At 45.3% G+C, this 71,754-nt stretch overlaps 4 protein-coding genes and 1 long non-coding RNA gene across 5 annotated transcripts; 3 read left to right on the top strand and 2 right to left on the bottom strand.

The window, feature by feature from the left end:
* Nucleotides 1-15,626: 15,626 nt before the first annotated feature.
* Nucleotides 15,627-49,805, bottom strand: LOC139705629 (uncharacterized). Its single transcript, XR_011707474.1, has 3 exons — nucleotides 49,637-49,805; nucleotides 16,944-17,160; nucleotides 15,627-16,310 (listed from the first exon to the last, which is right to left on the bottom strand). It is a non-coding gene; the product is annotated as an uncharacterized lncRNA (long non-coding RNA).
* Nucleotides 18,375-19,331, bottom strand: LOC139705807 (olfactory receptor 2T3-like). Its single transcript, XM_071612720.1, has one exon. It carries the CDS (start codon nucleotides 19,329-19,331, stop codon nucleotides 18,375-18,377), a length of 957 nt encoding a protein of 318 aa, XP_071468821.1.
* On the top strand, nucleotides 34,601-35,584 carry LOC139705806 (olfactory receptor 2T27-like). Its single transcript, XM_071612719.1, has one exon. The coding sequence runs from the start codon at nucleotides 34,601-34,603 to the stop codon at nucleotides 35,582-35,584; it is 984 nt and encodes a 327-aa protein (XP_071468820.1).
* On the top strand, nucleotides 46,810-47,751 carry LOC139705805 (olfactory receptor 2T2-like). Its single transcript, XM_071612718.1, has one exon. It carries the CDS (start codon nucleotides 46,810-46,812, stop codon nucleotides 47,749-47,751), a length of 942 nt encoding a protein of 313 aa, XP_071468819.1.
* Nucleotides 49,806-61,071: 11,266 nt separating the features above from the next.
* LOC139705832 (olfactory receptor 2T27-like) lies at nucleotides 61,072-66,296 on the top strand. The gene is made up of 2 exons (XM_071612735.1): nucleotides 61,072-61,100; nucleotides 65,330-66,296. Exons 1-2 carry the CDS (start codon nucleotides 61,072-61,074, stop codon nucleotides 66,294-66,296), a joined length of 996 nt encoding a protein of 331 aa, XP_071468836.1.
* The last annotated feature ends 5,458 nt before the right edge of the window (nucleotides 66,297-71,754 follow it).

Here is a 71,754-nt window from a genome sequence, read left to right as displayed (position 1 = left end):
AAAAATTTCTGGTGATATATATTAAAGTTTCATCAATTTCTGTCTCAGAGGAAATATTTACAAATAAAACATGAAGATAATGTACAGTCACATAATCTGCTGCCAAACTGTGATACAAAATTGTGTCAATTTAATTACTTTGAAAATATATATAAATCAAATCCTTAAAACTTTGTAATAAAAAATGTAGAGAGAACCACAATGATACTTTTTTCCATTTAACTTATATAAAAAAAGGAAGATACTCCTTTTCCATTAAGAAAAGACAGAGCAAATGTTACATCCATTATGAACCAATAGTAAAATCCATCCACTGGGGAAAAGCACCTTGGGCTCCCCTGGCTGTTATGGCTGCCAATCTTTTATTATGTCTACGATGGTCTAGTATGGGGGACACAAACTCGGGGCTGAGTTGCAGGTAATTTTTCTAAGGGTTTTCCTCCAACACATCTTACTTCTATAATAACTATGGTAATGAGTAATACCTGATCATTATGAAAAAGTGGCCAGGAATTGTCTAGCCTCACTGTCTGACCCATGTAAACTTGAAAATTTCTCTGTTTTTTGGAATTTGTAAAGTAAACCTCTAGATGCATTTCTGGCCATCATTTTGGTTGTTGTTGCTGTTGTTGTGCTCGGCAGGACTGAACTTAGGCTGCATCCTAGACTTTTTTCTGTTTTTATTGTGGGACAAACTATACATGCCGTGACCAGACAAACTCCATTTTACCCTGAGACTCCATTGCATATGAAAAATGCTTCTCACATGAGAAAACTTGCTTATGTGACCCACCTCCTGCCAAGCACAGCGTGTGTGACAACAAATAAGACTAAAAAAGTTTCAATTATTCTTTCACAGCATATTATTAGGAAATACATATGTAAGTTGTTCTCATTTTAGTTCCTATTTTTCTTGGGCTGTGTACTGTACCCTAAACTGGGTAATTCTGACTCACTCCCCATGTTACTATGGTTTTGACTTACTGGTAGCTTGTACTTTGGGGCTATAAAAATGTACCCTACCTTCTGCAAAAGGTTGAAGGATGCAGAGCTGCCTTTCTATCTGCCATTCCTACCCTCCATTTAATAAACTTAGTGTCCTACTTCAAGACTCACACAGTGATTTCTTTCTAATGTGCCAAAATGTATCACAGAAAATAGGGTGTTGCTAAGTTGCTTAGGGACTCCAGGAGTTTCAGAGGCTTGCTTCAAACCTGTGATCATTGTTCATCAGCCTCCTCATGTGTGGGATTTCAGGTGTGCACCCCTGTGCCCAGTTTGTGGCAGCTCATAATCTCACATGAGTTATTTCACTCCAAACATTTTAGTGTGCTCATTGGCATGTGCTTTGTTAATCGTTAATTATGACTGATATAGGCTCAATATCAAGGTACCTAGGAGTACTGATATAACAAAATGAGAATAAAATATTTATACCAAAAAACAATCAGTATATTCAATTCCAAATTCTAAACAATCAATTTTGTTCACCAAAACACTAATAGGAAAATGTGGATTAAAAATAAAAATGAATTTATTACCTATGACAATATAAAAGCCTATATGTATGTTATTGATTAATAAAGGCATTTCTTAAATTTTCAGACAAGGGAATACTTGCAGCAGGCGCCAACGAGCACCTCAGTGCTGCCTGATGCGGGAAGGCTTGACATCCTCTGATATGATCCACCAGAGTTGAGGCTCCACCAACACACTATGTCCATGTCTTCTGGTTCTCACTGCTCCAATGTCTCCTGCTAGAGGAAAAGACCTTCGGAGAACCCCAGATAAATTCTGCAAACTCCACCTTTACATGCATTTCCTCTTCAACTATGGCTTCCTGAATCTAAATTTATGTGTTTCTCATGAGTTGAGGTGGCCACATAAATGAAGTTTAAATTTAACAGATAAAGTTGAAAAGAAATTGAATTGCAACCACCAGTCCTATTGAGACACGTCCTCTGGGGTACATTTTTGGATATTTATCTTATATTTTATTTGAAAAACCTTGAGTCAAAGGAGATGAAGAAAGAAATTTTGATAAAAGGACTTTATTATAGCTCACATTGTGTGTGAAATAATGCAAAGTCCCATCAATTGGTGTGGTATGGAATATATGCAGAAGTTGGTAAAAAAAAAATTTACTTTGAGTATTAGTCATGAGCCAAGGAGCATATTTTTATAGTAATATCATTATGTCACAGATATATTTTGGATAGCCAACTTTTCTGAAATATTAGGTCTATTTATTTAGCCAGTTTTCATAAAATATTAGGTTTACTCTAATAAGGACACAATATTTAAGAGTACTTGTTAGAGCTTTTTGTGTGACTATGTGCTGCCACCTCCATGGCCATTAATTCAGATACCAGACAGGGATGACCAGAGATTTTTTAAAAACACCCAAAAACCTTTAGAGAGAATGCCAGGATCAGGTGGGACACTCATTTCTGGTTGAGATTAGTGACCCCGAGCTGGCTCAGCACATTTATTTTATAGGTTTTATCATCCAAAGGTTATTTGTGAGAAAGTTTCAACAAAGCAGGCAGGTGTGAGGCTCCCAGCACCGATGAGACATTGTGGTTGTTGTTATCTATGCTCAGAATCCCCTATCCCTGGGAGATATTATCTCAGTTTCAAGGTTCAGACTGATAACTCTGAGCCTTTGCCCTGATTTTTCATAGGCAGAGTGTCACCCTAGCAACAGGGGGATCTTCAACTGTGTATTTGCTCAGGGAGTTCCCAGTGCAAGCAGCACACCACCACCATGAGACAATCACAAACCTGATGCACATCACCATCTCCCATGGTTATGAGTGTCAGTGTCTGTGGGATGAAAGTTGCAGAAGACCGAGACTGAGCCCAGTATAGAGTTAGAAGTATAATGAAAGTTTAGCAATCAACAAGGCAATGTAGTAACTTATTCTATAGAGACTTTTAAGATAATATTCACAACTGAGAGTTATGCCAGAACCATCTGACTTTTTCCACCTTCATAAATCCTTTAGAATACTTATATCAATGACTTTAGAATATTATATCAACTGCAAGGAATCACTGTTTGTATCAGTAGAGTTAAAAGCTAGATTTGATCAGAATTCTAAAGACATCATTTTAAAAGTTGGATCCAAAAACTGAGTGGTTGTAAACTGACTGCAGGCCCTAAAGAGATGTGAAGTATTTCATACCTCTTCAATAGGAAAGGAGCTGAGAGCATCTAATAAATTTGTAGGACCATACCTATTGCACACTCAAGAATGTAGAAAGGAATATTCCCTTGAGAAGTGTCTTGTGGCCACCCTGTTTGCACAGAGGGCACAAAAAGTTGTTTTACCAGGCTAAGCAAGGAAGACATTCAGAAACCACCATTGTAATAATTTTGGGCTCCCAACTATGGTGTGAGGAGGCATTAGACTTTAGCATCATTTACATTGTGCCAGTTCTGCAGGAATGCAGGGTGCTCAAATTAATGCCTTCCACCATCAATTCAAAGAAAGGCTTGGTAACCCAAGTAAACTGTAGCATAGTCTGAGGCCCTGCAACCTCCCCCTGACAGGGTGAATAGGTGAAGCTGTAAATGTGAAGCCAAAGATGGCGTGGAATCCCAAGAAATTAATAGTTACCAATAGCATAAACTCTCTGCCAAGAAAAGGCAAAGAGAGACCCTGTGCTCTGCAACTGGAAAGACCAAAGGGCAGGAATTACCAGACATTTTGGAAATATTGTCTTAAGTCAAGAGTCCTAGCTACTACATGAGGAATTACAGATGGAGTTGTTTTCTCAGCTGGTTTTGTATTTCCTCTACCCCACCCATTCTTTCCACAACCCTACTAAGTCCTTTTGGAAAAAGAAGGTTTATGTTCTACAGTGGATATTGATGCATGTAACTTGCTTTTGATTTTTATGGGGGCTCACAACCAAGATTTCACCTTCAGATTTAGGTGATATTTTTGGCTCAAACTTTAGGATAAAGCTGGAGTTGTTTAGACAAACAGACATTTGGAGATGGGCTAAATTCATTTTGCAATGTGAAATGGACATGACTTTTGAAGGTCTTGGGTTGAAACATTATGGATGGGATGTGAGGTGTCTCAAAAAGTTCCTGGATTGAGGCAGGAATTTTCAAAGGTAGAATGATAAGATTATGAGAGCAGCAACCTAATCAATCCACCTTAATTTGAATGTATTGACTGGGTAGTAGATTTAGGCATTTGGGACATTGCTGGAAAAAGTGGCCCACTGGGATTAATCCCTGATAGCTTTCATCTAACCCTACTCTAACCCTCATTATCCTTTCCTGTCTTTGCTTTCCTGGAGCCATTTTCTGAGCATCTTCCCTCTGCTGTGTTCGTCCTCAATGTGCCCCCACCATGGGCACAAAGTCATGAAATTGGCCAAAAATAGACTAAAACTCTGAACCCCTGAGACAAAATATGCTTTCCCAAATCTGGGTTGGTTTTGTTTATTGTGGGTTTTGGTTTTTTTTTGTTGTTGTTTGTTTGTTTGTTTTTTAACCAGGTATTTTGGTCACAGCCAGGCAAATCTGACACAGTTCTTCATCATAATCACATAGAGTGCAGAGTGTATACCAGAGATGACCAAATGGCCAAACTTATGATACACAATAAATCAATCACATTATATCACCAGACTGAGGAGAAATAAGTTCACAGATGGACATGCTGATTTAAAGATCTGTGGAATGTACACGTTACAGAATGTCCCTCATCCTAAGGAATGTACAAACTATGCCTGTACAGGGTGGACTGATTTTGAAAAAGTTAGGGAAAGTCAAGCCAGAACATAATTGAATGATTTTATTTATATGAAATTTCACAAATATATAATTTCAGAGGTACAGAATATAACTAGAGTTTTCTAGTGTCTGTAAGACCATGTGTAACAGATTAGATGGTTCATCTGAAGCAATAAATGTATCTGGGAACAAGTTGTAGTTGGATGTTCTACAACTTGGTAATGTAGTAAATATCACTACATTTATAACCATGAACTGTCATAAAGGTGAACTTTATGTCATGTGAATTTCATGTCAATGATAAGAATTTTTTCTGCTGAACTACAGTGTGAACTGTTTCCCACTTACAAGTTGGTGAGTGACTGAGAGTTGCTCACCAGCCTTGATGTTACCTGATCCATACCAACACCCTTAATTCATAATGAGGAAAGGGGGACAGAGATAAAAACACACAGGGAGAACCATCAATCTTTTCAGTGTTACTCACTTCTCAGTAATGACTTACAGCCATGTGCAGCAGAGCAGTTCCGCTGTCCATGCTGGCACATGGCCAGGTCCTCTCTCCTGGGCTCTGGAGGAGCTGCTGCCTGGGGGTGTGCGCAGGTCTCCTGCTGTCTCTGCAGGTTGATCTCTGTGCTCCTGGGGGCCCCACTCCAACTGGCCAGCCCCCAGGTTCACATAAAGCAGAAGTGACTGAGCTCCCCACATCCTACATAGCACTGTGCTGACTGGACAGATTCACCCTGGCTGCAGACACCATTGATGGGAGAAGCAAGGGGAGACACGGTTCTGTTCCATGTTGACAACAAGTGACACTCAGGAGTGAGTAAGAAGCAGTTAGAGTTTAATTGCATCTGAGCTTCACTTTTATTCTGTTCAGCAAATTACAGTGTCATCCAAAGAGTCAGCTAGTCCAGGAAAAGGTTTAATTCTGAGAAGAACACAGCAAGCATGGAGAGACCTTAAAAGTGCACTATGGTTTTGGGGGTGATTGCCACTGCTGCAATAGGAACACAGGGACCTTTGGGAGGTCTGCACAATGTATGCAAGTATAGTGTGGGAAAATTCTTAATGCTGATTCTGGATAGTTTAAAATTCTCCTCTTCAGATTACTATTCCTTATAGCATACTTGTAAAATTCCAGAGAAAAATAAACACATTCACATTAAGACAACAAACACAAAATGCAAAATATGGTATAGGATAGGTAGGTAGATAGGAATGTTTTTATACAACTGATAAACATGCACATATGTAAATAACTGTGGGAAATAAGATATTTAATGTAGAACACAATTTTCATTGGCATAGTTTGAACATTAATCTCACCCCTTTCTTTCGATCACAAATACATTTTTCACTTATTCATTTTGTTACTTTTTGTTTTGGGGTTTCAGGGATTGAACCCAGGGGTGCTTAACCACTGAGCAACATCCCAGCCCTTTTGATTATTTATTCTGAGACACAGTCTTGACAAGTTGGGAGGCTAGCTTTGAGTTTACCGTCCTCTTCTCTCAGCCTCCTGAGCTGCTGGATTACAAGCATGTGTCACTGTGCCCAAATTTTCAATTGTATTCTTAACATTTTTTACTGAGTATATATTAATTATGACTATAAGGGTGTGTGTGTCTATTGGTGTCAATATAAATTTCAAGTTGTGCAACATTTGGAAGCATATTTCAATTTTCAGATTATATGTAACTCAGCATTCCTCAATGGCTTATCAAAGATACTAATCAATTTCCTAATAAGGAAAATGTAATTTAGAAATAATTAATTCTTGAATCTTTCAAAGCAAAAATTTTTTAGCAGCTTTGAAATGATCTATTTATCATATATTTAATTATTTGAAACACTATCAAGAGCAATACAAAAAAGAAAAACTCCTGGTTTTTCACTTCCAGAGAAAGCACCTGGGCAGTCCCTCTTCATGTTCCTGGAGTTAAAACATGCTAGATTCTCCTTACACACATTGTCCTGACTCTCACTTTTACCAACCCTTTCTGTTATTTATACCTTCATCTTATTGTCTTTAAGAGGGAATCATCTATGGGTATTTTTTGCCCCTTAAATGAGGATGTCATACTGAACCATATTAAAATTTTAAATTCAACCTATGCAATCTAAGCCATATATTTTTTTTAAATCCAGCTTCAAAAATCACCATATATTTAAAATCTACTGAAATTTTCTCAGGCCCTTTGTAAAAAATAGGTGGTGCTTTGTACATTTATCTTATTGTATTTATACATGACTTTGCATCAGTTCTCCATAATTGAAAAAAGAAAGTTGAATTGAGATGAATTTATCAAACTATACCTAAATCTCACAAGGAAAAGAGGACATGAAGTAAGTTCCTATAATTCAAACTAGTTGTGGAGAATTTTCTAAGTTCTATTGGAGAAAGAAAAGCAGTAAGTGCTTTAGTGTTAAAAACCATAATAAAGAAAGAGCACTGGGGACATATGACAGTTGATGGAGTGCTGGCCTCGCATGCACCAGACTCTGAGTTCAACACTCAGCACCACACACACAGAAAATTAAAACTTTTTTTTTTAAAAGAAAATGTCTCTATAGTTCTATGCAACTTCTAGATTTAAACCCAAGTTTATGTTCCATCTGTATGTGACAAGATGTTCTGCGATGATCAACAAAAACTCCTGAAGATCCCAGAATCTAGGATAGAAGGTGAAAAACCTGGAAGATTTCCATAAAGAAAACTGAATAGTCTCATTGTGGTGAGCCGCTTCTGCCGTTTCTGCAGACTATGGTCGCCATTACGAGATGGCGCTGGCTCCGCTGAGAGAGTTGGCACATGATTTTTCACCACCCTGTACACCACCCTGTGAGAAAGCTCCACGCGGCAGCTTTGCATTGGGGCTTGGGATGCTTTATTAAGGCTGGGAGGGCATCCGGGAAGAAGAAGAAGAGAAGAAGAAGAAAGAATAAGAAATATCAGGGACCTGAATAAACTGCTGAAAGAAGATTCCCGAGTGTTGCGTCTTCCTTGCGGGCAAGGGGTCGCGACAAGTGGTGCCGAGACCCGGGAACCAGAACTTTCAACAGTCAGGGGTGGTGCACCGGTTAGTCCCAGGTAAGTGGGATCCGCGACCAAAGCGGGGTTAGTCCCAGGTAAGTGGGATCCGCGATCAAAGCGGGGTTAGTCCCTAGTAAGTGGGACCCGCGACTAAAGCGGGGCAGTTCCTCTGTAATGAAAGAGGAAGCCTTGCATTTTATTGCAGCTGCACCGTGTACTTTCGCTTCTACTTTCGCTTCCGTCTTCTGTGTTTTTTTCGTTGTGTCAGTGTGCTTTTGTTTTTTGTGCTTCTTTTGTTGTTGTGTCATGGGTGCCGCATCTTCAAGTCCACTTCTTCTGGCCCTAGATGGCCTGTTACGTTCCAAGGGACTGGAAGTGAAACATAGTACTTTACAGAGATTTTTACAGAAGATAGATATCGCTGCACCGTGGTTTGCATTTTCGGGCAGCCTTACTGTACCTAGTTGGGATAAATTAGGCAAAGATCTTGACTTTGCTTCTGAGCAGGGCATATTAGAGGGTGGGGTGATACCCCTTTGGAAAATGGTCCGTAGTTGCCTTACAGATGGTAAATGCCAAGAAGCTGTGAGTGAGGGTCAGGCCGTTCTTGAACAACTACATGAGGAAAAATCTGAAGGATCACATAGTGAAGTGGCAGAGAGTATCAAAAGTAACAGTAGTGAGAAGGCAAAAGAGCCTGAAGATAAAAATAGGAGAAGGCTCTACCCAGACTTGACCAAATTCAGAACGCCTGAGAACACAAGCAACTCAGAGAGTTCTGAGGACCTTGATATATTGTTACAACAACTACATAAGATAAAAATGAAAAAGAAGAAAAAGGAGACACAAGGCGCGCATGCCTACTGTAAGAAGGGGGAGGGATCTAATATTGGTCAACAGAATTCTGAGGAGGAGGAGGTTGAAAATTTAGAAGAAGATATGATGCCTGTTGCCCCACCCCAGTATGTGGGGGGGAGCCAAGGTTCCTGGAGATCTTTTCATGCGCAAGTTTGGAGGACAGTTAATATAGATATGGGACTTGCATACCCTGTATTTCAGGACAATAACAGGGGAAGATATCATGAGCCTTTAGACTTTAAGATAGTTAAAACCTTGGCAGAATCCGTCCGCACTTATGGCATAGATGCCGCTTTCACTCTCACTCAGGTGGAGGGACTTACTAGATTTTGTATGACTCCCTCAGATTGGGCTAGTCTAGTCTGCGCTTGTGTTTCCCCAGGGAAATATTAGGAGTCCAAAGTTGGCTGTTTAATGTTTCTGGCAGTACCCAAGACTCGGAGCGAGGTAGGAGGCTTAAAATTTTTGCAAATAATTCACAATTATCTAATGCTACATTACCCTCCGCAGCAGTCTGTCTCCAATCTCCATTCCTGTTTCTTTTGGCTAATGTTACATTACAGGGGATGCTTAATTGTTCTAATGTTACTTGCTACTTGTCTGAGTGTTGGAATGGCTCCTGGACTATGGCAGTGATTATGAAAATTCCAACCTTTGTCCCGATCCCGGTTACTGCAGATCCAGAATCCTTTCCTATTGTTGAATTGATTAGAACCCGTAGAGATTTTGGAATTAAGGCAGCTATAGTGACAGCTGTGGCGGTATCTGCTGCTGCAGCAGTTACAGCTGGAGTAGCCATGGCCAGCCAAGTACAAACTGCTGCCACTATTAATCAGGTTATTCAACAAACATCCACCATACTTGAATCCCAAAGTAAAATTAATCAACACATTTTATCTGGGATTTTGGCTGCTAATCAAAGGATAGATCTGCTTCAAGCTCAAGTTGAGGAACTGTCTGACCTAGTACATTTGGGTTGTATTGATCAACGTGCACATTTATGTATAACCTCTGTCAGATTTAATGATTCCAGAAATGCCTCCCGCATCATTGGCGAATATTTGGCCGGAAATTGGTCCATGGCAGCGGAAGACATGATCCAGTCTCAACTAACCCAGATAGCTGTCTTGAACAGTACCCGTGTCGATCCCGTGACTTTGGGTCGATTCACCGATTGGATATCTTCTACTTTTTCCTTCTTCAAAGAGTGGGTGGGGGTAGGCATTTTTGGTGCAATGTGTTGCTTCGGTGTTGTACTTTGTTTGTGGCTTCTCTGTCGCCTTAAAACTCGCCATGCACAAGAAAAGGCTATGATCATACAAGCTCTTGCAGCTTTAGAAAATGGCAACTCACCTCAAGTCTGGCTTGCGCATCTTAAACAGTAAACCTTTGTCATGGTCGTTGCACCCCAAGTTATTATAACATTGCACTGGGATCGACATGACTTTCCTTGTTATTCTCTTAGTGTTGGAAAGCCCTTGCACTCTGCCGGTCTTGCTGCCATTGCACGCAGATGGGTTTCCACACTAGTGCTTTACTATCGCTTTAAAGTCCGTGCCTTTCTTTCAGGGTGCCGTCAACTTGTTTGTCGTTATAAACAGCCACAGTTCAGCCTCAGCTATCCCCCTTCGTCCACCATCGTCACGATACAGGATGCGAGGCAAGGCACTGCACTTGAGTGATCCTTGACGTGGACCTCAAGGAGAGCATGTCCTATTGCATGCGGGTTAGACGCATCCACGCCCCGCCCCACGAAAAAAGGCGTCGGCTGATATGGCCTCGGATCTGGGGAAGGGCCCTCCTTAGGACTGAGCCATACTATGCAGCCACTTCTGCACAGTGGGATAGGACCTCTACTCTCGCCTGTATTGTTTTAATAAAACAAAAAGGGGGAACTGTGGTGAGCCGCTTCTGCCGTTTCTGCAGACTATGGTCACCATTACGAGATGGCGCCGGCTTCCACTGTGGCCTGTGATAAACAACTCCTTTTTTGGAGAGTTGGCACGTAATCCCTTATCACCCTATGAGAAAGCTCCACGTGGCAGCTTTGCATTGGGGCTTGAGATGCTTTATTAAGGCTGGGAGGGGCATCCGAGAGGAGAAGAAGAAATATCAAGGGCCTGAATAAACTGCTGAAAGAAGATTCCTGAGTTGCGTCTTCCTTGCGGGCAAGGGGTCGCGACACCACAGACCCCTTGACTGTCCCATGGCTTCTGGTTATCAGTGCTCCAATGTTCCCTGCTAGATCAAAGGACACTCAGAGGACCCCAGAAGAATTCTGCAAACTCCACCTTCACATGCATTTCCTCCCCAGCTATAGCTCACTGAATCCTAATGGATGGTATTGAAGTTTTACGTGATGCAGGTGGCTAGATAACTTAATTTTAAATTTAATGTAAAAGCTGGAAAGTAATTAAATAATAAACACCATTTTTTGTATAGATTATAATTTTATTTGTTCTAATTAGTTATACATGACAACTCAATGCATCTTGACACATTTTACACAAATGGAGCACAACTTCTCATTGCTCTGTCTATACAAGATGCAGAGTCACACCAGTCATGCAATCATACATGTATCTAGAATAATAATGTTCATATCATTCCATCACCCTTCACATCCCACATCCCCTCTCCTCCTCTTAATTCAAAGTTCCTCCATTCTTCCCTAGCCCTACCACCATTATGGATCAGCATCTGCATATCAGAGAAAATATTTGGCCTTTGTTTTTTTGGAATTGAGTTATTTTGATTAGAATGATATTCTGCAGCTCCATCTATTTACGTTCATATACCAAGATTTCATTCTTCTTTAAGGCTGAGTGATATTCCATTGTGTATATATGTTATATTTTCTTTATCCATTCATCTGTTGAAGGGCATTTATGTTGGTTCCTAGTTTAGCTATTGTGAATTGAGCTTCTTATAAACATTGACGTGGCTGTGTCACTGTAGTGTGCTGATTTTAAGTCCTCTGGGTATAAACCAAGGAGTGGAACAGCTGGGTCAAATGGTGATTCTATTCCAAATTTTCTGAAGTATCTCCATACTGCTTTCCAGAGTGGTTACACCAGTTTGCAGTCTCACTAGCAATGTACGAGTATACCATTTTACTCACATCCTTGCCAAAACATCATTTCTTGTATTCTTGATAATTGACATTCTGACTAGAGTGAGATAAAATCTTAGAGTAGTTTTGATTTGCATTTCTCTAATTGCTAGAGATGTTGAAAATTTTTCATATATTTGTTGATTAATTCTATTTCTTCTTCTGTGAAGTATCTGTTCAGTTCTTTAGTCCCTATACTGATTAGATTATTATTATTATGATGATGATGATTGGTGTTAAGTTTTTTTAGTTCTTTATATATTCTAGAGATCAGTGCTCTATCTGAGGTGCATGTGGCAAAGATTTTCTCCAATTCTGAAGGCTGCCACTACATTTTTTGTTTGTTTCTTTTACAAAGAAGTTTTTAGTTTGACTCTTTCCCAAAAGCAGGCCCAAATCTTCATCCTGTTGGCTTGGGACCTGATTTCCTTAAAAAGACTCCTAAAGTGCAAAAAGTAAAATCAAGAATCAACGAGCGGGGTGGATTCAAACCTAAATGCAAACACCAGTTCTACTGAGGGGGTGTCCCTCTTGATGAAAGCTTTGTATATTAAATGTGTGTTTTAAGAGGTTTTATATCAAGAAAACAGGTGGCAAAGGATATGAAACAGGAAACATTGACATAAGGACTTTATGATATCTCAAATCTTGTGTCAAATAATGTAAAACCCTGCAGGTGAGAGGGTAGTATAGTATTTCTGCAGAATTTAGCAAAAAACATTTTCTTTGTGTATTAATCATGAACAAAGATTAATACACAAAGAAAATGTGTATTAGATTTTTATACTAATATGAATTGGAAAGATATCTATTGGAAAAGGAGCTCTTCTGAAATATTAGGTCCACCCTTTTATGGAAACTGCATTTAAGAGTACTTGTTAGAGCCTTTTGGTGATTATGTTTTTTCAGTGTGTTGTAGAACTGAAATTGTAGAAGACAAAATACTTAGGACACCCCATAGTTAGAAATTTGATGAGAGTTTAGCAACCAACAAAAAGTGTAGTAACTTCTTCTTTTTTTATTCATTTTATTTGTATATGTCAAAATACATTTTTATTTCCAATATAGTGAGTTTTGCAACTAGTTTCATGTTGAAACAAGGCCTGCTCAATACTACCAATAAAATCAATATAGCACAGTAGCTGTTCAATTTTAAATACAAAGAATAAATAACCTAAATATAAAACACTAAAATATTAGAAACATGTATTTAATCATTCTTCACAGGCATCCAACTTCACAAATATAAACCACAGCTTGCCTAACTGTTGTGCAACCAGAGCATGTTACAGTCTCTCAAACTCATCAACTACTGTATATTTTACCTCCACATTAGACCATGACCATGAAAATTCTCTGTATTCAGACCCACCATTCATACAGTTCAAATATAACCAAAAATAAAATTCTACAATTATCCTTGTACCTTCAAAATCAAGAATTTATTTCTTATATGAATACTTTAAAGTCAATTGAGATCAGGTCTTTTAAGTCCTATTTTCTGCCTTCATTGGTCACTTTTTGTTTTTGTTTTTTATCGTAGTATGTTAGATTCTGTAACCTCCACATTCATTTTGGCAGGTAATGAGTGATGCTGAAAATATAAATAAGTGTATTGTTTTTATTTTTAGAACACCACATGTGCTGCTTGACTATTTTCTTATTTCAGATGTCTGTTAATGCAAACTAGGCTACTCCATGATAGTGTTAAAAACAAAATGTACTAACAATGTGATATAAAGACTTTAAAAGTTAGGCATTATGTGGAGCCCTATCTTTACAGAAGTTTTGTACTGTTAAATGCTTTTACTTTTATTTTCAGCTTTCATTTTCTAGTATTCCACCATAATTAAAATTGCATAAGATAATTGCTTCACATTTCACATACATATATTTACCTGTAGTAACTTCTTCTATAGCATGTTTTAAGGTACTATTCTTGACAGAGAATATTATGCCAGAACATTCAGACTTTTCCAAGTTTTGTAAAATTTTTAGAAGATTTGTATCAATACCAGAGAAACATAGCATTCTAAGAAAGAAGATGTTTATATTAAAGTCAAAAAACAGATTGGATCAGAGTTTTAAAGGGATTGTTTAAAAAAAAAAAAACTAGGAAGGTGTGGTTGTAAGAGATAGCAGCACCTAAAGAGACTTTAAGCATTTCACACAGAGACATTTGAAAATGAGCTGAGGGCATCGAAAGAATTTGCAAGACCACAGCCATGACATGTTTAAAAATGTAGAAGGGAAAATTCCCTTGAGAAGGCTTATGGGGCACCCTGCTTGCAAACAGGGCCCAGGAAGTTGCTTTACCACACTCAACCAGAAAGACATTCAGAAACCACCAGGGCAGTAATTCCAGGGACCCAGCTACGTGTGAGTTGGCAGCAGACTTTGGCATCATCTCTGTGGTGCTGGCTCTTTAGGAATGTAGGGTGCTTATGTTAGGGGTCACAGAAGTTTCCACTGTCATTGTTAGAAAGGCCTGGGAGGTCAGGCAAACTGTCCCTGCAGGCTGCCCCTGAGAGGGTGATATGTGAAGCTGTGAAAGTGAAGCCAAAGTTGGAATGGAATCCCCAGAATTTAATGGATGCAAGTAGCATAAACTCCACCAAGGAATCCTGCTGGCTGCAGAGAAAGCCAAAGGAAAAGAGAGCCCTGTGCTCTGCCCCCCCCCCCCCCCCGCAAGGGGGAAAAGGCAGGCATTGTCAATCCCTCTGGAAATAACATCTTGCAGTCAAAGGTCCTAGATGTTCTATGTGAAATTCCATGTGGAGTTATGGTTGCTCAGCTGGGTTTGCATTTCCTTTGGCCCATCCATTCTTTCCATAGCCTTGTTATTTCCTTTTTGAATGGGAAGATTTACATTCTACCAGTGGATATTGGATGTATATAATTTGCTTTTGACTTTTACAAGGGCTCACAGCCAAGAGTTTACCTTCAGTTTCAGGTGATATTTTGGACTTGGATTTCAGGGCAAAGACTATGGGACCCTTGGAGATGGACTAAATTCATTTTGAATTGTGAAATGGACGTGAGTTTTGGAGGTCTGGGGTTGAAATGTTATGGATGGGATGTGAAGTGTCTCCCAAAAGTTCCTGAGTTGAGGCCAGAATTTGCAAATGTAAAATAATTGGATTGTGAGACCTCCAACCTAATTAGTCTCTCCTAGTTTGAATGAATTGACTGGGTGGTAGCTTTAGGCTTTGGGTCTATTGCTGGAGGAGGTGAGCCATGGAATTAAGCCCTGGAAACAGTCACCTTCCTTGGATTTCCTTTCCCCTTCCCAGTCTTTGCTTCCTGGCAGCCACATCCTGAGCAGCTTCCCTCTGCAGTATCGTTCCTCAATGTGCCCACACCACGGGCACAAAGCCATGGAATTGGCCAATGATTAAACTGAAACTCTGAACCTAGGAGCCAAAAATGTGCTTTCCCTCATCCGAGTTGTTTTTTGGGTTTTTTTGTTTGTTTGTTTTGGTTTGGTTTGTTTTTTTGGACCAGAGATTGAACTTGGGCACTGAACCACTGAGCCACATCCCCAGCCATATTTTGTATTTCATTTAGAGACAGAGTCTCACTGAGTGCCTCACTGTTGCTGAGGCTGGCTTTGAACTCACAATCCTCCTGCCTCAGCCTCATGAGCTCTAGGATTATTGGCATGCACTACTGTGCCTGGCTGGTTTTTGGTTTTGATCAGGTATTTTTATCACAGCAATGCAAAGCTCACTGACACAATTACTCAGCACAATCATAGAGAGTTTAAAGTGTTTACAAGAGATGTCAAATATGGAAAAACATACGATAATCAATAAATCAGTCACATTATATTAGCAGAATGAAAAATACATGTCTACAAATGGATGTGTCGATTAAATATTTCTGGTATATACATATAATGGTATGTCATTCATCCTTAAAGAATGAACAAGTGATACATGCAACAAGGTAGCTTAATTTCAATGATGTTAGGGTAACTTCAGCCAGAACACAGATCATATACTGAATGATTACATTTATTTCACAAATATGTAAATTCAAAGATACAGAATAAATTTAGTATTTTCCAGTGACTGCAATTAGCATAATATGGAAAATGTGTGTAATGGATTAGATGGTTCATTTGAAGTAAAACAAGTATTTGGGGACAAGATGTAGCGGGAAGTTGTGCAATGGAGCAGTGTGGTAAATAAGACTAAGCCAATAACCATGAACTGTTGCAAAGCTTAACTTTATGTCACATAGATTACATCTCATTGATAAGAAATTTTGGTGCTGAACTGCAGAGAGCCTTAGAGGTTTCCCACTTACAGGTTGGGGAGTGAGTGAGAGTTGTCCACCACCCTCAGTGTTAACTGATCCCCATAAACACCCCTAACACACTGAGGTGAAGGAGGGCACAGATGGAAACACACAGTGAGCACCATCAGTCTCTCCTCAGTGTTACCCGATTCTCAATAACGACTCAGGGCGATGCCCAGCAGAGGAGTTCCTCTGTGCCATCCACTGTCCACATTGGCACATGCCCAGGTCCTCTCTCCTGGGCTCTGGAGAGGGAAAGAAAGAAGTGGGGTAAGGCTGCAGTAGTTATGGAGGAGCTGAAGACAACAATGAATCTTCATGGTACCAACAACTCCATAATGAATCACTATGGCTCTCGTTTATTTTATAATTCATGTTAGATCAAGCAGCTAGCTCCTTGTATGCTTATCAATTAACCCAAATCATATACTCTTGGAAATACAAAGATCAATAGGTACTTCCTAAGTAGAACCCCTTTGCACGTTGTTCTCCAGAGTGGCAAACAGATAAACAAAGAACTTGTTAAAAAACAAGAGAACAAGAAAAAAAAAAAAAAAAAAAAACATAAACTCCCCCATGACACCAGCAATGCGACCACAAGTGCAGTGACCCCAAGGTCCCGGTGATGTTGGGATGATGCACAGTGCTGCCGCTCACTTGAGCAGCTTTGCTCCTTTTATTACTTAGTTTAATCACATCAATCTCTAACCTACATTCTAACCACCTCTAAATATAAGCCCCTCGTTCTTAACAGATGACCCTTTTTTCCTCAATTCAGGCAAATTCCCCTGATACCCTGCAGGAGTGATGGTCAGTCAGAAGCACAGTGTGGCTGCCAGCCCTGGTGATGTGCCCCTGGCCTGGGAGACCCGGCTTACCTTCCTTGATGGTAAATAAAGTGAGGCCAGTGTGCCACCTGGCATGACAGATGACTTCAGGACTCCTGTCACCTTCTTGCCTGTTGGCCACAGATGATGTATGTCTTCCCACCTCCTTGCATTCCAGAAGCACTGGACATGTAGATTGTATCAGTTTTGAAAGTAATCATGATCTTGTGCTGGTAGACACACAGATATGTCCTTGACAGCCTGACACCTGGCAGGGGACACACAGCCTAGTTGTAAGTCCAAAATCATCTTATTGGCTTCCCCAATTTCAAAGAAAAAAGCTTGGTTTGGGAGGCTGAGGCCAAAGAGTCGGATCATAGGTTTGTGGCCAGTCTCAGCACCTTAGCAAGGCTCTACACACTTAGTGAAACCCTCCCTCAAAATTTAAAATAAAAAGGGCTGGGAAGTGGCTCTGTGGTTAAGCATCCCTGTGTTCAGTCCCTGACATGAAAGAAAGAAAGAAAGAAAGAAAGAAAGAAAGAAAGAAAGAAAGAAAGAAAGAAAGAAAGAAAGAAAGAAAGAAAGAGAAAGAAGGAAGGAAGGAAGGAAGGAAGGAAGGAAGGAAGGAAGGAAGGAAGGAAGGAAGGAAGGAAAGAAAATTGTCGAGAAGTGTAAATTTCCCAAATTCCATCCTCCTCTAAGACACTTTTTATATTCAATGTAAATACAGTACACATTTTCTACAGTAGTATAAATTCCAAAGAATTATAGAATTATATGTGGAAGCACTTTTATTTACATCCTGTAAAATTAGAAGAACCTATGATCTCCCTGGACTTCAATATTAATGACATTTTGTCTCAGTAGTTTAAAACCACTGTGTTTACACTATGAAGCTCACTTATTTTTTTTAATTTGTTCTTTTTAGGTATACATGACAGTAGAGTGCATTTTGACATATTATACATACACAGAGTATAACTTTTCCTCTAATTAGGACCCCATTCTTGTAGTCGTACATGATGTGGAGAATCACAGCTCACTTTTAACATTGTGAAATCTGTGCTCCCCTGTCCTTACTGAGGCACCGTATCAGGCTGCTGGGCACCTGTGGCTGTCACAGGTCAATGGTGGCTTACAGGGTAGCGAGAGCGAGGGAGCAGCCAGCGTCCCTTCCAGGGCTCTACAAGGTCTGAAGTCTGCACAGTGAGTCTCTGCTAGGGTTAAGGCTGGCCCCTAGGTCACAGGACATGCCCTGTGAACCCGGGATGGAGACAGGTGAGTAAAAGTCACTAGGTCAGCTACTGAGACACAGTTAAATGATGTCAAGAAGTGAAATGCACTGAGAAAACAGGATGAATAGCAGCATAGAGGAGAAGCTCCAGACAGGAGTGGGACTATGGGAGGGCTCCTTGTTGGCTCTGGATCCTGAGGACAGCTGAGAGGAGAGATGGGGAGGAGGAGGGAGGGGAAGAGGCAGGCTCACTCCCAGGTACTCCCTCTCAGAACCCTCGGGAGGGGCCTCCTTGACTGCAGCAGGCTCCTTAGAGCCGCAGTGACATCTCTGTTGCGCAGGCTGTAGATGAGGGGGTTCAGCACAGGGGTGAGGATGGTATAGAAGGCCGACACCATCACATCCTGCTGCGCTGTGCGGTAGGAGCCGGGGAGCATGTAAGTGTAGATGGCCGCACCAAAGAAGAGTAGCACCACTGTCATGTGGGAAGAGCAGGTGGCCAGTGCCTTCCTGCGGCCCTCGGCTGAGCTGGTGCTGTGGATGAGGAGCAGGATGAGGGTGTAGGAGCTGGAGATGACCAAGGTGGGCACAAGGAGCATGAGGACGCAGCACAGGTACATGAGCATCTTGTAGAGGGAGACATCCGAGCAGGAGAGCCTCAGCAGGGCAGGGGCCTCGCAGAAGAAGCTCAGGATCTTCCTGGACTTGCAGAAGGGGAAGCTCATGGTGATGGGCGTGAGCAACAAGCCGTCCAGTGCTCCCAGGAGCCAGCAGCCGGACACCAGCAGCCGGCAGACCCTCTGGTTCATCAGCAGTGGGTAATGCAGAGGTCTGCAGATGGCAGCATACCGGTCATAGGCCATGGCCGACAGAAGGAAAAACTCAGCCCCTGCCAGGGTCAGGTAGAAGAACATCTGGATCCCACAGCCTGCAGGGGAGATTGTATGGTCTCCCGTGACCTGGCCCACCAGCATCTTGGGCACAGTCACAGAGATGTACAGGAGATCCATGAGAGAGAGCTGGCTGATGAAGGAATACATGGGGGTCCAGAGGCGGGGCTCTGAGTAGATGAGAAGAATGAGGAGGGCATTCCCAGCTAGGGCCATCAAGAAAATGATGAAGGTCAAAGTGTAGAGGAGGGTAGTGTGGGTGGTGTTCCCAAAGAGTCCCACGAGGAGGAAACTGGTGCTTAAGTTTGATTCCATGAAGTTTCCTTCCCCACATGCATATCTAGCAGGTAGTTTCACCTACGAAGAGTGAGGGTTGTCACTCTCCCTCCATCATGCCTACGTGACTGTCCCAGTCTGCTTGGGTAAGATATGCACAAGGAGCTATTTCCCCACACACTGGGTTAAACCGAGGTGTAATCGTAAATTCAAATCTCAGGGAAGTGAAGCTGTAGGCGGCCCCAGGAGCAGATTAAGCTGCTCCAGAATCTCGGGACCTGCGGGCTCATCCGGGTCTCACTGCTGGAAGTCAGAGTGAGGCAGCTGTCGAGGTTGATAATGTCAGTGGAGCTAAAAATCACACCTCACATCCTCTGAAAACCACAGTCTCCTCCAGTATCCTCTCCTCCTATATCTCCATCATGTGGACCCCGTGCAGGGCAAGGAGCAGCAGTGGCTGGCCACCCCTACAAGGGATTTAATCCACTAACCATCCTGCAGGAACATGATATGTACAAGAAATGGCAGAAATAAAAGTTGGAGATGCTCTAAATATCAACTATTTAGTTTAAAAACAAATTAAGCACTTATTTTTCCTTCTGAGGGTGCTGTTTCTCCCCTAAAACAGTGCCTGGGAGCTCAACATTCCGTGTGCCGTGATGGGGGAATGGAGTTGAAGGGCCATGGGAGCAGTTGTATTAAGACTCGGTGCTGCAGCCCCTGCCCGTCTTTGGATCCTTCCAGCCCTGAAGTCCACTTAGAAAACCAGTAGAGTCATCCCTTAGGATCCACAGCTTTGCTCAGGAACAGCTCCACCTGAGATGCACCTGCAGGTTTTCAGCTGACTGGTGTGAGTCACACTGGGCATGAGGAAAATCGTCCTGCACTCAAAGTTAAGGAGATGTCAGGCTGCAGACTACTGAGGAGTGGGAATTCTGTGCTGTCAGGCTGGTTGTCCCGGGGCTGCTGCACTCATGGTAGAACAGCATGCAGAGGAAAAGTCACACAGCACCTGAGTCCCAGGTACACACAAAGCAAAGCGCAGTGAACCATGGGCAGGCAGAAAAGGCAAGCCTTCAGGAAAGCTGAAGTGGGACTCGTGCAGGAGACAGCAGCAAGGATCAGCAGCTAGTGTTCCCTGGCCTCCCCTCCTTCCTGGTACAGAGTCCAGCAGACCTGGCAGAGCAAAGCCTTGTGCTTCGCTTCTCTGTTCCCCAGTGAGTGAATCTGCACCACAGCAGCCCAGCAAAGTTGTCCCCGTCCTAAAGATGGGCGATGGGTACACTGGGGAGGCAAGTAGGGAGTTTCATCAGCAGGTTCTTGGCCTGAGGGAACTGAGACACACACCTGCTGTGTGACCTCCACGCTGCTGACGAAGCCTGGACCAGCTCCCCAGGGGAACCTAGGAACCTAGGAACTGCAGCCACCACTTGTCATCTACCCATCTTCCCCACGCTTGGCCTGCACTCAGGACGGGACGCCTGCTGTCCTAAGCCTCTCCAGAAGTCCACCTTTCTGGTTTCTGTTGCTGTCCTGCTCTTGAATTTTTTCCCATTTGGTTTTCCAAGTATATTGTAACTTTCCACTTACAACAAACATGGCAAAGTTGTACATATTTGCCAATTTGATGGGGTAAAGCTATAAAAATCTCCATCTTTTTCAGTAGGACAGGCATATTGTTTTTTAAATTATTTTCCCAGCTTAAAATCATGTTTTCATATTTGGTATTCATTGTCTCTCTCAATGAAATAAATCTGAATTTCAGAAAGGCAGGATTGTGCAGAACACACATAGTCAGACTATGAACCCAGACAGGATTGAAGGTCCCAGCTCTCTTCTCCTCAGTCTGTAATTGTTCTGTGCACCACCCAATGACCGCTTCAAGTCCTCTTCAACACAACCAAGCATTGCCCTTCAGTACCCTAATCAAGCAAGGATAGGGGCCATGTAGGCACTCTCCTGGCAGACTTGTAAGCCCATAGTAGGTCCACAAGAAACCTACTCACAGTTCAGCTATTTCCTAGTTGTGTCCAAGTTCACTCCATAGCCCCAAAGTTCAAAGGAATTCATGCCTGACATGTTATCACCAGAACAGCTTCCCACTGTCCCTTCTGTTTCTGTGGGAGTGCCCGGTCCCACAGACTCGGAGCCATGTGGAGGCCGCCAGGGGAAGGCAAAGACTACAACTGAAACGGGCATCAGCTAAAGCTGCAGTCCAGCTGCCCTGCTGGCTTCAGACTGCGTGATCTCAGTGGAGACCCTAAAATCCCTGTGGCTTCTCAGAATCCAGTCAAGCAGCACATGTACTCTTGTGTCTGTGAATCGCAAGACACATTCAATTCCAACACCTGGCTTGGTCTAGGCCTTCTTTGGGGCAGGGTAAGCCTCCTTTCTCATTGCCCTCTGCCTCCAGGCCCAGAGACCTCCCTTGAAGGTCTGTCTCTTTGTTACCTAACTTAAATGGAAAAGCATGGGACGCCAATCTTGAGCACCCTTGCGCACTTCCCAGCACAGGGAGGCACAGGCATTGACTGGGCTTGTGTCTGTTCACACCAACTGACTCCGGGACTGAGACCCAGCCCATCTCCACCTTGACTCTGAGGCCTGTCTGCTTCCCCCAGGTTCCAGCTACCTCCAAACTCCACGCCTCTGCCTTTGCGCCTTTGTGCCTTTGCATCTTTGTGCCTTTGCATCTTTGTGCCTTTGCATTTTGAGACTCCCCCAGGCTGTTCCGTGCCTGGTCTTACTCAATCAAGCTGTCTGAATTCCAGCACCCTACCCACTGCACTGCCAGCTCCTGCAAGGGTCTTCTGTACCCTAAAGGAGCTGACACCTCTAAGGGGACCCAGAGCTTTGACAGTGCCATTCCCAGAGGCCTCTGTCACCTACTGCTGATTTCATTGCCTCTTTTCAAATTCCAACAAAAATTCTGCATGAATGACATGTATATCTATAATTAAAATGGAAGGTATTTTAAAAGGGTACCTGTTGTATAAGTATGAAAGTTAAAAAATATGAACTTTTTAAAAATTATAGGTGGAGGATGAATGTATTTGAAAACATAAAACCACAAAATTCTCCCTACATAAATTTTATAGTGTAAAAGCACCCATGAGCTGTACACTGATAATATGAATGTTTTACTCACGTATATCACACTTCAGTTAATAATTTATAAAGGGGCTGGGGATATAGCTCAGTTGATAGAGTGCTTACCTCACATGCACAAGGACCTGGGTTCGATCCCTAGCACCACCAAAAAGGAAAAAAAAAATAGTTTTATAAGGTTAATCTAGAAAACACATAAACAGATTCAAGAGTACAAAGAGAAATCAATAATGAAGCTCTCCATGGCCCTGGATCCTAGAGACTGAACCAGGGGATGCCCAGTGCCACCAACAGACTCCAGGTGCTCACGGCAACACGGGGTGCACTTGGCATCACCTCAAGCAGTCGCAGGGGTCACTGCCTCTCAACCCTGCCCACTCGGAGGGACCCAGGTCTGAACCTAGAGCAACACTCCTTCCTCGCCTCCTGCTCATGTGGCGTGAGGAGGTCACATGTTCTAACCATTCACTGTTTGTTTGTGCTAGGAGGTACAGTGCTTGTTTCCTTCCCCATGTCCCCTAGCAATACCATCATACCTGGCACATAGGAAAAATTAATTAGCATCTGTTAAGTGAATAAATAACTGGAGAAGGCAAATTTATGTTCAAAAATTAAATTAGTGCCACCCCTTTGGGAGTGAATTAGTAATGGCTTTTAACTTAAAGAAGTTCTTCCCCTACACCTTAGGCATTCCAAGGAAATGTACAAAAATATGAACCTTGAAAGAAAGTGGGAAACCTAAATACTTCTCTATGGAAAAATGCATGCATAAATAACAACATTAATGTCAATTCATTGAAACTTTTCAAAAAAACAGGGCTGAAAGAAAAGAGGTCAAAACATGATCAGTGTGACACCATTTAACAAAACACCACCCTGCAAAATCTTGACATATTAACATTTTAAATATGAGTACACATATTTGCTGCAGTCATTAAAAACTGATAAGCAAGATACACACCCACTGCAAGGGAAGAGCTTTTTCTGAGAACAGTGAAGCAGGGACCCAAAGGGACACAGGCAGGGCTCCAATGTGTCTATAACTTATTTTAAGAGTTGATATTTCTTTCAAATTTTTGGAGTGGAATTTGAGCAAGGTGAACACTACATTAATTTATATGTATATGTGTGTATATATATATGTATATGCATACTCAGCTATGAAATATTTTAAATAAATTATACTAAATAAGTTATTTCCATTCAAAAGGCAAAACACACTATTTCTTAGTGGTATAGGTTATTAACTGTCATTAGTCTTTGCCCGTATTAGAGGACAATGATCACAGTAGACAATATTATATGTAAATCATTAGATTTGGTAAATGTTCAGATGTCAGTCTCAAAAACAAAATGAAAAGATAGAATACATCAGTAGTTATTCCCTCCTGTAGGAAACCATTCATAAGCCATCAGAGAAATAATGTGTCAGTTAAATTTCAAAGCTCTGTGTCATGCAAAAATGTTTCAATCCTGTTTTCATACCTGTGACCGTGGCTTTATGCTGACGCTCCACCTATTCTGGGTAAACATCATAGGCCTTACAAGTTAATGTTTAAAGGTAACTACTTTAACTAATGGAAAGTTTTCATTGCCATTGCAATTTGAATTGTTCTAAAAATGAAATCACAAGCCAGGTATGTTGACTTGCACAGTTTCAATTACATATCACCTAAATACACCTGGTTCTGTGGAAAGTTTTCCTGTAGCTTGCAGCCATTTGCATGTCTTCTTGCAGATCTCTTACCATTCTTTTATGAAATTATGTTCAGTAAGCATAAGAATAGGATTCTCTCTGCACATAGCTGGTGATCTGTGTCACATGGCTTCTTATGTCGGTGCCCACACTGCCCTGACTGCTAAGCGCTGTGCCTGGTGAGGGAAGGACAGCCAGTCTGCACCCTGAGTCAGGATGGAGAACCGTGATCTGTGGGACTTCCAATCTGCTGCAGCAGAGACTTGTCAGCATTCTTTTGTGTGTGTGTGTGTGTGTGTGTGTACCAGGGATTGAACTCAGGAAGATCACAAAGATAAAAACATTATTCTTAGAATTGGAAAGAATAAATACATGTAATTTTGATTTCTTCTTCTGGTTCATTCTGATCAGACACCAAACATCTTTAGCAGCATTATAATATCATCTATGCTCAGATTTACATTTCTCACTAAATCAAAAATTGGGGATATTTATTCATATGTTTAATAGTTATCTTCAAAATAGAGAATTCACTGAGAAATCAAACTTTTTCCATGCACATTTACATTTAATTTACATTTAGTTGCTGCTATAAATTAGATATTAGTGGTTTCTCCAGCTTCAGTCTGATCATGTAACTTATAGCAACAAGATTCAGATTCTTACAGATTTCCTAATTAGCTGAAAGACCCTCTATGAGCCACTCTAGGTCTCTGCCTTCGCTCACACCAAACAGGGATAATAACACTACAACCTTATATATGTGCCTTCTAGCTAAGCAGACTGAAGACCATGTGAAAATATTTGCTGAAGTCACCTAATATGTGTCAGGAAACATACATAATGTTCTGTCTACAAAAATGTGCCAAGTCTATCCTCACCAGTTAATCCCTTCTTAGTTTTGGGTGGATTCTATTTATTTTCACTCTCCACACCAATTCAGTCTTATGGCAATGGCATATTATTCATGATTTTTGAGTTGTTTCCCCATTTGATCATTGTGAGAAGTAAAGGAATTTTCAAAACTGACTTCAAATGTGAATATTGTCATTTGATTTTATATTTCCACTCAAAAATAGACATAATTGAAAATTAAAAACAGAAAAGTCAATAAAGCAAACACTTGATTGCTATAGTTGGGATCAGAAATGTCCCCCAAAGCCCAGGGTTGAAGGATGGTCCCCAGGGTGGTGCTACTGGAAGGTGTCACTTTCAGGAGGCGGGGCCTGGCGGGAGGCAGGTAGGTTGTTCAGGATGTGTCTTTGAGGGAATGTTGGGACCCCAGCACCTTCCCGTCTTTCCTTGCTTCCTGACCACCGTGAGTGACAGCTTTGCTGCACCAGGTGTACACCATGATATTCTGCCTTGCCACAGGCTGAAGTGATGGGACCAGGCAACCGCAGGGAGGAACCTCGGAAGCTATGAGCCAGAATGATCTTTCCTCCTTGTAAGTTTTTTATCTCAGGTATTTTGTTACAGTGATGGAAACCTGACAGTGATTCTTAAAAAGATCAAACAAATGGATAGATTAGTAACCATATACAGAGACAGAAGAATCAATCATCCCCACATACGTATACATTCCACTTGCAATGGAATTGGTCTTATGGTGATTACAGGAGATAAAACAAGTCAAATAGAGAATACAAGAAGCAAGTAAGAGTAGATTGGTTCAAATTTTTTTGAGATATTAGTTTTATTATTATGCAGGTATTGTGAGGCCAAGATCGGGAGAAGGCAAGGAATGAATGAGGTTGAAATGCTGTACTCACAGATCTCAAGAGAAAAGGGAAAGCTGTGCCATGCGGAGAGTGGGGGAATGAGGGCACATCAGGAGGATGAGGGAGCCAGGAGAAAGAGCAGACAGCACACCGCTCAGACACATGAAAACCTCCTAAGGTGAGGTGTCGGGCCAGGAGGGTTTCATTACAGCAGGACCTCACAGGAGTGGCCGGTCTCCCAGGACCTGCCATGGTGAAATGTGAAGCCATCTAATGATCCCAGGAACCAGCAGCCAGATGCCAGGAGGAGTCTCAGTCCATGGCTCATGTGGACAGAGGAACAGGGAGGAATGCAGACAGCCACATAGCATCATGGGCCAGGCAGCATGAAGGCAGTACTCCGCACCTCCCACATCAGGTGAAAGCTCATCCAGGTTTCACAGCCGAGGACTGAGATGCCCTCGTTTTGGCCGATTGGTTCACCAGCATTTGGGGCACAATGACAGAAGTATGTATCAGTCCATGAGTTGAAAACTCACTGATGCAGAAGCAGATGGGGACATGCAGAGAGGAGTCCCTGTGGCTCAGAAGTATCAATGCAATGTTCCCAGACTCGGCCATCAGGAATGTTCTGAGAATGAGCAGAGGCGGCCAGGAGGTTGAAGGACTGGCCAAGATCCCCAACAGGAAAAGGTGAGTACCAGAGCCTTCCTGCCAGCCACATAATGGACCAAATGGTCAAAGTGACTTTAACCAGAGGACAAAGCAAATCTTTTGTTATTTATCAGCATACAGTTATCATTCCTGGCAAAGTTTCCTTTAGTGTATTTTATAGTCTCAACTTGAAAAAAATTTCAGGGTTTCCAAGATCAGATGTGAATTTGCACAAAAAAAAAAAGAGACATCATTTTAGATTATGATAGATTCTCCACCTGGAGTGGGAATGTACCCTTTATATTTAACACAAGGTATACAGCAGAAATCACAATGTCATTTTTATGAAAAAGGAAATTGAAATCAGAAAACACAATTCCCCATGAGAATGATTTGGCGATATCAGTGGGCTGCCGTGAATGGACATTAGGGGATGGCCCCTGGGACCTGTTGGCTCTCTGTCTGATACTGTGTGTCACACACCTCAGTTGTGGCCACCAAATTGCAACAAGGAGATCAGAAACTTCTCCCTGTGTGGGCTGAGTCACTGGCTAAGAACTGAGAACCGGATCTTGGCGACAGTCGTGTCATTTGGATGTAGGTGTTTAGCAATCTGTGGTTTCCGCCCTGCCCACTGTTACCTGCTCTGTCACTCATTCAGTTGCTCACTCAGAGAGCAGCTGGCTGCCATGTTGGGGCTGACCTATGGAAAGGCCCAAGTGGCCCTGGCCAGCAGCCAGCCATCTAGTACCTAGATTCTGTCAATGGTCATGGGAAGGAGCTTGGAAGGGGGCCATTCCCATCTGGGCCCACAGTGGATAGCTGCCTCAGCCAATATCTTCACTGGTTTTGTGAGAGACCCGGGACCTGAGACACCTGCCGAGCAGTACCCAGATCTGGCTCAGAAAACTTATAACAATGTTTGTTGTTTTAAGTGGCTAAGTTTTAGAATAGCCTGTTACACAATCATTGATAATGAACATATCATCTATTGTATTTTTAAAATCAAAACAATCACAGTCTATTTGAATCAAAACTATACACGAAATGGGTAATGTCCATAGAAAAGTATAAAAGAATGAAGATAAATAGTGAGTTATATTTGCACAAACATTTGTAATAGCAGTGAAAGATAAACATTAAACAGCACCAGAAAATATATTAATGTGAAAATGTATGAAATAGAAATTGAAGTTTGTTTATTTAAGAAAATTGTAACAAGCACAGGGAAATGGAAATCAAGCCTGTGAAGCATTAGAAAGAAGAAGTTACAGAAATCTTCACAAAGGTGAATAGCACTTACCGATCGATCTCAGCTCACCTTTGAAAGAAAAAAACTCAAAGGAAAGTCAAAGGTGTTCTTTAAATCTAAAGGTAGCCAAGGACATGATAAATATGAGGTTACATGTCCTCTCAGTGAAAAGAACGGGAGAGTAAACATGCACTGGGAAGATGAAAACCAAGCCTGAGCATGAGTTGCAGGAAACGGCAGGTGCCCAACAGCACAGAGAAGCAGCAGAGCAGCCGTGGTGTGGGGTGGCGAGCTTGCTGAACTGCAGAGACCTCGATGACAAAGGCTTGGCTGGGAGAAAAGATAGGCTTCTTAATAAATGGCACAGGAAAAATGCAGATGCATTGGGGAAGAATGAAGCTAGATCCCTGTCTCTCACCCTGCCCAAAAATCAGCTCAAAGTGGATCAAAGACCTAGAAATTAGACCAGAAACTCCGCAACTGCCAGGAGACAACATGACAGAAACACTCCAACATCCTGACCCGGACACCAGCTTCCTCCACAGGACCCTTAGCGCTCAGGAAACAGTGCCAGGAGTTCATAAACGAAATCGCATCCAATTAGAAAAGCTTCGCACTGCAAAGGAAACAAGAGAAAAGAGAGAACCTACGGAGGGGAAGAAATATTTGCCAAGTACATATAGGGGACTAATATCCAAATATATAAAGAACTCAAACAATTTAACAACCAAAATACGAATAACCCAATCAATAAATGGGCAAAATAACTAAACAGACACTTCTAAAAAGAAGAAATACAAATGTCGAGCAAATACATAAAGAAATAGTCAAGGGCTGGGGATGTGGCTCAAGCGGTAGTGCTCTTGCCTGGCATGCGTGCGGCCAGGGTTCGATCCTCAGCACCACATACAAACAAAGATGTTGTATCCGCAGGAAACTAAAAAATAAATATTAAAAAAATTCTCTCTCTCTCTTTCTCTCTCTCTCCTCTCTCTCTCTCTCTAAAAAAAAACAAACAAATAAAGAAATAGTCAACATTTCTAGCAGTCAGAGAAATGCAAATCAAAACTACATTGATATTTCATCTCCTTTCAGTTAGAATGGCAGTCATCAAGAATACAAACAATAATCAATGCTGGTGAGGATGCGGGAGGAAAGGAGCACTTACACACTGCTAATAGGATTGTAATTTAGTACAACCACTATCAAATAAGCATGGAGTTTCCTCAAAAGCAATGATATGACCCAGCTATACCACTCCTTGGTATTTATTCTAAAAAATTTAAGTTGGCATGCTACAACAATATATGCATACTCCTGTTCATAGCAACACAATTCACAATAAGTTATGGAACCAGCTCAGATGCCTGCCAACAGATAAACAGATAAAGAAAATGGGGTCTGTATACACATGGGGTTCTACTCAGCTATAAGGAAATAGATGAAACAGGACAACATCCTGCTAAGGGAACCAGCCAGACTCCGACAGTCAGGGTTTGTGTATTTTCTCTTCATATGTGGAAATTAAAGAGAAAAAGAGAGGGAGATGGAAATAGAAGGGAGACCAGTACCATAGAGGATGGGGATTGGAGAAGGGAGGGAGGGAAAGAGGAAATACAGGAGAATGAATATAACCATAATTCATCAATACATACATTCTTATAATTAAGAAACAGGGCTGGGGTTGTGGCTCAGTGCTAGAGCACTCACCTAGAATGTGTGAGGCCCTGGGTTCAATTCTGAGCACCGCATATGAATACATAAAAATAAAGTTCTTCAACAACTAAAATAAATAAATAAATAAAATTAAGAAACATCCACAAGCATGCTACTTTATAGTACACACAAAATTAATAGAAAAAAAAAGTATACAACTTAAACTATGGGCAAACATACAAAAAACCAAAAAAGTATTAAAAAATTAAAAGTGGTATAATTTCACACAAGTAAAATTCTACTTACTAAAATAATAGGGTTGATTTCATATTCAAAAATGCCCAAATAGAGGTCCTCTCCCTCCCTCCCTCTGCAAGGAATCTCTGACCTGCTCAGTTCCTGAATGGAACGGTCCTTTCCTGCCCTCAGCCGGCCCTCTCATGTTTCCTTAACTACTGCCTAGTGGATTTCCTGACTTGGATGTGTCCATCAATGGGAATAATAGAAAAGTTAAATTAAAATACCTAAGTAAAGTTAAGATACATGCTTCCCGAATTTAAAATAGATTATAATTCAATTTTGGGTGTATGAAGAAAATCGTTTTAAAAGACAGCACTATTTGTACATGATTTGTACATGATTTTTGTGTTTAAGAAAATGTCTTAATGAAAAAGGAGAGCTGCAATGAATGATCAGCTACACTTGCTCCATCCTCTCTATCTGACAGTTCCTTGCTTGTGACTTGCCTGCTCACCAGAATTCGTCATCTCAAGATCATGACATTTCTACAGCTTCCCATGAACGTGAACAGCACTGGAGAAACTTGCACCAGATGATCGTGTTCCCAGTTACATAGGAAATTGTGCTCTGCCTTCCCAACCGGCTCTGTAAAGAAGCATTTTCCTGTGGCACTTTTGTGAGATGCTTTTCATGTTTCTGTGCTTTTCTAGGGGACAAGTTTGCTGCTCAAAGTGGTTAATGTGACTGGAATCAAGAAAGTTGTGTGAGGCTTACAGAGCGAGTGGAGCTAGCTCAGCCTCTCTCGGCCAGGTGCTGAGTTCAAGTTCAGTGCTAACTGATGCAGTGAGGTCACCACGTTACACCTTCATGAGAGTCTCAAGGGTAGTAAGTCCTTAAAGAGAAACACAGGAAACACATGAAGATGATGTGATCAGAGGCGCCCAGGCACTTAGCCCTGTGTTTGCCTTGGGGCGATGACTCATTATTCACTAATTCAGTGTGCTCAATGACACTATTGAACACAAACACAATATATAATAAGAGCCAACTTGTATATCAAAAAAAGGTGGATCTACTGGGGCAAGTGAGCAACGAATGTTTCTTCCATATTGCAGAATAAAGCCCTCCTTCCTAGGAGGGGTGGAGGGGAGTGTATCTTTTTCAAACATGACATGCAAAAATATCTTGTGACAAGGTATGTGTTTTCATCCTGGAATACTTTTTAAAGGATATGAAGTCACCTGATAATTCTGTCTCTTATAGTTTCTCAGGGAAATCTGGAAACCTTGGGAAATGATCCAACTGGATATGGAGCCGAGGACACCCACCTTAGATTTCTGATCCACCCTTCACCCCAAATGGCAACAGAGGGAAACAGCAACCCACAACCATCACAAAAGAAGCTGAGAGAGTCCCAGGACAGTCTCTTATCTACAGGGAGTGATGGCCTCCTCCATAAAGCACCTGAGAGGAAATTCATCTGTCCCCACCGGGTGGGGAGTTAGCCTAGGCTGAGGGTGACCCTAGTGCCCTTAGGGAGTGCCCCATGGTCTCTGGTCTGCTCTCACACAGCTTTCCTGATCCCTCTATGTCCTGCCTTGTGAGCAAAATGGTCTTCTGAGAAACCTTTCCCCTCCCAAGAGCTCCCATCTCACTCAGTCCCACTTAATGATCTAAAGAGTTATTACTAGAAGATAAAATGATTTGACTTGTTGAATGCTTTTCTTTAGATGAGATTTCTTGCTAATTCTATAGCTGAGCAAGTCACACTTGACACCACCAGTTCAGTTTAGCTCGCCCTCTCTTCAGTGAAGTGGTGTGAGATGAACTAACCCTCCAGCACAGGTGACTTTGGAATGGGTGCAGTGGATTGCCTTGTGACACTTGCTGGCTTTCTCACCCTGGATTCGGCTTCAAGGATTGTGTTTGTTTGGAGAATCTTTTTTTTAAAAAAAATTACATTTTCTCTCCATTCTTTAAAACTTGCCCAAGCAGTTAGTTATCACATTTGCAATATGGAATTTCTTCCCCCACCCCCTGTACCGGGGATTGAACTCAGGTACACTCGACCGCTGAGCCACATCCCCAACCCTATTTTGTACTTTATTTAGAGACAGGGTCTCACTGAGTTGTTGAGCACCTCACCATTGCTGAGTCTGGCTTTGAACCCCATGATCCTCCTGTCTCAGTCTCCTGAGCCACTGGGATTACAGCTGTGTGCCACCGTGCCCAGCTGGAATTTCTTTAATGCTTCCATTTCCATAGGGGCAGTAAAAAGTCAACTGTGTTATTTTGCAATCAAACTACAGAACACTGGACAGCATTATGCTTCATAAGGAGTTTCTAAGAGCCCAACATTTATTCTGGGCTGTTATTAATTAAAGTCTGGGGACAGACTCCCATGAGACAGTGCTCAAATGTTCCCAGGTTTTGCAGCACCCAGAAGCTGTGTGTGGACTAAATCGAGTCCAGAAAATGCTACTGAGCCATCACATGCTATTCTCAGACCTCAGCCAGGTGTGCAACAGAAATGCAGTTAGTCCTTTGAGATGAGATGTCAGAAGTCAGATTCCTCAAGACAAGACTAAGTTAATGCCAAGGAGCCATGGGACCCAAGATGAGCCTGTTTATCTGAAGCTCACTGGGCAGCAGCAACCAGAGGGAGCACGCTAACTCACTATTAATAAACAACTGCTTTCTGTGCAGGAGGTTAACTCTGGTTGTCTAGAGCTCTTACCATGTCTTACTGAGCAGAAAATTTGCTAATACTGGACAGGGAAACAGTACGTAAAAACAGAGGAGTGTAAGAACTGCATATAACGATAGGAGCAGAAAATGCTGAAAAGCAAGAGCAGGTAAGTTTGAACCAGTGAAATGGAAGGATGTCTCTCACTGAGTTATGACCTGTGAAATGTATTTGCTCAGCCCGTGGAAGAGCGAGGAAGCAGGAACCCAACTCCTATGGTAAGGATCAGTGTGACAGGGGTAGATCCGGGTCCTGATGCAGAGGGGCTCTGGGTCCTGGTAGTGCATCAGCCAGTGCCTGGACGGGGCCAGCTGCACAGCTCCCTGCCGCCTCCCAGGCTGCCCTGCATCTTCCCAGGCTGAGGACAGAAGCGTTCACCATTCGACAGAACTCGCAGTTCCTTGCTTGTCCTTTAGTCAAGACAGTCTCAGACTAGCTGTGTAGTTCAGTACTGCTTTTAACTTCATGTTCTAAAGTAGGTGCATGAGGGCTTTATCAATGACTATTGATTTATTATGATTTTGAAGAGGAGAGAGCAGCCTTTTAGATCAAATAGAACATGAAAAATCCAAATCCCTGAGCTATACGTTGATTTTTCAGCTTACAAGTTTATTGAAGAACCAAGACATTCCTAATGAAAGCACCTTTACCACGTAGTCCCATAAAACCTCATAATATTTTCATCATATAAAATATCACATGTGGGGCTGGAGTTGTAGCTTAGTGGTGGAACACTTGTCACACATACGTGAGACACCGGGTTCTATCCTCAGCAACACATAAAATAAATAAATAAAACAAGGATATTAAAACAAAAAAAATCACAAGGCACCTGGGTCTAGTACCTCGAGGAAACAAAATTCTCCAGATGTGAGGTGCTGAGAAAGGCTTATCATGACTCTACCCTATAAAGGCGGCTCTTTCCACTGGCTGTTAACACTGTACAATGCGTTATTTTCATTATCTCAAATAAAGGAAGCCTTAAGAATATGAGATGGGAAGACAGGCCTGGTGGTGCACACCTATAATCCCAGCTATTAGTGAGACTGAGGCAAGAGGACCACAAGTTCAAGGTCAGCCTCAGCAGCTTAGTGAGACCCTGTCTCAAAATAAAATTAAAAGCCTCAGCATATAATGCAGTGATAGGGACTTTGCCCAGCATGTGTGAGGCCCTAGGATTAATCTCCCATGTTGAAAAAATGTAAGTCTCCAAAGTATATGAGTATATGATAAATAATGAAAGTAAAATTTCTAGTTGCTTGACAAAAGCAAAAGATATTGAACATGAGTCATTAGGGTACACAAAGGAAATCAACTTATGGATTTGGAATGGAATATTTGTCTGTCTGCCACAGCTAATACCCCTTGCATGCTAATCAAAGACTCCATGTTACATTTTACATGTGATAATCGAGCACCATCTGATATTTGTTATCAGATGAGGGTATAAGTCTTCACTTGTCCTAAGGGGAAAGAGTAAGGTGTTATCTACTGGCCTTTAGACAGCACCCTTGCAAACATGGGATCTTAAAAATTATTTATGGGACTTTATATGACACCTTAAAATATTTTAAGAAATTTTATGTTACTCTATGGCCAATGAACAGTAATTGAAGAACTACAGACCCAGCAATAAAAGACCACTCGCTTAAATAGGAGATTATTTTATTTAATACAAAGATACAGTTTAAAATTATTTTTACTTAGAATAAAATGGAAAAACCTGAATGTAATACAAATTATGGATCATCACAAGCAAAGCAGAATAAACAGCCCTAGTTAATTTGGTTGACAACTGAAATTTTTGAGTATTGTTGTGTAATAAAGGGCCACAGGGAAGGCCTCTGGGTCGAGGTGGATACACAGGACGCTTAGAAACAGAACCCCCACCAGGAGAGAAGGCCAAGAGCCTGAAAGACATAGAGACTTCAAAATACAGGGAAGAATGATGGGCTGGGAGATTGTTATCAGTCAAAGGGACTAACATCGGCATATATCCAAGTCAGAGTAACTACAGGACATGACTTTGCTAATTTCCAGGTAATGGCGTTGTTTGATGGAATTATTTAACTGTCTCTTTATTGGGATGCAGAGTTTTAAAGTCCTGGTGAGCAGCAAATGAAGAAGAGGTGCTGACCAAGAGACAACGATTATGTCAACAAAACACCACAAGCCCTGTGGTATTATTTTGCCCCTGTAGATTTTCAATCCAAATTTGAACACTTGAATGAAAACATGGAGGAGAACGAAACCTCGATGGATTTCGTGCTGCTTGGGCTCTTCCCCAGGTTCGGGCATCCCAGCCTCCTGGTCCTTATCATTCTCCTCTTATACACCATGGCCTTTGCTGGAAACTCCACGCTGCTCCTCCTCATCTGGCTGGACCCCCGTCTGCACGCCCCCATGTACTTCCTACTCAGCCAGCTGTCTGTCATTGACCTAGCTTACATCTCCAGCACGGTGCCCAAGATGCTAGCCAACCATTTCTCAGGGAAGAGGAGCATTTCCTTCCTGGCCTGTGCTGCCCAGATGTTTGCCTTCCTCACCCTGGGCCTTGCTGAGTGCATCCTGCTGACCCTCATGGCCTATGACCTCTACGTGGCTGTCTGTAACCCCCTGAGGTACACAGTCCTCATGAGCCCCAAGGTCTGTTTGCAGATGGCTGTCTCGGCCTGGGCTGGAGGAGCTCTTGCAGCGCTTGTGCACACCGTCTACCCCATGCACTTCCCCATCTGTGGCTCCAGGGAGATCGACCATTACTTCTGTGAGATGCCCGCCATTCTGAGGATGTCTTGTGTGGACACGTCCGTCTATGAGATGGTGAAATTTGTGTCAACCATTGTGTTTCTGCTGGTCCCATTTCTTCTCATCCTGGCCTCCTACACTGTCATCTTCCTCACCGTCCTCAGGATGAACTCTCTGAAGGGCAGGAACAAAGCCCTGGCCACCTGCTCCTCCCACCTGACAGTGGTGAGTCTCTACTTTGGCCAGGCCATCTTCATCTACATGACACCCAGCTCTGCCCACACGCCGGAGCAAGACCAGATAGGAGCTGTGCTGGGCACCATAGTGACCCCCACGCTCAACCCCCTCATCTACAGCCTGAGGAACAAGGAGGTGGTGGGCGCCCTAAGGAAGTGCCTGGGGAGGGGCTGCAGCTGCTCTCAAGAGTGTTCTAGCCTCAACTTTCAGAGGAGCCACCTTCACCTCACATCCTGAGGAAATGACTTTGTGACAGGGAGGGAGGGAGGAAGGGCGTCAGGATCCTGAGGAATCTATTCCTGGGGGTGGGGCTGCTCTCAGTCCCACAGTGGTGGCTTCAGCAGAACACAGCCTCCCTGACCACTACTGACCAGCTGGGGAGAAACTTCCTGGATTCTGGCAGTGACGGCCCAGAGACAAGTAAGGGCTCTGGCTCCTTTTTTGGCTTTAATGCACTGGGTCACAAAGGAAGCACTAGTGCTTCTAATGTAAACTGTCCCCTCTGCGTCCACTCCCTGTCACCTGTCACTCCCCAAGCTCCTCCTCAACCTCCCCTGCCTGAAACCCGAAGGCCTCTTGTTCCATGACACCTCCCCAGAGAATCCCCCTTTCCCCAGCTCTTGTGGGTCCACTTACATTATTGTTGTTACAAATGATTTATGCACTTGTATTCCTTTTCCTTCTGATGTAGCCATATGTAAATAGAAAAATCTGAGTGAATTCAGGAAATTCTTTAATAGAACTTAGTCTTTTTTCTTCTTGTCTACCAGATTTTACCATTTTTCATTTTCATTGTTTTATTAATATTTATATTTATCTATATAATTAGAGGCCTTAACTTTAGGATTTTGTAATCATCTTCAGTGAGAATTCTGAGGCTTATGGTAAACTTTGATATAATAATATGGTCTCTAAACAAAATTAGCAATAATAAAATCTGAAGTTCTAAAATCACAACTGGTCTTGGAAGATGCCTTTCAACTTATTATTGTTGACATCATCATATGATCATCACAGTCATAGTGTTCTAAAAAGAGTTTTATTTTAACAATTTTAAAATGACATGGTGTTTTGCTCTTAAATGTAAAAGTAGTCCAATTCAACTTAGCAAACCCTCACCACTGGAATGGCCAGACAGGTGGCCTTTCTTCTGAAACACTGGAAATTATTTTCCCCTTCACCATGAAATGCATTGAAGATCCCCCGCCCTGCCCCACACAGCCCCACGCCACATCAATCCTTCCCAGACACCTGAAAACAGCAGGCTTCAGCCACCTCCAAGGTGCCATGGCCCTAAATCTGGGAGCAGTTCAGAGGGGCAGCTCTGGTGAGGGACTGAAGTCCAGCTGTCGTAGCAACTGCTCTCCTGTCAAGCCTGGGAGGACCCTCCGGGCACTCACGCCTTGCCCCACAGTGCTGCCCTGGCCTGCAGTGACTCCCACAGTGAGCCCACAGGTGCCCACACAGAGACAGACTTTGATGTCCCACAGCCTTTCAATCACTGTTCTCAGAAGACTTCAGGAAAGATGGTCACAGACCATCACCTGGAGAGTGGGGACTCTCAGAGGACATTGTGGGAACTGTCACAGGTGACAACACATGCCACCTTCCTTATCTACCAACCACATCACCCTAGGACTCAGGCTCAATTGAAATCCCATCTGGTCTGCATACCCTCACATACTTCTGGTGAAAATTGTGATGCATAGAAGACTTTATCCCTGACAACATGTTGCCTTGAAAGAACAACAACTTGACCTGGAGAAGTAGCTCAGTGATAAAATGCATGCTTAGCCTGTGCGAGGCTGGGGTGGATCCCAGAAAACAAAACTAAATTAACCCTACATCTTGAGTAGCTAAGATAACCCCGCTTTTCTTTTTCACTTGTTTTCATTTTATTTTTATAAGATGAATACTTTAAAAACATAAAATATGTTTTCGCAAACTTAAAAATAATGGAGGTTCTTTTCAAATCATGGTAGACGATGTAGAAATACACTGAAAAAGAATACCTGGAATCTTGTCCCCCAGCCACAGTTCTAGGATAACACACCCCACATTCTTTCATGCATCTTATTCATGAACACACACTTTACACAACAGGTGGGACAACACGTACCCTAATAGTTTTGCAATCATGGACATGCTTTCTTTCCCTCTTGTTAGAGTCTGTAAACAAGTCTGGATGGCGCCTGGCAAAATGCCAGAGGGAGTGGTTTGTGAAGTAACGCCAGCGAGCCATTAAGTGTAGAGATTTCTTATTGGTTGACTGATGTATCTAGTTTATGCTAATTAAGATAAGCTGTGTGGAATGTATATATACCCCTCCTGTCCTACAATAAACGGCTCCCATTCCTGCTGTATCAATCTACACAAGTTGTTCGTCACCCCCCCCCCCCCCCCCCCCCGTTAGTTTGCTGCAGCCGAACTGCGGCACCCTCTTGCTTCTCTTTCCTAGATAAGGCTTCAAATTCCCAACAGACTATGGAAGCAACCTGGTGACCTTCCATAATCAAATCATCAGCAGGTGTATATTCACATACAAACATATAAATATACAATAGATATTGTGTCACTGTTTTTTAATGGGCTTTTATTGCTACATTTCCATTGAATTTTATTTTCTTGCTCACTCTTTGTGAGCTCAGAGATCCTTCTGAGTATCTGGTATAGCTTTAATTCTTTATAATGACTTCCCAATATCCCATGACATTATTTGGATATACCACACTGTATCTGTTATTACTCCAGTTACTCTTACTCTTTGAATAAATTATTCTAAAAATACCCATGTATATACATCCTTGTGAACTGGCATTTCTATTTCTATGGGAATGTTCCAAGAAATAGAATTCCTGAGAGGGCAGACAGTTTTAATTTTAATAGATGTCATTCCAAAGAAGTCACAACACTGCACATTTCTACCAACCAGGCACAAGAGTGCTGTTTTGTAAACTTCATGTGCACCAAAAGAGGTTCAAGTGCTTTTTAGTCTTTGATGGCCTGATGGGTGTTTACACAAACTGAATGCCCATTCACCTTTTCTGTGGGCACAATTGCTTATTGTCAACAAAAGTGTGATATGTTAGTTGTAAAAGTTTTATAGTGATTGATGTGAACTAACACCTCTCAACCATGGCTTTTATCAAAGAAAATATTTTTTCCAATCAGAGAATCTTGATTAGGGACCTAATGTTGGAACTCACAACTCCAGCAAGATTTATGCCACCAAGTCAGGGCAGCAAGCTGGCCTGGTTGCACCACACAGGCCTGGCTCTTGGCAGTGGAGGGCTGGGTTCTATGCTTTGGGCAGTGGAGGACCCCTCTTGGCTGGTCTTAGGAGGAGATCTGAGTCTGCACACGCAGTTGTGGGTCTCCTCCTGAGGACCCCAGTAAACCCCCCTCTGACGCTCAAATGCCAACTGTGAGATTCACTCATCCAAGTCAACCTCCTAAGGGCCTCCATTTTTCTCCAGACTGCTTCCTTCTGTGTTGAGACTTATGCTTGCTTTACCTTGACTGACAACCAGGACACCAGTCTCTTCTGCCTCTGCCTCCATGAGGACCTCAAGAGTCTCAAGAACTCAAGTATCCCATGAGAGGACTTAGCTCTCATTAAGCAGTGGCCCCAGAGGCTGCAAAATAGTTGCTATGGCCAGAAGGACACTCCTCTAGACAGGCAGCAAGCCTTTCCAGCCCCACTCTCCTGCTCTCTGCCTTCAGTTCCAATTGCACTTGCTGCAGGAGGAGGAAGCTAGAGCCAAGAGGATGGAGAATCCAGAGAGAAGCCAGTGCACCTGCCAGCTCACATCAGATTGCTATCACTGGAGACTGGGCGTGCTGGTCAGAGTCCTCCTGCCCCACACAGGAGCTGCTGCCAGAATTACTAGAAAGTTTCCACCCAAGGAGGAAGGGAGAATAGAGCCAGCTACTGGGACAGCCAGAACAATCAAGAGGGAAAATATATTGTATCATCATTGTCCTTGACAGGACAAGACACACTGTCTTCCCCAGGAGGCTGGATTTCCAACAGTGACTATTAGCATACCTGAGCCACTAATAATTCAGGACAGAAGTGAGCCTCAAAGGAACTAAGAAGTGTCCGAAGCAGGTATGCAGACAGAGGACCGGAACTTTGTCTACATTTATCAGCTGGTTTAAAAGAGAACCTCAGGGGCTGGGGCTGGGGCTCAGAGGTAAAGCACTCCCCCCTAGCATGCAAGAGGCACTGGGTTCGATCCTCAGCACCACATGAAAATAAAATAAAGATACTGTGTACACCTATAACTAAATAAATATCAAAAAAGAGAGAGAGAACCTCATTGTTGTAGAGATGCATTCAATTTGTTGAGACTTGTGAAGCTGTTTCTATAATATATGATCCTGGATTGTTGTGTCCTTCTTATGTTTCCAGCTCTTCCCATAATGATTTTCTTCTTTCTGTCGCTGTCAGATGTAATGTCTTCCAAGCCTGTTGGATGGGATGTGAATAAGTAAGGATGTGTCAGTGACTGACATCACTGTTCACTGGGGCTTGAGTTGCCTGCATCCGTTTTGTCTGTGGGGCCTCTTATTCTTCCTTTGCTGCTGTTCAAATAGACAAGGTTACCAAGACTTTGGTTCATTCTAGACATTATATAATAAAATACTGTGATTTCTTGTGTTAAAAGGGATTGTTTAGCTTAATTTTCAGAAGTTCAGATACTTTTCCAATAGGTTTTTTAGTGACTTTTGTAATTGAATATTATTTAAAAGTAGATTTCTCTCTGCTTTTCTGGGGGGAAAAAAAGAGAGGGAACCTCAGTTGTTTAGTCAGCTTGAAACAATCTCAAATTAATTACTAAAAAATCCCTAAACTTCTTGATGAATAATATTGGAAATTAAATTAAACAGGCTTTGAATGCTTTTTCTATGCAGATGTGATATGCAGATGCTAGTTCACGATAAGGGGGGGATGGCTAGGGAAGAATAAAGGTAAATTTGGATTAGACAGAGGGAAGTACAGGGAGGGGAGGGGTGGAGGATAGGAAGGACAATAGAATGAATCAGACATTATGACCCTGTGTGCTTATAGGATTACATGACCTGTGTAATCCTATATCATATACAACCAGAACAATGGGAAGTTACACTACTACATTTATGTATGATATGTCAAAATGCATTCTATTGTCATGTATAACTAATTAGAACAAATAAAAAATAAAAATAAATTGAACCTAGGCTTTTTCCCCAAGAATGGAGCAAAGTCCCTAACTGTGCTGGGAAATGAGGTGTGCATGCTCCCGGGGTCCGCTGTTGGCCCTCCACACAGCTGTTTTTCATACAGACGTCTTTGTGGTTTTTTTAGAGACTGGATGTTCACCCAGAACTTTAACAGGTCCCTTACCACATCCTTGCTTCCCAGGCTGCAGATGGAGGCAGCAGGTTTGCTTGGATGAGGACACACAGCAAAATACTGAGGGACACAGGAGGAAGCAGCTGTCACCCACTGGTTAACCCAGTCATAGGGGAGATGGAAGGAGCAGGCAGCCAAGGTTCCTGCTTGGAGGGATTCACATGAAGAGCAGAGAGGAAGGGGAGGGCATAAAAGGCCATGACAAGTCCAAAGGGGACGATCTACCACGAGCACCCATCCAGCATGGTGGAGCTGTCCACCTGCCTGCTCGGCTCTCAGGTGGAAGAGACTGTGCACAGGATGGCCAGGATCCCCAGCACCATCCAATATGGATAGTGGATTTTTCTGGCTCCACAGATCAGCAGACCATGGCCTAGGATGCATGAGCCGTGGAGGGACGGATAATCTCCCACAGTAATTACTTCAAACTTCAACAGAATCTATGAAGTTCAATAGGAAAGCAAGTTCCAGTGTTCCTCAGCACCGTGGGCGACTGTGCTCCACAACACCCTGTTCTGTTTCTTAGGAAGAGCTGAAAGAGAGGCACCCAAAGGCCACAAACATAATGAAATGACAAAGAGATGGAAACGCCATCATCACAGTGTCCCGTAAGCATGTTCAGCTGCTTCATGTTAATTAAAAACAAAACACTTTAAATGTCAGAAATATTAAATAAATGAATTGAGTCAGGAGGAAGACGCCGAGTGGACCCTCTGCTGGCAGAAGCTGTCCGGGCTTCAGCGCGAGGCCAAGGGCTGCTGAGCTGACACAGCACCAGCCACCATGTCTCAGTGTGTCCTGGCTGCATGTGAGGATGTGTCACACACTCCAGTGAAGTACAGCCTCTGCCACCCGACTGCTCTCTCAGCTTCTAACTCTTCACTTTCCTTAACACTTAATACTCCTGGATCTATGAAAATATGTGAGTCTGAAACCCAGGAGCTACTTTATATCCACAAGTCCAGATGAATAAGTAAAAGGTGTAGTTGAGCAATCCGGGTGACACTGGCCACCCAGAGCCCCTTCCTGGGCACACAGAACCATCTAATGAATGCCGAGTTGGTCACAGTATCTCCCAGCCCTGGTCACAGCTACGGAGCTCTCCAGGGCTCACCAAGTGTCTGAGTTTGAACCTCCTCCCAAACCTAGAACAATGAAATAGGTGGTTCCAGGAGCTGCTCTCTGGTGTCCTTTCTGCTCTATTCATTTTCCACAGGACAGATCCTGATGCCACCAGGTATCCTGGGTGTCCTCAGCCCCTGCACAATGCTCCGGCCTGGCAGAGCTTCACTCCTGCTCTGCTCCTTGGTCTCCAGGACCCCAAGGTGTCAGCTCCCTGGGGGATGGAGGAGAGCTCCCTGGGGGAGCGAGGAGGTGACTGCCTCTGGATCACATGGCTTTCAGAGCTTTCAGAGCACACATGATGCAGCCAGAGGCCTCTGGAAGCCCTGCACATTTGCTAAAAGAGACTTTTGATCTCCTGTGCTGCCTGGTGTCAGACTGACAGTTCTCAAGTGAGTGGCTCAACATGACAGACCACTGACAGGCTTTCATCCGGGTTCTCCCAGGACCCCACACCTGCATAAGGGCACCTAGAGCTCTGGCCACTCGCCTGCCCCCCAACCAGCCTGGCAGAAGCCCGAAGGTCTTGCTCTAACACGTAAGCCATGGGGTCAGGATCAGAAGACAGCACTGAAAGGAAAAAGAAAGGAGGGCAGAGGCAGCGAGGGAGGGATGGCTCAGGACCTTCAGGACCCGCCACTCCCGGGAACCCCAGGCCATGGCCTCAAGCACTCCTCTCTAAGTGCTGCCTGTGCCACTCTGTCTTGCACCTGGTTCTCATCACCTGTGACAGCACAGTGGTCTTCCACCTCCTCACAGCATCCTGACAGGGTGGCCTCAGAGTCTGGGTGGAGGGGGCCCTGGGCCAGGCCCACACATGCCAGGGTCTATCTAGTCTATCTCACTGGACATGCATGGCTTAGGTTTGCACTGCCTGGTTCTCTTCTTCAACCAGGTGATGCCAGAATTACAGTCTTCTATCAAAATGCAAGTGGGAAAAAGTAAATGATTTCTACATTTAAAAAATATTTCTAGATAGGAACAATGGTCCACCTACAAGCCAGGTGTTGACACTGAGGCCCCTGCAGTTAACACTGAAGGGCTAGAAGATTGCTATTTGGGGTTTTGTGCACTCACCACCAAGCAGCGCACTGTGTACTGCTTTGCAGATGAGGGACTGGAGTAAAGGGGCCACCTAGCCTGTCCAAGATGGAATGAATAACCAAGACAGGGCCTGGATCTGATCCAGGCAGCCTGACTCAGAGTTCCTGTGCCATCTTTTACCTGTGATGTCACAGCTGCTGTGCCCCCTCCTCTCCTCAGGCTTCACTCTTGCCCTGCATGCCTCCCTCCTACCCCATCTCACCTGGGCCACTTGTCCCCACACTTCTCCATTTCTCACCCTGACTGTGAGCCACATCAGGGTGATGTTGAAGAGGGAAACCAGAACTAGTGGGAAGGGATTTCCCTTCGGGACATTTGCTCTCTGCTATCCCCAAAGCCTGTCTGATTACTCCTCCTTGACAGAGCTGACCTGGAGTGAGCTTCACTCCATTCCAGCCAAGGATCTGGTTTATGCAGCCGCTCCTACCAAGTCGGTGACCACCCTAGAAAAGGGGTCTTCTCTGAGGGCATCAGATCATTCTCTGTGGAAAGCGCACTGAGATGGGCAAGTTGAGGTTCACAGGAGGGAGTGGAGCCTGGCCAGCACGAGCCACATTGCCCTGGGGCTGTGTCCCTGCGGGAAATGGGGACAGACTTGAGAAGGCGCATCAGGAAGGGAGCCGTGTGATGACACCATTGTCTGCTGTTAGGCAACAGCCTCTGGGGCCAGCCTCTTGCCCACTGGGATTCTGCCCCCAGACATTAATTAACCTGTGCTCCCACAGCTGCTTGATGGCCCCCGACTCCACAGCAACTGTCTGAAGAATGGGAGGGGCTTTGGAGAACATGGCCCAGATCTCTCAGGGCTGCAGACGAGCAGAGAGGGCAGGAATGCTCTGCACCCATAGCTTGTGAGAGCTCCCTTTCCAAGGCCCTGAAATTGACCATTAGGGGACGCCCTGCTGTCTGCTCTGAGGAGGGACACTGGCACTACGTGGAGGCAGCCAGAGATGAGCTGGACTGGGAAATGGAACCCTGACTGGGTGCTCAGACCAGGTGAGAGATGGTGCAGAAGCGTGGGGTGGTGGCCAGGTGTGATGGGGTGGAGCATGGTGTCCATGGCAGAGGGGAAGGCAGTGTGGCAGGGCACAGGGGAGGACACCCACAGGAAGGGATGGCACAGGGACTGCGAGTCAGGCTGCCTGGCTCAGATCCAGGCCTGTCCTGGGTTCCCACTTGACCTTGGGCAGATTAGATAACCTCTCTGGTACTGTGGAAACCCCTAGCCCAAGGCTGGTGGCAATAATGAGTGAAGAACCTAAAGCAGTGAAGGCTGCCTCGTTAGTACTTAAGATACACAACTATTTCAACTACCATCATTTTCTATATGTTGGCATTTCTGCCTCTCCAGAAATTTATTTTAAACTTCATGATTAATTTTTTTTTCTTTCTTAAGTAATGATTTTTATGTAATTGTTCTTCAAGTTTTGTTGAAAAATGGTGTAATGGTGTCACCGAGTTCAAAACAATAACCAAGCAGAACCATACATATAGCTTCCAAGTCAAAGACGGGACAACGGGACCTGGACCAGCCCAGGCTTTATGACCAGCCAACCATGAGGCCTGAGGAGACAGAGGGTAGCTCTTCCACAGGTGGTCCTTCACATTGAACCAGCCACAGGCGGGTCACGCCCCAGGCACTGCTTCCATAGGTGAGTGCAGTGGGATTTCCAGGACTGGCCCCACGGGCTCCCTCCCCCTCCCTGCCTCTGTCCTTCCTCCTCTTTCCCTCCCCCAGTATTGAGGAGCACCATGTGCCATACTGTGTCAGCACTGAGAGACAGGCACAGAGAGCCAAGCTTCCCCAGCAGAGACAGTGACAGCAACCACTGAGCCTGTTGGGAGCATCCAGGTGAGGCTCCGTGAGGGCCCAGGCGAGGCTCCGTGGATGGCATGTCCATGCTGCGGGCAGTCATTTTGAGCTGGTACTTACGAACCCACTGACCTCCACTCATCAGTCCTTGAGATCAAAGCTAGCTTTTTTTATTATCTTAAAACCCTCCTATGAAGAGTGAAGGCTAGTGTCGACTGTAGCTCGGATGATGGTAATGAGACGGCACAGGTCAACTGCAACAGTGTTCAGGAAGGCTGCTAACGGGGGAAGGGAGCCGTGCATTGGGTCAAGTGGTATGAAAATCCTTGCTCTCAATTTTCCCATGAACTTGAAAATGCTCCAAAATTATAAAGTCCATTAAGAGTCATCTTCCAAAAAGAACTTCTAAACCCCCTTCCCATGTCAGTACCCTGATGTGCTTTGAAAATGGAAGGCATCTTCGAGGTAAGTGTCTGGCCAGCTCTCTCTCTCTCCAGAGGAAGAACCATCTCATTCAGGTCCCAGAGACCAAAGCAGCAGAGGAAGAATGAGGCTTTCTTGGGGAGGCACATTGTGCAATGGGCTGGTGGCGCTCAGGACAGCCAGCAGCCTCAGGGGGTGTCCTGTGGGCACTGAATAGAGAGCTCAAAGGACACAAGAGACCAGTCTCTTGAATCACCTATTTCGTCATTTTAAGAAGGACACCAAAAGCTAGGCATTGCAATTCTCTCAGACTAGCCCCATGATTTCAACCAGGATTATAGAGAACATACTGACAGCTGGGTGTGGTGGTGCAGACCTGTAACCCCAGTAGCTTAGGAGGCTGAGGCAAGAGGATTACAAGTTCAAAGCCATCCTTAGCAAGGCCCTAAGCAACTTAGGGAGACTTTATCTCAAAATTTAAAAAAAAAAAAGAGCTGGGGATGTGACTCAGGGACAGGGTACCCCTGGGTTCAATCCCTGGTACCAAAAGAAAAAGGAAAGAGGAGGAAGAGGAGGAGGACATTCTTAGAGCTTCTTTATAAGAATCCATTTCTTCTTAAGCTGTGTTGGCCAAACAACACATGGACAGATCCACATACAGATTTGGCCACTGAGCAGCCAGCATGCTGGACTCAAACCAGTGCCTATGATTAGAGCATTTGTGCCATTTTCTATGACTGCATTTGAGGACAAATATCAGGAATGGTGCTGAGTTTAAGGCATTGACCACTGGTCACTATTACTCTTACTTTAAGAAGATGAAACCAGTCAAGGCCTGAAGCACTATGATTTCTCACAGAGAGCAATGTCCACAACCCTGTTCCAATCAAGCCACTGTAAGCCATTCTCTTATGTGCAAGGCAGCTATAAGGGGGGGTCCCTACGACCTCCCAAATTGGAATTAAGCTGATATGAATGTATGCCAAGTGCAAAAGGAAGTCTATGCCACCTATCCAAACTTTCTATCTGCCTCTTGTGGGTCATAGTTTGGGCCAGAGCTCAGGACCACCAGCTCTGAAATGTGGCTTCCATGGCTGTGGGTGATGGGGTGGTTCGTGGTACCAACAGCTCTTGCCACATATTGCCTCTGCCCTGCTCCACTCCATGGATGCACCCAACAGGTTTCAGACCAACCAAGGTTTCATAATAATGAAAGGCATCTGCAGGCAGCAGCACACGCAATATTATCAGGCATGCTGTGTACTCCTGTTCTTAGATGACGTTTGGCCCTGATCCTGATCCCTGGGACTTTCTCGACAGTTACTCTTCTCTGAAGAACCCAGTCGATTCCTTCCATGCCTCTCCTCTAGTCTATTCCTGTTTGTACCATTCCCAAGTCCATGTCAACACTGCGTGCAGAGTTCTAAGAAACGCTCTGGTGCCAGCTGTTGAGTTTCCCTTTTATTTATTTATTTAGTTTTGCACTGAGGTTGCCATTCAAGGGAAGTACGTGTGACACGTTTTAAGGGAAATAAAGCCAGCCCCTCTCATCAGCACTTGTTTTTTTCTCCTCCGTCTAGTGCACCTCTGGGAGTTCCGAGCATGGAGAGAGGGAATGACACGGGGACGGGTTTCTTTCTCCTGGGGCTTTTCCCAGGGCTGTGGCAGCTCGGCACCCTCTTCACTTGTGTCCTTCTTGTCTATATCTTCGCCTTCACGGGGAACTTGGTCCTGGCACTCTTGATCTGGGCCGACTCTCGCCTCCACACGCCCATGTACATCCTCCTCAGCCAGCTCTCTCTCATTGACCTGGCCTTGATCTCCACCACGGTGCCCAAGATGGCCATTAACTTCTTTTCAGGGAAGAAAGACATCTCGAAAGCTGCTTGTGGGGCCCAGGTTTTCTTCTTCTTTACCCTTGGTGGTGGCGAGTGCCTGCTGCTGGCCCTCATGTCTTATGACCGCTACGTGGCCATATGCAGCCCCCTGCGTTATCCAGCCATCATGAACTCCAGAGTTTGCCTGCAGATGGCGCTGGTGTGCTGGGGCGGAGGGGCCCTGAATTCCCTGGTCAACACCATCTACACCATGCATTTCCCCTTCTGTGGCTCCAGGGAAATCCACCACTTCTTCTGTGAGATGCCGGCCATCCTAAAGCTCTCCTGCGGAGACACCTCCCTCTACGAGACAGTGGTGTCCATCATCTGCATCGTGTTTGTGCTTCTCCCCCTGGGATTCATCGTCTCTTCCTACATCCTCATCTTCCTCACCGTCCTGAGGATGAACTCTCCAGAGGGCAGGAGGAAAGCCCTGGCCACCTGCTCCTCTCATCTGGCTGTCGTCAGCCTCTACTATGGGCCAGCCCTAGTCATCTACATGACCCCCCAGTCTGCCCACACTGCAGAACAGGACCAAGGGCTCTCCATGATCAACACCATCTTCACCCCCCTGCTCAACCCCCTCATCTACAGCCTGAGGAACAAGGATGTGCTTACTGCACTGAGAAAGGTGGTGGGGCGAAGGGGCACTTTAAATTGGACATGAACAGCCTCCCCAGCTGCAGACTCAGGACCACCCAGCAGCAGAGAGCCTGAGCTCCACACCTGTGGCACCTGCGAGGTGAAGCGCTGTTCCCTCCACCGCCCTGTGACCTACAGTCTAACTGAGCTGAAATGAACAGAACCTAATGCTTGGACACCTAGCTTGGACACCTGTCAGCTGTGTGAAAAAAAGAACTGTATTTAACTTCTCTGTGCCAATTAAGACGTTGAACTTGACCTTGAAGATCGTTTCCATACTTAAAATGTTTCCCAATTCTCTCCTAAGATTCTAGGAGATGTATTTGGCTCCATCCCTGATTCATATTTTTGAAGTGCCTTTTGAAGTTTATCCTGTAAAATGTGTCAGCATAATTCCTCTTTCATAATGAATATTGAGATTTTACTTGGTCATTATTAAGTTGCTCTGGGGTTTTGAGGGTGGTTCTGCCCAGTGTTTGGTAGATGTGTGATTCCCTACAAAACTGTCTGTGGCCAGTTCATTAATAAAGAAATAGTTTAGAACAAAACACATCCTGGGAACCAGGAAGGAGAGTGTGCCCTTGAACACCCAGTCCCTGGGAGGTCACAGGAACAGCCTCTCATTCTTATGGAACAGGAAGCAGATACAGGAACCTGTCTGGGTTGGAAAAACAAGGGCTCAAGAGGAAGCAGGGATGGAGAGAGAGGCCCAGCGCACATGGAGTGTCCACAGCAGTTGCACACTGGGGTCTCCAGGTGAGGACAGGCTCCCCGGGAACGCGCACCTCTAGTGGAGGCTTGGGTAGAGGCACACCTGAGGGCCGCGGGCTGAGCTGGTTGCTCAAAAGAAATGCACGTGAAAAACCCATCGCACTCACGGCTTCACATTACATAGACCAAGGAGAGGCATCCTGTGGATGGCCTTGCTTTTCACATGACCATCTGGACACCAGGAGAACGTGGAGCGCTGGTTCTTGTTCCTGTCCATCTCCCAAAGTCTCCACAAGGATGATTCCTGGGCTCTTTCCTCGGCACTATTGGCTCTGCCACCTAGCTGTGTGCCTTAGTGGCTTAGGAGATGGCACAGTTAGCCTCCACTGCACTCTTTTTGATGACGCAGGTTAATCATGACATCTTTTGGTATCACTCTCAATTCTAAAATGCTATTATTCAGGAGTGAAATTATGGAAAACAAATTGCAAATAAAAACACATAAAACAGTGTGCCCATCAGGAAGGTGGATTGATGCCTGGGACTTTCTGACAGATGCTAAAGTGCTCCATACCTTGGACACCTGGAGTCATGCCATGCTCATGCCCCAAGTATGAGTCTGATGACTCAGGAGAAGCCCGACTCCAGGCTCCCAGGATCCTTTCCCGACCTTGCTGAAAAGCAGCAAATGCAGGACTATTCCCTGTGCATTATTTATTTATTCTCAACATAACAGTAGGGATGCTGTCTTCCCTGAGTCACAAACATGTTCAGTGAGCTGCCCCAGGTCACACCTAGTTCTGAAGCCAGGCTTCTAACTTCAGGGGGGTCCCTACGACAGGACAGTAACACTGAATCTGTAAAACTACACAGTGGGGTCGAGTCTCCACAATGGTGGCAGGAGAGGGCAGAGAAAGGAGGGACCTCTCCAGAACTGAACCACGTCAGGCCCCCTCCTTAGTACCACAGGCGCAGGGCTGCTGGGGAAGGGAGAGGGCCTTCAGCAGTGCGTGGCCTGTTGTCCAGGGCAAGGGTGAGGAGGAGGGGTTGTGCACGAATGACTTGTGGTCACAAAGGACATGAGAAGACTCGGCTGGCGACTGAACAGTCCCCCTGAGCCACATCCCACACCGTCCACCACTAGAGAGCTACCTGGGCTGGAACCTCATCGCTTCGGAGCGTGCCGTACACTCACTCACCGAATGACCCAGACCAGACACTGAGAGTCCCTGGCCATATGAAGAAGTGAACAAGGCTCCTCTGGTGCTGTGGTTCTGGTCAATTAGTTGCTTGGCTACCTTTTGTCGTGGTGGGCGGAATCAACACACAGACTCCGGGAGCTGGTGAGAGAACTGGCAGGAGACAATCCTCAAGTTGTCGTCCAGTAGCTCAGTTTATTTTTGGAATGCATACAATTGTTATAGGGTTCGAGTGGGGTGTGCCCGTCAATCATACACAAGCAAGATAGTATCCATAAGCCAATCATTTTCTGCCTAATGTAACCACACTATGAGGATATTCTAAATATTGCTATCATCAGGAAGGGTCTTTGTACCTAGGGGAGGGAGTTCCTAAGTTAGAAGTTCCATGTCAAAGCTCCTGGCTATCAGTTTCCTGGTCTGACAGCTTGGTAAGGCTAACCACAAGTGCTAAGGATGTGGTTTCACTAACAGCTCGCTAGAGCAGAGCATCCCATCCTGCAGGAATCCCTATCAGGCCTGAATGAGTGTCGATTCTTCAAGCACTCCGAGCTGCTCACAGCTGCTAGCTGCTAGCTGTAAACTGAAAGTTATTCCAACACTCTGGGGAGGGCTTGGTCCACGCTGAATGCTTTTTATTTTGTGAAAAGCCACCATGAGAACCCAGACTCCAGGAAGTCTGGGAAGATGTGGCTAAGAGACATTGAAGTGTGTACCCTAAGGACATCTGACCTCCCCTGAAGCGTTGCTGCAGAGCCCCTTCTATCAGCCTAACTCCACGCGGAGATTGAACCAGACAAAACGGCTGGCATAACTCAATTCTCTAAGGATCTTTATTCCCATTTTTAATAATTTGTTTAATTGATTTCTGTGAACCAGGAAATCATGGTGTTGTCAACTGGGAGAAAACAGGATTCCCAATAGCACGTGCCCCCCACCCCTGGTTCTGCACAGGTGAGTATTTAATAGAAGAATGTGGGGACATGGTCATACTTCTGTGGACTGAGTGACTTACAGAGTGACCTTCAAACCAAGTCACTTTTTTTTTTTTTGGATGAAGGTATTTTTTTGTTTTCTTTTTTTTTTTTAATTAATTAATTTATTTATTTTTTTAGTTGTACATGACAGCAGAATGTATTTTGACATATAATACATACATGGAATGTACATACATCAATCATATCACTTTTTAAAGGAGCAACCACATGCAACACAGCAGAACTGGGCCTGAGGAACGGCTGTCCACAGCAGCAGGAGCCGAAGACGTCACCACAGACAGACTTGGCTGCAATGATCATGCAAGTTTCTCTTCAGAATATCTAACCATCCTTCAAAAAAAATTGACCATAAATGTACCTAAAACACGTCTGACTGATTCTTCTACCCAGTTAAAAATGAACCTAACTTTGGATTTCAACAACAGCTCTAATTCACTAGTCTGAAATATACTGACAGTGCTGATAGAAACCACCCTGAGGAAGTAAAGGAAAACTACATACATCCATAAAGAGACAGAAATTATAGAAAGAAACCAAATTGAAATTCTGGAGCTGAAAAGCACAATAACCAGATGAAAACCTAACTAGAAGGGCTTAACAGCAGACCAGAGCAGGCAGAAGAAAGAATGAGCCAATTTATACTTGAAATTACATAAACAATTAAAATTATCCATCATGAGGGGCAGAGGGAAAAAAAAGAATTAAAGAGTCAACAGAGCTGCTTGCCTGTAGGACATTACCAAGAAAATCTCCGTGCACAGTACAGGAGAGTAGACTTGAGGCCAGAGTGAACCACCGTGGTGTGCACCTGTGTGTGCACGGCTCCGGAGGCCAGAGGACTGCAAGTCCAAGGCCAGTCTGGGAGACTTAGCAGGACCTGACTCATAATAAAATTTAGGAAAGGGCTGGGGTTGTAGCTTAGTAGTGGATCACCTCTGAGTTCAATCACAAAAACAAAACAAAACAAACAAACAAACAAACAAAAAACCCAATCACAAAAATAGGGTCGGGGGTTAAAACCACTCATGTGGCATTCACAATAAGATTACCAGAGAATTCTCCACAGACACCATGGAGTTTAAAGGCAGTGGGGAAAAAAAAATTTAAATACTGAAAGAAAAAAAATAGTCAAGGGTTCTGTATCCTCCACAACTCTCCTTCAGGAATGAAAAAGAAATCAACACATTTCCCTGAAATGAAAGGACACTGGATAGTAACCCAAAGCCATGGTGAGCAGATAAAGACACTGTCAAAAGTAATCGCAAAGGTAAATATAAAAATCAGTATGTTTGTGACTCCTCTGTTATCTTATGTGGTTTTAAAAGGCAAATGCATAAAACAATAATTCCAAGTTTACACAAAAAATAACATAATCTATAAAAATCTGTGAAAGAGCAACATCAAGGAGAGGTAGGGAGATAGGAGCAGAATGTTTCCATGCTATTTAAACTAAATCTACTTAGGGGATCAATTGTAATCCTCAAACTAACCACTTACAAAATAACAAGAAAATATTCAGAAAATGAGAGAAGAAAGGAATCGAGACAGTGCACTCCCAAATAAACATCAACTACCCACAGAAAAGGAAGTAGAGGGGTTAAAAGAACCAAAAGTACATAAAACATTAAGACAGCCTAAACAATCTTGGAAACCGATGAAGTTGTGGGATGACTTGATTTTAAAAGTTATGACTGAATTATGACAACCAATCAGTATGGACAGAACAAATAGTCCCGATTCAGTAAATAGGCAAATGGTCAGATCAGACAGTTCTCAAAGGAAGAACTACAAACAGCCAATAAGTACATGAAAAAAATGCTTCCAATCTTTAGCCATCTGGGAAATGTAAATCAAAACTACACTGAGATGCCCACTTACCCCAGTCAGAATGACTATTAAAAAAATTAATACAACAAATAAAAACAGAACCCTTACACATAGCTGGTGGGAATCTCAACTAGTATAGTCATTATGGAAACAGTACAAAGTTTCCCCAAAAAAACAAAAATAGAAGTGCCATATAATCCATCTATACCACTTCTGAGGATGTACCTGAAAGAAATTAAATCAACATACAAAAGAGACACCGCATGCCCATGTTTATAGCAACACCAGGCTAGGTGTCCCTCAACCAACGAATGAGTGAGGGAAATGTGATGTAAATACACAATGGAGTGTTACCACTCATAGGGCATTTACAATCACTATTTCTTTTTCTTTCAGCCATTAAGAAGAATCAAATCATGTTCAGGAACATGAATGGAACTAGAGATCCTCATATTAAGTTAGACACATTTTTTCTGATATATGGAAATAACAAACAAAAGAAAGAGGACATGGAAATCTGAAAGCAGAGAGGTACTAGTAGGGAAAGGAGAGTGGATGGAGAGGATTGGAGTGAGGGGTGGAGGGGAAGGGAAAGAAAGGGTAGTAAGGAGGATGGGTACAATCAAAGCTTGATACATGCATGTCACAGTGAAATCCATGATTCTGCACCAGTAATGAGTTAATATTTATAATAAAGAGGCAGTACGGTACTTGCATGAGGATCTACATATAGACCAAAGGAATAGTGCTGAGAGCCTGAAAGAAACTTGACACCTAGGGTCCATTGAATTTGGCACACTATTTCCACAGCCTGCCAAGATCATTCAAGGGGAAAAGAACCATTACTGAAAACAAATGGTGCTGGGAAAATATATCCACAATATAAAATCAAAATTGGACTTTACATGATGTACAAAAATTAGTTCAAAAAATCCAAGACTGAGACAGAAGAGTAAAAACTATGAAACTCGTTAAAGAAAATATAAGGGATAGCTTCGTACATTGGATTTAACAATGATTTCTAAACTATGACACCAAAATCACAAGTAACAAAAGAAAAAGGAGATCAGCTGGACTATGTTAAAATTAAGAATTTTGTCCATCAAAGAACACCATCAACAGGGAGAAGATTCTAAAGAACAGGAAAAATCAAGTCATTTATCTAATAAGAGATTAATGTTGCTGGCACACCTGTGATCCAGCTACTTGGGAGGCTGAGGCAGGAGGATTTCCAGCTCCAGACCAGCATGGACAACTTAGAGACCCCGTCTAGAAGAAAGAAACAAAAAACCACAGGGAGATACCATTTCACACCTACTAAGATGGCCTTAATTTTTTTTTTAAATGGAAAACCTGTGTTGAGAGCAATTGGAGTCCTTGTGTTCGCCTGGTGCTGGTGAGACACAGCAGGCACCCCGTGGGATGTTGGCAGAGTCTCAGACAGTTACACAAGGGATGGGAGAAAGATGGCGTGGGGTTTCTCTGCACTCGTCCCCTCAAGAAAGCATGAACTGGAACCACTGTCCATGCACACAGCTCTGTGTAGCATGAGGGAGGTGCAAACCGGATCACATGAGATGGGCCCTCAGAAGTCAGAATGGCCAACAGCAAAAGATGACATGGTATTGGTGAGGAGGCTGAGAAGGGAGACCCTTCAACACTATTGGTGGGAATGTAGACTACTTCAGGCAGAATAATGCAACTACGTATGGAATCTCCTCAACACAAACTACAAACACAGATTCCCATTGATGTGTAGTTATCAAAAAAAATTAAATCAGTATGACAAAAAGATATCTATGCCTCATGTTCGATGCAGCACAACACACAATAGCCAAGATAAGGAATCACCGAAGAGTCTATCAACAGATGAGCAGATAAAGAAAATGTGGAATACATACAGATGGACACACCATTCAGATTTTGATAAGTAAGGAATTTTGCCATTAGTAAGGAATTTTGTCATTAGCAACAGCAGAGATAGATTGGAAAACATTACGATCAGTAAAATAGAGCACACACAGAAAGAGAGAGGCTGCATGTTCCCACTCACTCACGTGTATGATTGGAAACAAACCCACAAAGCAGAGAGCAGGAGGAAAGGGACTTGGGCAGCTGCAGCTGAAAGCCCCAGCTAGGAGCAACAAGGGCTGCTGCACTGTCTTTGAGATGCTCTGGACAGGGTGGTGAATGGAGTGAATAATGATATTTCAAAATCACTGAGGGCACATTTCAAGTGCGCTGGCTACAAAATGTGATAAGCATGTGAGTAATGAGGTGCTCATTAGCTCCATCTAATTTTTCCACCTTGAAGTACTCCATGTGGTAGTACTCATGAGTCACAGCACCCTTTTGTACCACAGTAGACATAACTATAATTCATCATTTATATCTAAAAGTACAACTTTTAAACACTAAGATTTTGCACGTGCCAAGAGTGTGAAATAATCAGCTTGTTAGGGAGGCTCACCAAAGAGAAAAGTGACAAAGAGGGTAAGTTGGCTCTGGCCAGTCAGGAGGCATACCCTGCCCTCAGAGAAGGTACTGCCTGAGTACAGGATCCTCTGAGGACAAGACAGGTGTGGCAAGGAGGAGCAGTGCTGTTTAGAAAATATCACTTAATCACCCACTGGAAGTGCCAACATGCACAGGCTAATTGTGGGGATGCCCAAGGGGCCCAGGAGCACCCCCTGGGTCCCCAGGCCCCTGAGAACCAGGCTTGTTGGCTGGTGCTGATCACCCAGAACTCGTGCTGCATGCCCAGGGAACTCCCGGCTTTCCAGAGCTGCCCACCAAGAGTGCTGGGGTGGGAGGTAGCAGGATCACATGCCCAGGGCAAGAGAGACCAAGTCCTCCCAGCTCCCCCCAGATAGCTGGAGCCACCCACGGACATAGCTTTGCCCTCCTGGGGTTTAAGTCTTCTACCATTAACTCAAGTCTGGAGAATAGCTTCATACAAATAAACAAAAATAGTTATTTCTGCTGTTATCCAAGCAGGGGAGTGTGATAATCAGTTTTAAGTCCCACGAATTCCTTAGGGATGAGCCAGAACCAAACATGTATTCTCGTAAATTGTTGCACACAGAAGTCCACCTAATCAGCCTGACATCTTGAACTTATCAAGACTTGATTGACTGGACATAATCCATTTATGTTCTTACATTTATTATTATAAAGGAAGAGTAAGGCTTGGTAGTCAGACTAAAAGTAAAAGGTGAAGAAAATTCTCATCATGCACCATCTCCAGATCCTGAATCCTCCCGTCTCTTTTCAACATGTATAAAACAGTTCTCTGCAAGTGAGAGGTCCACACTGCTGGGGAGGCTCTTGTGCTCGCTCTCACCCCTTGGGCCATGAAGAAGATCTTATGTCCTTTGCAGTCTTGCTTGGGTTCATTCACTGTCACAACCTCTGGTGGCCCTCAGCAGATGAGATCAGGACCAGCATGGAGTCCTGGTCCCGGCAGTGGACACTCACACGTGGTCAGCCCTGTCTTGGAGGGACCTGTTTTCCCCCTACTTTCTTCACACTTTCTGAATGCTGTAGTTGCCTAAGTGAAAACCCAGCTACCCACACATTTCTCCTAGGTAAGAGATGATCCCAGGCCTTCCACTGCGGGGTTCATAGTTTCACAGTCGAGTTCCCCCATGGCATGACTTGGTCATGCAGTTCACAGGTTTTTGTGTGTGTGTGTGTTATGACTTAAAGCTGTACTAGTTCCATTTTGGCATTGCTGGGTTTCTGGACCTAAGCTGACCATCCTACATTAATCCCTACTGGAATTTCTTTTCCACAGGCAACAATTGAACATTCCTGTGTACAATACAGTGATCCTTATATTTTTCATGCACATTGAAAGCTTTCTGTTAATATTGCATGTTGACATCGGCATTATAAGCCTTTGGTGCAGTTATTAGTATTATTCTGGATACCAACAGTAACAACAGCTACTGTTTGCCCTGCCCTTGCCAGTGGCCATGATTGGGCTAGGATCTTTATGTTGTCACAGCAAACACATGAAGTGTGGATTATTATATCTGTAGGCCCAAAGGAGGCTGTAAGTTAAGTAACTTTCTCAGGGCCACGTGATTAGTAAGGAGAGAGTCAGGATTAAACCAAGGAAGCCATTTCCCAAAGCCTCACCTTCTTAGGGATGCTTTTTTTTTTTTTTTTTTTTTTCTTTTGGTGCTAGGGATTGAACCCAGGGCCTTATGCATGCTAGGCAAGGGCTCTATCCCTGTGCTGCATACCTAACCCTTCTGATATTTTGCTTTTAGAGAGTCCCCAAGGGACTAGATGGATCAAGGATATGTCCTTGCTTCCCTCCCTGCAAGCCCTCCTGGAGGGAGGCACTGTCACATGAACAAGCACAAGGCTGCATCAAGAGGAGAACAGGCCGCAACCCAGCTCCAGCAGCAGGCAAGGCTTCCCCTGGCATTGGCAGCAGGCGCCCTGCAAGGAATCAGCACAGGACCCACGTGGGACTGAATGCCAGGCCCACACCAAACTCCCAGACAGAGGGCTTATGTGAAGCCCTGCAGGCCACTTTCATCCCACTAAGGGTCAGTGCCTTGGATACAAGGTTGTGTCACCACGACAGAGATGGGATAGCTGGAAACTGGAGAGAGAAGAAGCAACAGGAGTGGGAAGGAGGTTGAGGGAAAATAAAAGAAAACCAGACTCCCCAGTCTCGCCTGTAATTGTGAAGCCCTTTCAATATGGAGCAATTTTTTTTTTTTATCTGACAATGGGGTTGAACAAAGGGCCACACACTTTTTAAAAAGAGACTCGTATTTTCCATTTCACTCTCTACACTCACAGCCACATGAGTGTGTGCAGTGTACTCTCCCTAGAGCAACGTGCCACAGTGAGCAGAGAGCCACCCAGCCTCCCTGCCAGGTCTGTGTTGGTAAGGGAGGGTCTTCCTCCCTGGCCTCTGGCCTGCACATCCCAGGGCTTCTGTGGCCCTGGGTCCTGGGGCAGGCGAGGAGGTCTGCATATGAATGTTAGAAGAAGATCAAGGCGATGCTACCAGATCTCCCAGGATAGAGTGAGCAGCTTCCAGCCCCAGAAGTGAGTCCAGCATGAGGCCAAAGTATGCTTAGGGGACAGCACAAATGAGTTGAGCAAGCAGAAGGAAGAAGGGATGAGTGGGACACGCGGTAGTGAAGCGTGCTTACATTTGGTTATAAATGAACACACTTGGCAGCTGTGGGAGCCACCGGCAATCCCAGGCTCCTGCTCCCAGAAAGAGGCGATCCTGTTGAAGTCCTAATTTCCATCTCTGCAAAACAAAGTGATAGGGTTCACGATAGGTCACGGCTCCTAGTGTTGAGGCCGGACTCTGAGCATGCTGCCGCCTCCAGGGACTGGGTGCACTCCTCGCAGCAACACATGCTTGCTTATCGGATGTGCAGCTGCCTCAAGAACCAAACTGCAGTCATGAGACACTGGGCGTGGAACATGCCTTAAAATCTGTTTTGCACTACTCAAAGCCGGGCGGGCGGTCACTCCACTGCTTATGAACAATCAGGAATCTTCTGTTGAGAAACAGGCCAGAGTCATTGTTTCCAGCAAGGAAGTTTAATCCAAGATGTCAGTTTACTGGGCCTGCGGAGACCTGAGCTCTGAACAGGTATGCTGTGGGCACACCGGCCCCACCCAAGCCCCAAGGGTGTGCCCAGGGCTGCTAGAGGGCCTGCTCGCTGCCACCTAGACCCAGAGGCAAGGCTCTGTCTGGACCTCGATTGGGCCCACAGACCAGACCTGCCATTTATACAGAAGACCATTTTGAGCACCATGCTAGTTAACCTTCTGAACTTCTGTTTTCTCGTGTTTAAAATAATGATCTATTACCCCTTCATACTGCTGTGTTCAATGAGGAAATGTGCTGCATATCTGACACAAATAGGGCATAAAGAAACCTTAGCCTGCTTCCCATTCTCAACTCTTTCAAACTGAGGAAAACACATTAGAACACGTTGGAAACAAGCTGAGGGAGGAAGGAAGGGTGGCAGGAAAGAAGGACCTCAGCTTGTCTACCTGTCCCCTGGCAGGTGTTTCCCCAGACACGAGATGTCGATCTGTGTACATCCCTCCAGCCTGCCCCAGGTGCCTTGGGAATGCAGACAGCCCTTTCCACAGCGCCCTGGGCCCCAGGCCCCCAGGGCACATTGTCACCACTGAGGAGTCCCAGCCTGTGTTCCTGAGGAGTCCAGCCTCTCAGGACGCCAGGAGCTTTATCTCTGACTTGGACGCTTGCTCTCTTAAAACACACTGAAATCTAGGTGTGTCTCCCTCCTGAGTCACTTCATTCTCTCACAGAAAACCCTGGGAAACACTGGGGAGCCAGCCAGGAGGAAAGCACTGGCCGTCGGGTTTGGAAGACTGACCATTCTGGCTATGGGGCTCAGGGACTGCACAGGTGAGGCCTGTCACCCCCCATCTGTAAAGAATCTGGAAGAAAGAACCCAGGACTTCCTCAAGCAGCTGTTCTGAAACAAGCACGCTCCTTCCCCGAGGCTCTTCCCCTGTAAACCCCTTGCCTGTCTGTAACCCTGGGTCTTCTCCAGCATTTAGCTGAGGATGCGGGGGTTCGGAGGGTGGGAGCTGGGAGAAAGCTTCATTTCTCTCCCCCTGCGTTTCCTTTGACATATATGCAGCATCTTTGGATGTTCACACTTGGGTTTGATTGGATCCGTTTCTAGGAAGCTTGTGTCCTGGGGTTAAAATAGGTCTACAGATTTCGTTTTTTAAGGTAGCTATTTGAATCAGACTATCACTTAGACTAGTCACTACCAATTTTGGATAGCAGATAGAATGTTGTTAAAACAAGCACAGGATGTGGCCAGAAAGAGTCAGTGGTCTCTCTGCTCCTCTGGGTCCTGGCTTCCTGCTGGCCTGTAAGAGGCACACTGGGCACAGGGCTAGAACACAAGGCAGGCGGGTGGGGACATGAGCCACCTGTGTGCCCAGAGATGGCAGAGCTGAGGAGCCCCTGCTGCAGCAGACTGGAGCAGGAGGCGTCTGCCTCTCCTCCCCCAGGCCTGTGTCAACTGGTGACAAAACAGCTCCCTGCTCTCTCATTCTCATTGTGTCCTTGGTGCCAAGTTCTGATTCCAGCCACGTTTGCAGAACAGCAAAGCAAGTTGGCAGACCTGTGTAGGTTCTGTCCCTAGGCCAGGCATTTGCCTGACAGGACAGAGTGATCCCGCCACCGTCACCCCTCTAGAGACTGAGCTTACATGCATCACAAAGTGGCAGCGCCTGCCAGACTTCTGTGCACGTCTCACACCTCTGATGCCACCACAGCCAAGTGGCTGCCTGGGCCAAGCTGCTCAGTCACTCAGTCACTGAGATTGTGTGGATGCTGGGAAGAAAATGAACTGTCATGCCTTCAAAATCTCCCCTTTCCTTCTTTCAACTGAGATTCAGCCTTGACTTTTCTTCTGTAATGGTGACACATCCATCCTCCCAGCTACCCATGGCCTCGCCCACCCATCAGGGTGTGCCCTGCTGATCTCGACATCTCACAGGCAGGGTAGCCTTGCCTTCTGAGAGCCAGCAGCACTTGACACAAACCAAATTCACCACAGCAAGCAGGTCGGGAGCAGGTGTGCCCAACCCTGGTACCAGGTACTTTTCAGACTGGTTGATTTTTGCCGCGAGTGCTATTCTAGCCTCTTCCCATTTGATGCCCTTAACAGTGCCCCCTCCTTCTCAGGACAATCAAAAACACCTTCAAACACTGACTGATGTCCCCTGTGGGATAAAACTGCCCCTGGCTGAGAGCTGGGGGCTGCAGCAGGGCTTGTTAAAGGAGACTCAGACCCACCAAGTCTCAGGACCCACCTGATTTGGTGAATCCAGGGAAGAGAATGAGAGCTTCCCCTCTACTCCAGCGACTGACACTGTTGGTCCAGAGACCATACTCAGGTCTAAGGTGCCCCGAATGCACCAGCAGCTGACATGTGTCATTCCTCCGTCTCTGAAGTCCCCAACTCAGTGGATCCTAGACTCCCATCTAGGAAGTCTTTCCATATTCAATCACCTGGAAATCTTCCAAACCTTCCAGAGACCAAGGGGCATCCCAGACAGAGCAGACCTCACTCCTGGAAGTGCCTGTGCCCTGTGCCCTGAGCTCCACAGACCACCTCAACTTGCACATGGCCTGGCACTTCTGCTCTGGACCCCTTGGCCTCATCCTTGACTCAAGGGTTTGGGACCAAGCAGTTCCTGTCATCTCGGGTATGCAGCACAGCAACCTCAGTCACAGAGCTGGATTCTGAGTGCTAAGCAGACTTGTGCCATCCCAGCCTCTGGGGCTGGGACAACTGGCTAGGTCAAGGGCAAGAGCCCTTCAGTCCCACCATTCTGAAGTGGGAGGGAGCAGATGACAGGGCAGCTCACACTAGTTGCAGTAAAGGAAAGAAGGGGCTCTCGGGAAAGTGAGGAGCCCTCCTGCCGCATAAGGACACAGACTTCATGCCTCAGCCATCACGGCCCTGTGTGCAAACCTCCCAAGAGAACCACCCTGGTTTCTGAGCTGTGACCTGGAGCTCAGAAGAACTAGGGAGAAGGAGAAGAGACAGCAGGAGAGCAAGTGTCCTGATGGAGACTGTAGGCTGGGGCCGTGTGAGGTGAGTAGGGGTGTCACAGGAGGGGAGGTGGGACAGGGGATGGCCAAGCGTGCCCCATGCCGGCAGCCTCCAAACTAGAGATGGCCAAGGAAAGGCAGAACCACAACCTGTGTGACTGAGACTCTCCAGCACGTGAAGTCTCCGACAGGTGAAGTTATTTTAACACTCCCTTTCCATAAGTGAGCTGTCTTCAATTGTAAAAGTCAAGGGTTTGCTCTGTAAGAGAACAAGAGAGGAAGGAAAAGAGAAAAAAGAAAGGGAGGAAAGGAGGAAGAATCGAGCAGACTGTGGGGGAATAAGCCCAGTTCACCAGTTCTAACCTAGGCTTCTGCAAGGGCAGGAGAGAAAAATGGATTCTTTTCTGAAACAGTGTGAAAGAAAAAGAATTCCCCTAATTATTTTGAGACACACATACACAGGCCCATATACACACAGGCACACACAGACACACACACAAGTACACACAGGCACACACATACTGCAATGCAGATGTGTGTATCCATGCTAAGAATCCGCCACAAAGGAAAACACCAACCGTGACAGGACTTTGTGGGAGGCAGGCAGGCATAACAGCCCTGCAGAGGAGATGCCAGATTCAGATGCTGGTGATGAAGGAGGACATTGAGGCAGCAGTGTTTTGTGAACAAGGGTGCATTTCTTTCACATGTTTACCACACACGTACCTGCAGTCCACCAGCACTGAATGGAAACCATGATTGAATCTCCATATTTTGTGGAGAAATATACAAGACAGACATAATCCCTAATCTCAGGTAATTTGTAGTCTACATAAGGAGAGCCACCCGCCCAATCACAAAACACTCCAATGGTTTAGGAGACAAAGCAAGTGGAAAGGAAATCTCCAAGTGGGAGGAACAAGGAACCCTTTGCAGGTAAGTGCAAATGTCAACTGCATGATTCTTTTGCAAAACTATTTTGCAAAACCATCTTGCTTAGGAGGAAAGGAAGAGTGCTAACATTCACTACATATCTTCTACGGGAAAGCACAAGCTCCCAGTTTTTTTTTATTCAACCCTCTCACAATAGTCATGTGAAATAGGCATGATGATCCCATTTTAGAGAGGTAAGCAGAGGCTTGGGTTTATGGAAAAACTGATGTCATCAGCGGCTGGTAGCCAAATGGCTCATTCCTCCTTCAGACCCTCTCCCAGGTACTGCTTACGTATAAACCACTGAATGCTCTCAGTAGTCCGTATTTGAGATGAGGGCTTGGTAAGCTTCCCACGCCAGGGGGCTGGGAGACAGCTGAGGCCTGCACCCAGGCAGCCTGATGCAGAGGCTGCACCCTAGAACACAGAGCTCTAACTGGGCAAACCAGCAAAGGACATCCAACTGACCAGGATTTTAATCATGTGAGCTGTTGTTCTTATTTGCCCTGGTGGAGGGGGAGGCAAGGGAGAGGACAACAACTGAAAGGAAAGTGACCACAATCCTCGAAGCGACCAAGAGGTCTTTATTGCAGCAGTGCAAAAGAGGAGAAAAAGTGGTGGGGGGAGGGCGGCAGGGGAAGATTTTTATAGTCCTTCTGCTGTGCTGCCTAAATCTAACAGGGTCTCTGGATTTGCAAGCTGCCTTGTTGGTACAAGGGGGGTTAAGTGTTCAGCCTTGAGTGGGGGCTTGAGCATTTGGACTTGAAGCAAACAGGTTAGATAGAGAACCAGACAGAGGGGCTTTGAGGGGCCAGGCCACCCTGTAGCTAACTTTGTTTGGCATGCCCTGCAGACAACTTAGTTCAGCCTGTCCTGCACCTAACAATAACTAACATGGGGAGCGCTCCACCGCTGAGAATCTCACCACTGGTGCTAGTGCCCTGCAGGTGACATACCTGGGAAGGGTTGCTACTGCCACCTAGAGGGCAGAGTCTGGGATGCTGCTAAATATTGTGCAATGACCGCACCCAGTGGCAAGGAATTAGCCAGCCTGAGGTGCTCCTCATGCTGAGGTAGAGGACTTCAGATGTGGCCTGCAAGGTCCAGAGCTGTTGGCCAAGGTTCAGAGCTATACCGTGACCAATAAAATAGGGATGTGGGACCAGGTTCCTTCCCGATGCTAAATCCAATGCTTCTGAGACACTAAAGACAGAAAACAAGCTGTGCCTAAAACAAGGACATGAGAAAATTCTCTTTAGGGGAACTTTCTAAATGTACCTGAGACCATTTTTATTCAGGTCAGGTAAGGCACTGCCTGGAAAGATGACTTTGATTCACAGTTCCCAAGAGGAGTGAGCATGCCACTCGAAGGCAGCAGGGTTGATCTACCGGGAGGCAGAGTGTGGAATAGGCAAAGCTTTTGTTGGGTATTTTGTGGGATGCAACAGGCAAAGGAGGGCTAGCAATGGCACAAGCTTCAGATTGCATAGTTTGAATGATTCTTACACACTCTGGGCTATGGGGTGGTCTCTAGTTGCCCAGGACCTTGTCCTGGGGCTATCCAGGACAGGATAGTGGCCCAAATTGTAGGAGCCTGGCACAGGCAGGTGGTGAGGGGCACAAGCTCCAGTTGAATGGTCTACATATCAGAGGCAGCTGATGGGCCAGTTGTTCCCCATGACCAGGAATCAGCCAGTCCTGGAAGATGTAGGCTCTAGACTCTTGAGACTCTAAGATGCACTACAAAATATAGAAAATAGAAGCAGTATGTTCCATCTTCACTAGGAGCCTGGTATGGAACACTTGGGTTTAACGGTGGCAATTCTGTGCTCAGCTTTGGGAGGGGACTATGGGACCCTGGGATAATCAAGCTCTGAACTTGCTTGAGTCAGATCTGACACCTGTGCACCCAGGACCAACAAGCAGCCTGGGTCTGGTAGTTCAAGGCTATAGAGAAGGGGGAATTCCTGCTACAGCAGGAAGAGCAGGAAGCCCCTTGGGGACAATGGCTCCTGCAGTGGCTCCTAGCTGTCCAACTGTAGGCAAGGAAGATCCCAGCCTTAGCATGTAAGATGAGTGCAGCAGTCTAGTTAGTGGGTCCCCACTCAGGCCCACCACAGCAGCCTGGAAGCCCAGTCTCAGGAATTAGATTCCCTGGTGGACCCCAGGGCCCTGCTGGCATGCAGGATTGTCACATCTCTGGTGTGCCTCCAAGACACCGTGCTTCCCTCCCTCCAGCTGGTCCACCAGTTCCAGCCTCTGTCATAGCTTCAGCTCCTTTATAGAACCCTGCAGCTCATCTCACTCCCCCCCATCCCTCTATTGAGTCATCTGCTGTAGACCCAAGCTAGAGCTCAAGCATGCCCTGGGACTCAGGGTGCTCGGACCAGGGTTCCTACAGGCACGGTGGCCCAGGGCTTTGCCAGCAGAGCAGGGGTTTACCAACTCTCTATGACCTCACCTCTGGTTCCCCTCCTGCCTGCCTCCTGGGAGATGCCTGCAGGCAGCCTTACCACCATAGCTGAGCCTGATGTTCCTTGTGATGTGACTCCACCTGAATGATCTTTATTTAAAATTTATAAAGGCTATTCTTACAAAGACAACCCTCAGTTATCATGGAACTATTGAAATAAGGAGAAAGCACAATTGATTGAGGATGAGAACATACTGCCCAAAGCCTACATAAAAACACACCCTGCACCCAAGCACAATGCCAACCCAGGACTCCTGGGGGACAAGACAGCTGGAGGACCTGGCACAGCACAGCTGTGCAGCTGTGGAGACCACTTTTTCACCAGACCTGGGCACACAGCCATATCCAAGGGAAATGTCTCACATGGATCCCCACATAAATGAGAATTCTGAACCATATAACTTGCATATTTGTGGATGTAGTCATCAGGTTAGTCGAAAGTAAAAGTCTTTAAAATCTTTCCCCATGCGCATTTGCTTTTCTATTTACTTGGGATTAAAAATATTAACTATGCACATTTTATTAAACATGGGGCACTGTAACGTGCTGTCCCTCTCCTGACTCTCTGAGATGGAGACTTACATCACTGGTTTCTAGCATGTCCTCTCTTCCAGAATGCACATGTGGTGCTAAAGTTTCCCTCTGGACACTGCTCTGGCCGCGTGCCGGGCCTTTTGTAGTCATTTTCCATTGTGAAGGAGTGTCCACCCACACAATGGAGACTCCTTGTGTCCAAGAACCTGTGAATACCTTCTGCTGCCCCCTTGGGCTCCCGTGCTGTCCTGCTACCTTTACCTCCACCTTTCCCTCCCTGAGTGAAGGCACCTGCTGGGTCCTTGGTGAGCTGGCTCCCTTTCCCCTAACAGGGAGGCGCGGCAGGAGGCAGGCAGAGGACCCTGGAACCTCTCCTCCATCCCAGGCTTTGTCCTCACCAGCCTTTTTGACGAGAGCCAAATGCACCTGTTCCTGTTCAGCCTGGTGGTGCTCATCTACATCCTCGCCATGGCTGGCAACACGGCCATGGTGCTGCTGATCTGGGCTGAGGCCCGGCTGCACACGCCCATGTACTTCCTCCTCAGCCAGCTGTCCTTCCTGGACATCTTCTTCACGTCAGTCACTGTCCCCAAGATGATAGTGGGTTTCCTCTTCGGCTGGACAAGCATCTCCTTCGGGGGCTGTGGGGCACAGATGTTTTTCTTCATGTTCCTGGGAGCTGCCGAGTGCCTCCTGCTGGCCCTCATGGCCTACGACCGCTATGTGGCCATCTGCAACCCTCTGCACTACCCGGTGCTCATGAGCCGCCGCGTCTGCCTGCTCATGGTCGCAGCCTCCTGGCTGGGAGGGTCCCTCAATGCCTCCATTCAAACCTCACTGACCCTTCAGTTCCCCTACTGTGGCTCTCGGAAGATTTCCCACTTCTTCTGCGAAGTGCCCTCGCTGCTGACGTTGGCCTGTGCGGACACAGAGACCTATGAGCAGGTGCTCTTTGTGACCGGTGTGGTGGTCCTCCTGGTGCCCATCACCTTCATCACCACCTCCTATGCCCTCATCCTGGTGGCTGTGCTCCGGATGCACTCCGTGGAGGGACGTCGGAAGGCCCTGGCCACCTGTTCCTCCCACCTGACAGTTGTCAACCTCTTCTACGGACCCCTGGTCTACACCTACATGCTACCTGCAACCTACCACTCTCCTGGCCAGGATGACGTGGTGTCTGTCTTCTATACGGTCCTCACACCCATGCTTAATCCTGTCATCTATAGCCTGAGGAACAAGGAAGTGACTGGGGCCATGAAGAAGGTCATAGCAAGGTGTGGAGTCTGCAGGAATGCCTGAGACCCAGCAGAGACAGGGTGGCAAGTCGGAGCCCTTAGTCCAGTTGTATGCACCGAGGCAGAGGCAGAGGTGCTGACCAAGTGGGAAGGTCCTTGGTGTCTAGGACCCCAGGATCTTATTTCTGAGATTCCCTTCTGAGACAAGAGTTACACAGACAAGTGAGAGGAGAAGCCCCTCATTCCCCAGCTGCTAGGCTTTCCCCTTCAGAGAACTGTGTGGTCAATCCTTCCCACTCCCTGCCACCTCAACAAACTCCAACTGGGGCTTCTTTTTAAGGCTTCCTTTGTGGGTGTAGCAACAACCCAGAGTCTCGGTGTCACTGGAGGTCTGAGTCTTCCCTTCCCACCTGCCATAGAAGCCAAAGGCCCCACAGAGCCCGCTGCCCCAGGCATCTCCCCACTCCTCTGCACTGCCCTCCCCCTCACCCCTGTGGCCACACTGCCTGCACTGCTCTAACCCCCAGGCCCCCTTCACCCGGCACCCTGCCTGGGGCTTCCTCCCATTGTCCCAGCCCCTTCCTCTACTGCCTTCAGAAGCTGCCCCAGTGCCGGATCCCTCTGCCCGAGCAGCACCCACCTGCACCCACACCTCCTAACCCCAGGTGTGTTCCACGTTCCTTTTTCCCCTTAGCACAGCAGGTCAGGCCAGCAGAGGCTAAGCTTTATCAGTGACCTATTCTCAGTTCTGGAAGACACCTGGCACATGGATTGGTTAATAAACACTGCTGGATGAAGGGATGAGCTCAGAGGACATTTACTACCTCACCCCAGCGCTGGTTCCATCCAGCTCCCACTTCTCGAAAACACTTTCTCCCTCCCTCGGCACTTGCCCTCCTCCCTGGGGCCCACTCCTTCCCCATGAGTGTGAAGGTGCTGGGTCTGTACAAGGCCCTTCCCACACTCTCTCCTGGCACTCCTGCTCAAGGACATGGCCTTGTTTACCATCTGACACCAAAGTCAGCCATACGTATTCACAGGCCCGCCAGACGTCTCCTGAGCTCCTCACCCACACCCAATGCCCCTCTGCATGTTACAAAGGCACCCCAAGTTTGTCATGCCAGGGGACAGTCATGGCCACAGACCCCTTTCCTGGAGGATGCAGGAAATTCCACCAGGTCTCACTGTCCTTTCTCACACTGCCCTCCTAACTCACCTGCGGCTTGTTCCCAAGGTTTAGCCTACAGGATCTCTAAATGCAAACACATGAACAAATCCCATTCTTCCACCTCAAACTCCTTGGCAATTCCACTGATCCTACCTGGTCACCTCCTAACAGATCACATGTCAGTTCCTTATATTGCTTACTGCCTGTCTTCATGACAATGTAAGCTCCCTGAAAAGAGATCTGTGGTTCTTAAAAACACAGAAGAACAACAACATGAAACTCTTGAAGCAAAACATCTTTTTCTCTGTCCAGAAAGCCCTGTAGCTCCCAGCCTCCCTGGGCTCCCCTCAGTTCCTTGTTCTCTCCCCTACTCCCTCTCATTTCCAGGTCACCAGCAGAGCAGGGCGTTCTTGCACCTGAGGTGCTGCTGGCTCACTGTGTTGGGTGAACCCCTGCACGTCTTTCCTTCCTCAGCAGAGGTACTATGTCTTCAGGGAGCCTTCCCCGGTGTCCCAGCTGATGAACATTCACACAACTGAATATTATTCAGCCATAAAAATAATGCAGTATTGTTACAAACTACAGCAACTTTCAAGGATGAACCTTCAAAGCATTCTATGGAGTGAAAATCAAATGTGAAATACTAGAAACGGTAGTGGTCAATTTGTACCCAATGTCCAGAACAGGCAAATCCATAGAGAAAGTCATTAATGGCTTCTGGAGGTCTGGGAAGGGAGAAATGGAAGGGAGAAACCTGCCCAGGTTTCATTTTGGGGGTGAAGAAAAATGGTGGCTGCACCACATTGTGAAATTTATAGATGCCACTGGAGTATGGGTATTGAGATGGTGAATTTTATGCAAGGTGTATTGTGCTACAATAAACCTTTTGCAATACTTCATGCTCCGTTTAATCCTCACAGCTGCTGCTGACACACAACCTCTAACTCCAAAACCTAAAACATTGTCACTGTGTCTAAATGAGGACTCCACCATGAATTAATTGTTCATTATGAGACTAAACCAGAGGACCACCTCACCCAGACTCCCTCTCTAGCACTTTCCTCTTGCTCCAGATCTTACGTGGACTCCCCAGGCCTAGAGAGGAAGGCTTGACCCATTTCAGCTGCAAGCCCCCTCCTTGCCAACAGCATGTCAAAGCTGACTTTCACTCCAGCCACATGGGCACTGCACCTTCAAGTGCCTGCAGCTCCATTGGACTGGACCTTCATGGGCTGGTGAATCTACTACAAAAAATAGTGTGATGTAGAGTAGATGATGATGATGATGATTGTAATCCATAAATTAACAATTTAAGTGTACAATACAGTAGTGTTAACTGTATGTTCATTTTTGTTCAACAAAGATCTCTAAATATTTTTCATTTTGCAATTCCCATTCCCCTTCTCCCCCAGGGCCTGGTAGTTATGGTTCACTTCAAATGCCTCATATAAGGGAATCGTGCAGGGTTGTTCCTGTGACTTGCTTATTTCTCACGGAAAAATATCCTCAAAGTTCATCAGTGTTACAGCCTATGGTAAGAGATCCTTCTACTTTAAGGCTGATGTATAGTCCACATTCTCCTTATCCACTCATCCTTCCACTGATCCATATTTAGAATGCTTCCAAAAAAGAGTAGTGTTTTTGCAGCTGAAAAAGCAAGGCCTCAGAACAGCAATGGGGAAGCTGGAAGACTTTATAACCAAGACTTTATAACTTCACGGGCAGAAGGAATCCTTCATTCGTTCAGCACATACTAACAGTGTGTTCACGTCCAAGGCACTGGGCTAGTGACTCCTGGGGACACACAGATCATGCACATGCACAAGGCCCCCGTTCTCCCAAAGCTCAAGAAGGGCGGAAGTGTTGGAAATCATCATGAACTTCCAGGGCTGCTCCAGGTGCACGGCTGCTAGGAAGAAACGTCCGGGAGGCCAGAACTTCCTGTGGGGAATGAAGCACAAGGCCATGCTCCCTCTGGGGGTGCTCACAGTAGGAAAGAGGGGCGGCGCACAGGAGCACACCTCTGTGGGGAGGGGCTGTTCCAGAAGCAGGACCTGCTGCTGCTCGAGCTCCCCCAACTCTGTGCAGTGTGGAAGGAGTTCCCAGGCTCCAGTCACGTGTGGAAAGGGCCCCGGGGTCTCATTGGCTCAGGCTCCGGGAAGGCGGGCAGAGCAAGCAGGCGACCGATGAGGACCGACCATGAAGTTCTGCCCTGTGCATGCGCTGTGGTGTCCTGCCCTGGCGTTCTGCCTTGGGAGCCACGTGCAGTGGTTGGCCGCCAGGTAGGCTGCCACTGTGGGGTGCCATAGCACTCACCCTCGGGGCTCAGCCCACCGCTGCGTCCATATGTGCAACAGGACGGGGCAGAGCGCACTGGCCGACATGGTGCGGGGCCCTCGGAGCCTCGAGGACCTGGTCTGCCCACCCCACCCCCCACCCCCGCCAGAGGTCGGGCGCCCAGCGAAGGCGCGAAGCTTAGGGTCTTCTCTTCCGCAGACAGGACCACACCAGCCACAGCCATGTGCCCCCCGGCTCTGGGCAGCCTGCTCCTGGCCTGCAGCCTCGCTCTGGTGCCCCTCGTCTCAGGTGAGCTAGCGCGACGTGCAGTATCCAGATCCCCAGCTCTCGCCCCTTCCCAGCGTCCCCCTTCCCTTCTGCATTCGCACGCCCACCCCAGGCCTGCTTTCTCTCTCTTCTGCCCATCCTGCATTCCAGCCCTACCCCTTCATTTCTACCCGCACTTTCCTGAATTCCCACATCTTGGCCTCAATCTCTCTTCCCCCATGCACTACCAACTACAGTATCCCCTGTATTCCCAGCTGCATTTCCCCTTCAGTGCCATCTTCCTTAGTCTGGTGCTGTGTTCTGCGTGGTACCTGCAGTGAAGGAGTTGACACAGAGTCTGACATCAAAATGCTCCCAGCCTAGTGAGTGTGATGGGGACAGACCCGCCTGTGGCCTCCAGATCAGCCAGTGCTGACCTCCGGATGTGTAGATAAGGCCATCGGAACAGTTGACACCTGCCTCTTGGAGTGGCAAAGAATGTGTGAGCTGGTGAAGCTGCAGGCCCAATGCCTGGCACTCAAGAAGCTCTCATTAAAGAGTAGCTTTGTGTTGTGGTGGGTTTTGTTTTTTTTTTTTTTCTTTTGTTTTGTTTTTGTTCCCCTTCTCCCCAAAGATGACATGTATGGGGAAGGAAGGATCAGCTGAAATGTTTATCATTGAATTTGGTTTACAGGTAAGGGGTATTTGGGAACATTTAACTATCCCTGGGTTCACCTGTGCCCAGGTCTTTTTTTTTTTTTTTTTTTTTTTTGTACTGGGGATTGAACCCAGGGATACTTAACCACTGAGCAGCATCCCCAAACTTTTGTTTTTGTTTTGTTTTATATTTTGAGACAGGGCCTTGCTAAGTTGCTAAGGCTGGCTTTGAACTTAGGATCCTCCTGCCTTAGCCTCCCCACCCACTGGGATTACAGGTGTGTACCACCACACCCATCGTGCCCATATCATTTTCATATTCCCCATTATTCCCAGGTCCTCTCAGGCCAGCCTCCACCATCACCATTTCAGGGATCGGAGGCTGTTGACTGCCAATCCCACCAACTCATGCTTTTCCTTTTTCCTTCAGCCTCTTAACTGCTCTTCTTCCTGACTGAAAATAGACTCTTCATCACCTGCTGTTTCTCCCCACCCCATACTATTGGACCAGACATGACAGCAGAAACACTGTCACTTAGTAGGAATTTCTTATGAGACAGTTTAATGTTAGATTCAGAAAGGAAGACTGGCATGTTCAAGAGAGGCATGGAATAGGATCAGCCTTCAGACCAAGAAGTTTGTTAGAGCCCATAGTACAGAGGGGTCTTGAAGTAAAGCTTCAGCCAGCCCAGGAAAAGCTGGTGTTCTTTAAAGGTCTCTTAGAGGGGGAAGAGTGAGACCAGGATAAGGGTCTCACTCAGGTCAGTTGACATTACTAATCAGATTGGAACATGCAGTCAGTGTTTGGGGCTGGGACAGTGCTTAGAAGGTCCCAAGTCTCACCTGTTGGGTAGAAGAAGAGAATCTTATAAAACAGTGGGTCTGTTAACATGTAGCCTTTGATATATGACATTTAGGACTTTAGATAAGAAAAGTCAGCATAGTTTTACATAAAGCTCCTACTCTTTCTTGATTTTTCTCCTGCTTTCTGAGAATAGGTTAGAGAAAATCACTTGATTTATTTATTTTGAGGAAAAGCTTTAGGCAAAATATAGTTTATCTTGGGACTTTGAACCTTCAAGCCCTGTTCTCCATTCTTCAGGTGTTGTCTTTCCTGCTCTCGTATTGGGCCTTGCCAGGCCAGACCAGCTGA

This window comes from Marmota flaviventris, chromosome 5, assembly GCF_047511675.1.
Source record: "Marmota flaviventris isolate mMarFla1 chromosome 5, mMarFla1.hap1, whole genome shotgun sequence".
In the NCBI taxonomy this organism is placed as follows: domain Eukaryota; kingdom Metazoa; phylum Chordata; class Mammalia; order Rodentia; family Sciuridae; genus Marmota; species Marmota flaviventris.
The sequence above is the reverse complement of the archived record's forward strand: the minus strand, read 5'-3'. Positions and strand labels throughout refer to the sequence as shown.

What these genes read in the sequence shown, in the direction of transcription:
- LOC139705832 (XM_071612735.1), top strand. Translation starts at nt 61,072, where the DNA reads ATGGAGACTGTAGGCTGGGGCCGTGTGAG. An exon ending in GTAGGCTGGGGCCGTGTGAG is followed by an intron (nt 61,101 to 65,329) that starts GTGAGTAGGGGT and finishes TTCCCCTAACAG; the next exon opens with GGAGGCGCGGCAGGAGGCAG.
- LOC139705807 (XM_071612720.1), bottom strand. Translation starts at nt 19,331, where the DNA reads ATGGAATCAAACTTAAGCACCAGTTTCCTCCTCGTGGGACTCTTTGGG.
- LOC139705806 (XM_071612719.1), top strand. Translation starts at nt 34,601, where the DNA reads ATGGAGGAGAACGAAACCTCGATGGATTTCGTGCTGCTTGGGCTCTTC.
- LOC139705805 (XM_071612718.1), top strand. Translation starts at nt 46,810, where the DNA reads ATGGAGAGAGGGAATGACACGGGGACGGGTTTCTTTCTCCTGGGGCTT.